Below are 72089 nucleotides of genomic sequence, written 5' to 3'. Positions count from 1 at the left end.
GTTCATTCAGGGGCTAAAAGTGTCAAAAAGTGCACAAGTTTGCACTTTTGCGCATAACTTACGTTCTGAATACATCTGGACATCCAAAAATTTATGTAAGCATCCTTATATTATGCCTTAGTGTATGGCATGAGAAAAATCCATTCGTCGCGCAATTTAGATCGTCTTTCGCGCTTATGCGCATTCCGTCGTAATTAAACAAACATCGCGACCGTACGGCCAAACGAACCGACATCCGGGATATTTTTTAGCACATTTTAAGTTCCCTATACTTTAACATCTTTTTAGAGCTTTGAAATGGGGTTAACGGGGCTTAAACGTGTCAAAAATGCATCAAATACCAAGTTTTGGAGCTGCAGGGACCAAAACTGTAAATCTGCCAAACTAAGGGCTTACGGACCGTAAGCCACAACCCATACGGTTCGTAAGGCACCCCCAGCACAGCAGATTCAGTTTTAAGTGCTGTTGCCTCTTCATGTAGTGAAAGGGCAAGCTGGCCCTTGTCTCTTCCAGCCAATAAGGGGCAAGATCTGATGTACCACAATAATTCGACAAGTGTACGGGCGAGATCGTGGCACGTTATTCAAGAAACGATCCTAACGGCTCTACTTTTCCTATAAATACCCCCCCCCCCTTTGTGTAAAACTCACAAGAATCTGAATTAAAAGCTCTAAGTTGAAGTATTGCTTCATACCTGAGTTTCTTTGATCAAGATTAGCTTTCTGGGATCCTTTGTAAGTGTTCCTTCGTTGTTTTATCGCTTTTCGAGTCCGAAAGTCGAACTATGTTTGACTTTCTGCATTGACCAGTTTATGGTCGATGCGAAGTTCGTTGGAACTTCATAACGTGAGCGTCATCACGATGGTTATAGTCCGTAGTGACTATACCTACTGATTACCACGTTATCTAGGCTCAGTGACGAGTCGTAGTTTCGGCCAAAATGCGCATTCTTGCGTATTTTGTAACCAAACTACTCGTGAGCATCAAAGCCGTTTGTTTTGATGCCAAACCTGTTTTCTAAACTTAGTTAAGCATGTTCTAACATGCTTAGCTCGTCACTTTTAGTATAGTGCTTATATAGGGTCGTAAGGTAAGCGATCTAAACAATCGCTTATACTTTCGAACCCGACCCATTTGGTCGATCATTAGGATCCGACCAAACACATTAGGTGACCATAGCTGTAACCTTCCGAGGTTATACCTTGTGGTCACGATGTTAGGCGTTCCAAACGCGTTCTACGCGAACGACGCGTTAAGGTAGCATAAGCTACCTAAACGGGTCGTAATGGGTCGCAAGCACTTAGGTTAGGTTTCATTTTAGTATGTAGGCTTTGTTAAACCATATTTCACGAGTCTCCATACTTCTTTGGTTTACGAACCCGCATACTATCCGATCCTTCCGATTTTAGTCCGGTATATTAATATAGCTACCTATTTGGTGTCGTTTGATATCCCGTGATCTCTAGCATTGTGTGATTATTACACAAGGAATTCAAAACAATCTCTGGTGAGTACATAGAACCCCATCTTTTAAATGCTTTCGAGGTGTCAATGTGAGTACATTGAACCCCTCTTTTACTGTTTTCCAAACTGTTTTGGGGTAAAACACATGTGCCTACTTGTTATTTTCATGCTTTCCCTGTTTTCACATCATATGCCTGCTATGTTCGTTAGTACATTATAGTACATTGCTTTACATTACATTACATTTCATGCTATGTATGCCCATTGTGTGCGTACTTAGTACATTGCTTTACATTACATTTCATGCTATGTATGCCCATTGTGTGCGTACTTAGTACATTGCTTTACATCACATTTCATGCTATGTATGCCCATTGTGTGCGTACTTAGTACATTGTTTTACATTACATTCCATGCTATATATGCCCATTGTGTGCGTACTAGTACATTGTTTCACATTGCATTTCATGCTATTTATGTCCATTGTGTGCATACTTAGTACAATTGTTTACATCACATGCCTTCATTTTGGTATGACATTTGGTTTGTTTAACATGGAACAATACATTCATTAACATTGATCACGCCATTCGTTAGTAGGTGGTGGTACCATAGGAATTGACAACTCCCGTTCCTGAAATCATGGGTTTGATAGGATTGGAAGGAATGACCGAATTTGATATACATAACTTAGATAAACTTTTGATTTGTTTAAGGGTTTATCGCCACAGTCTCAAGGCTTGGATGTATGCATATTTCACAATACCGCATAAATGTTTATATCAGTAGAGCATGCATTGTTCCACAAAACATAACGTTGATTTAAACCATGTTTTACTTCAACACCTTGTTTTGTGCATTTTACATATGGTTTAGTTGATACATCTCACTTACCATACAAGATATATGTGACAAATGGCAATAAACCGGCAATTCCGTACAAACTAATCACTATTTTATTTACATAATCTCATGCATTTAGCATAGTTTAATTACGTAACAGTGTCGTTAATTGGATAACAAGGTTAGGACAAGGAAACAAAGCTAAAACATATGCTGGTTTTCGGCATATTTCGAAACCAGTCAAACAATGTCCTAAAAAGGGTTGGTAGAAAGTGCCACGTGCACTATTCACGGTTACACTATTCATGCCAGTAAACCGTGGAATCAGACCGAAACACTGAAAAACGACACTCGGATAACATAACTAAGTCCATTTATATAAGAAAACATTATTATGAAAACACATCTTGCAAAGAAACAAGACTTTCCGGTATAACGCCCTAATCTCAAAAATGTCTATTTCGGCTAAAAATATAGCACTTTTAACTTGTCCGAACCTATAACAAAGCATTTTCGGGACTTCAGAATTATGTCACTTGATGAAAAACACACCAAAACATTTTAAGGATATCAATGGGATGACCAAAAATCATAAGCTTCCGATATTATATCGCTATGCGTCAAACTAGTTCGTTAGCGAACCGACGAACTAGTAAGCGATATTTTCGTCATCCTAACAACCAAATGAAAACTCTAGTGAACTAGTTAAGCCAAATTTGGAACTCGGAATTGCTTCATACATCACTTGGATGCGAGAAAACAACTTTCGGCAAAGATGTGTCGGTACGCCACAAAAGTGCCGTAAACCCACCGACGACCAAACGGAAGACATTTAAAGCGTCAAAATACATTTTTACTAGTTTAATGAACTAGTTAGTATTAATTTTGGTTCTGAATCCCTAGTTACCTCTTAATAGTGTAATTACATGACTAATCACCATACTTTACTTAAACCCCAAAATATCTAACTAGTTAAGATTTTTATTAAAAAAAAAATGTTTCACTTACCCCATGCTTGGTTACGGTTTTGGTGGATCCCACTAGACTCACCACTTGCTTGAGTTGTTGTTGAAAGGATAAGAAGGCATGGACTTGATGTAGTGAATGATTATAATAACATGTCTTACATACTAACACCATACTTCATTACACACATTTTCAACACTTTTGAAAATCACAAAAACCTTCCCTCACTCCCCTAAAACTCACGACAGCCAAGAACTCCCCCCACAAACTCACTATATTTCACTTATAAACACCCCATTTTTCTCATAATCTAGCCATTTCAAGACCTTCTAAACATGTGTTAAACATGGAGCTTTATTAGGAGTCTTCTTGGAGCTTAATCTTCTTCTTACTTTCTTATTTTGGCTTGTGCAATATTGTAAGTCTTCTAATCACCATTTTTAAGCTTTAAATTACTAGTAGTTTATGGAAGTACAAGTTGTTGTTCTTGAAATTTAAGATAAACATAATCAAAAACCCTAAACATAAACCTAAAGATCACTAAATATAACTATTATTATGTGTTTACTTGTATATTTATGTTGATTGTTCATGATGATTATGTTATATTTGTTGATATTAGTGAGTTAAAGTTGATATTATCTTGTGATTATGTTAAAGTAGAGTATTAAATATTATGATCTTGTAAGAACATGGTAAAAAAATAGTGATCTAAACATTTAGATGTTTAGATCTAAGCAAGATCATCACCTTCATAGTCCATGAACTTAAACCATAAACTTGAAAGTAATTTTTAATAAATATAACTTTTACAAGTTATTAAGGACATGATTTGTGATATAAATATTTTTAAAAGTCACATAAGCAAGTTTATGTGCATGGACGAACTAGTTAAAAAGCTTGAGAAAATGTGTTGGTTTAATGACCTTGTAAAAAAAATACATAAAGTGTCATTAATTTTTTTTAGAAGCATGGAAAATATATATAAGTTCATGGGGGAAAATGAAGGTGTTATGAGTTAATGTATACATGCAAAGTTGGTTATTAAAAACTTAAATTGCAATAGGTGGTGATTTTGGAAAATTGATTATTGATTTAAACGCGTTTTTGTAACGTGGGAAACGTCATAGTTTAGGGGAAACTATGGCGAATTTTTCTAAAAATCTAATCGCGATTAAAAAGGGGATTAAAGGGTGATTAACAATGTTAAACGCAATTAGTGGTCTTAAACGTCATTATGGAAACTTTGATGAGAATATTTAAGGTTTAAATATTCAAGAAGTTCTTATGAACTTAAACTTATTTTTTTTTACAAAAATAAATGGATAAAAATATAACAATGTGTGAGTATAATTTTTGGTAAGAAAAATTATATATTTTGAGACATATCAAGTATGTGTATATGTGCTATATATGTGTATGTATTAGATACCTATAGGGTGATCAAAATAAAGACACAAACATGTTCCTAAATGGTCCAAGAAATGCTCGTAAAATCGGACAATTATATAAAATGGCCGAAATGGAAATACATAACACTTGATGACGACAATTTGGGCGCATCGACACCGTAAACAAGTGACTACAAAGTCGAGTCTAAAATAACATATTTTAGACGTTTAAACGAGCACATATGTAAGTGACCTATAACACGAATCCGGAAAGTCGAAAACTATTAAATTTACCATGTATTTTTCATAGAAAAAAATGAACTTATTTAAAGTTTGCTACTTGGTAACATTTTGGTAAAAATTGCAAGATTTTGTTAATGGATCATAAAGTTAGATTTGGTCCTATCAAAGTTAGTAATGGGCTAGGCCCAAATTCCTTAATAGATGGGCTAGGGCCCAATGGCAATATAACATGGGCTCGGCCTAATAACAATAAAACATGGGTTAGGCCCAATAACATAGATAACATGGGCTCGGCCCAATAACAATAAAACATGGGTTAGGCCCAATAACATAGATAACATGGGCTCAACCCAATAACAACAAAACATCGGTTAGGCCCAATAACATAGATAACATGGGCTCGGCCCAATAACAATAAAACATGGGTTAGGCCCAATAACATAGATAACATAGGCTCAGCCCAATAACAATAAAACATGGGTTAGGCTCAATAACATAGATAACATGGGCTCGGCCCAATGACATGGGCTCGGCCCAATAACATTAAAACATGGTTAGATACGATAACATAGATGACATGGGCTTGGCCCAATGACATGGGCTCGGCCCAATGACATGAGCAAAGGCTCAATGACATGCGTGCACTGCACGAAGACGTGTGAAGAACGAAGCCGATCACACATAAGTCAATACACATAGAATACATGGATACGCTTATGAATTCAATACGAATAGAATACATGTATACACATAACAATCGAGCGAGTAAACTATCAACGCTCTAAAATACAAAGTTGTTCCAAAAATGACAAACGAGAACATAATAAAGAATTCAAGATGAACAACTTGTACGAGGTCCGAAAGACCTAGTGTCTAATGAGATTAGTACACATGTAGGTTATTGACACGTACGGACGCTCACTTCGATATCATAAGACATGGAATGCAAACTTGTGAGTTCATGTCCCTCCTTTCACTGTTTTCAATGTTTTGTTTTCAAAAACATCGAGGGGAAATACATGCTAAAACTATTGGTATGTTAGTTACGGAGTAGTAGATAACATGATCAATGTGCATAAGCAGGGAGATAACATTAGTAACCATTAATCACTTAGTGACCAAGGTGCAAAAGGTGTAGATCTATTGGGCTTGAGGCACGCCCCACTCCTGGTTGGTATACCCTGGAGTGCTTTTGTGATCCCAATGATGACAAAGTGTTCTCGGTTTGGTTATTTGCTTATGATACATTATGTCAGGGGGCTCACTACCCACTGATAGATCCTTAACAGACTCCATGAGTGAATCAGAACATACCATGATTACAAGATAACATTTATGAGATTTCACATGATAACAAATACTGCATGAACTCACTCAACTTTTTGTTGACTTTTTAAAACTACATGTATTTCAGGAAATAGGTCTTGAGCCGGTGACTCACTATGGGATTCGGGAAAACAAATGACAACGATGGCCACTTTTGGAGGGTTTGTCTTTTATATCCCAACTTCGTATGGGTATATAGGGGACTAAACCTCACTATGTTTTATGTCAAAAGCTATCTTTTGTTATGTGTAAATAACTTAGAACTATGCTATGTCAAACGTTGTTGAAAACTTGTAATCTTTTGTTGAAAACTATATATCTATGGCATCGTTGTTGGTTCATGTTGTTAATACATTTGGATGCAATGATTACCTTTCTTACGTCACACATAATACGCTTCCGCTACTTGCAGGGTGTGACAGATTGGTATCAAAGCTCCGATTGTAGTGAACCGGGGACAAACTTTTATAAAGTTTGGTCTACAATCACCAAGGGCTCTCACATGAAAACAAAGTTGATAACATTACATAGATGATTTCAAAAAGTATGACAAAATGACAAAAGGTTTTCATTGTGTCACTATAACATGAGGATCTATCACGCGGGCTCAATCATAAGTAACTGATATGGTTCAATACATGTTTAGTCTATAAGGAATAGACTTGAAAACATTAAGGCTTACATGTGAAACATGAGAACAAAAATAGCATGAGATTTAGTGATTAATAATATATATAATATATTTATATATGTGTTGTATGGAATATTTGCCGTGAATGAAAATACCTTCGACTATGAATTCTATTGTTACACTTAACTCACTCGATGAGAATGACGACCTCACGTCTATTACGAAGCTTTTGGCGGAAGTGGTCCCTAATCGAGACCCTAAAGCATTGATTCCGTGGAAGATGGTTGCTTCCCTCAGGTAGTATATGTCTAGCTTCGGTTGTGACGACGAGGCGGAGGTGGCAGCCTTGGACAACAACTCTACTAGTGGGAAGAGGTCCCTGAGATTCATATTAGTCATGATCGATTACATTCCTGTCAAGACAAGGAAGATGAAGTGCTCAACTTGAAGGTGCCCCTCCAGTTGTTATTATTACGAATTCTTTTGTTTATATTTCGGCTAACGTTGTGCCCTTTCACAAATAATGACAACGGGCGTTAGCACGTGGGCCATCACGAAGGTCCCTCCTATGTTGAAGGTATATAGACAATAGCGTCCTCTCTTTGACTGATCGGCTGCTTGAACGAGAGCATGCTAGGGTAACCATACAAGAAGATTTATTATTACGGGGGCCCACGTAATAACAACTTGTAGTGTATGGAAATCCTGGTGGGTTCTGCGGGTCAAGCTAATGATCACTAGCCATACGAAATTTCTAAGTTGTTCAAGTTTCTATCTAGTATAACGGTAACCGTAATAGTTACTATAAGACTCTACGATACAGGAAGACCACACGTATTATTCGCACCTAACAGTCGATCTATAACACGAGTGGTTCGAGACTAGCCATCAAAAGCAAACAAAACTGGTTAGCCACTCATGGAGGATTTTCCTTAACATTCTTGGAAGTCGTGTACATGGGTTGGTTCTTTGGTGTCTATGACACCTTACCTTATCTTAGTTATTGTAAATGACTACATTAAGCTTCGTCGTTTGACATTTGTCTTATTCAAAAGGATGATATGGCATGAGCTGTACCATAATCCTTTCATTGCATTTTGTTCGACATCTATGGAAAATCATAACAATTTTGTTGGAGCTCGTGGAGCTCAAGGGATATCAATGTATTCATCACACAATTTAGTGCGGCGAAGGATCTTCCTACTTTGGACAATCAAAGTCCATGAGGTAGGGAATACATGCTGTAAGGAAGGCGACAACCGTTTGGTTTCTCCTAATCAACGAATTACCTCTTTTCCCACTTAGGCATATGACCAATACACCCAAGAGGTACTACACATTTTGGATTGCGGTTATTCATATTATCATTGTTTTAAACATGTATGAACAATGCGATCATAAGGTCTCCATGACCGAATACATTCTTAATTCTTAGGCGTATGGTAGGCTATATATGTCCGAATACAAGTCTAGATCCTTTGATACTATGTATCAGAAATAACATGGCGTCAAAAAGAAAATCTACGCCCAAAAAGGGGCAGTTAATTAGCACCCCACTATTAAAGTCAAACTAGATCTTTATTGCACAATATGAGGTTGTTGAGTCAACCTTAGTGATGGTGCTGATGGTACCGGTAACTCAAGTGGTTCAAATCCCGATGAGACGAGAACGAGTGGCAATGCCACACTTGGGATGCAATCACGCCAGATTTTAATCCTAAGGCTTTTCCGGATTATAAGCCGCGAGACCACATTAATACGGGAGGTGCGGTATGTTCTGTCCGCCAAATAAAGACAAGGAAGTCAGTTAACGCGCTAGTAAATGTACTCTTAAGTAAACAGTTAGGTAAACGAATAGTCATCTATTGAATGAGACGTTAACTTGGTGGAATCACCAAGTGCAAACTTTATGGAGTAATGCAGCAAAGAGGTGGACGTAGGAAGAACTCAAGGATCTTACGCAAGAAGAGTATTGCTCGCTAGCAGAAAAATTCCAAGGTTGGGAACCGAACTCTAGAACTCGATCATGATTAGAACTAATGTTTTTGGTTACCCCCGACGCCTCTACGAACTCTCAAGGGTTGTTACATACTAGACAATACTCGAATTAAAACGCACTGAGCACTACATTTGGGGTTTAGCCCTGAGATCCGAATCATGATCACATCATGTCACCCTACCTAGATTTATTTTCAATTAACTCTCTCAGTTAGTCTCACCAAGGATGTGGTGAGGATGGGGGACTGCCCAAGGAGGGTGTTAAGATAAAGAGAAATCCCGTGACAAGCAAAGCAAAGGCGATTACTACCATAATCGATGCTCGCATTAAGAAGTATGCTAATAACTTGTCAAAATTCGGAATGAGATAGGTGACACTTTCATGATGAGGGCGCTTGCAAAAGTGATAAGAGTAGCAGTGTGGTGAGACTTGGCACAAAACAGAAACTAATGAGTTAGCTATTTTTAAGAATGAACGAGGTGGTTTTTACTGTGGCTAGGAGGTCACTACGAGCTTGGATGGTTAAGGATGAATCAAGCTAGTGAGTAAGCAAGTCTAGGGGTATGCTCTACTCTACAACCAACATGTATCAATTCTTTGGATATCAACGTCGGCTTAACTTAGTATCTTTAGATAATAAGCATATACACGAATTAGAGTCATGTAGGTTAAACATGCCTTGCTCTATCATGTTAGCTAATGAGGAATTAGCGAAGTCATGTGAAGTCATTAAGGGTCACCGATACGTTCCTATCAACCGACCCGTTGCATCCGTGTTGTTTAACACCGGTGTCGGTATCAGCTCCATCCCCATAAAATTCAAAGTATGCTTGGCCGAGTCAAGTAAACAAGACGTCCTCCCATTCAATAGGATTGACCAATGGTAAATTAGTCAAGTCAGGAAAGACATCAAAGGATGCACACTCGAACTTGGAGCACGAAAATTCAGTAACGACTTTTCACTCGTTCAATTAGGTTGTTACGACTTAACTTCTAGCATAGACTGGTTGGCCGACAACCGAGCAGAAGTAGTTGTGCTGTGAAAACTATTATTCTTTTTCCCCCTGTCTGACGAGAGAACATCTTTTGGTGCACGAAGAGAAACACGACACACGGCTGCTGACCAACAACTGTATGAAGGCTCGGAAGAGTCTGAGAACAGGATGCATCGCATTTCTTGTCCATGTGGCTGACAAGAAGGCCGAGTAGCGCAAGGTGGAGGACATCCCTGTGGTAATGGATTACCCTGAAGTCTTTCCAAAAGACTTGCCGGGACTACCTCCGCAGTGACAAGTCGAATTCAGTATCGAAAGCTTCATATAGACTCGCACCCTCGGAGATGCAGGAATTATTTATTCAGTTTCAGGAATTGTTTGGCAAAGGATTCAAAAGACCGAGTTTCTCACCTTGGGGAGCTCCGGTGCTATTTGTCAAGAAGAAAGACAGAACCTTTCGGATGTGTATAGATTACCAAGGATTGACGACTTGTTCGATCAGTTACAAGGCTCTAGCTTCTATTCCAAAATTGATCTAAGATCCGGACACCATCAGCTGAGGATCCAAGAGGAAAGCATTCCTATGACAGCGTTCAGGACTTGCTATGGGTATTACGAGTTCGTTGTTATGCCTTTCGGCCTAACAAACGCTCCCGCCGTATTCATGGATTTGATGAATCGGGTATGTAAGCCATATCTCGACAAGTTCATGTTCGTGTTATTTGATGACATTTTAATATACTCACGAACCAAGGCGGAACATGAATAACACTTGAGAACTATTCTGGAGCTACTTAAGAAAGAACAACTGTATGCCAAATTCTCAAAATGCGAATTTTGGATTCGCGAGGTCCAATTTCTCGCTCACGTTGTGAATGAGAATGGAATACATGTGGACCCAGCTAAGATAGAAGCCATAAAGAACGGAAACGCTCCCAAGACCCCAACGAAAGTAAGACAATTTCTAGGTTTAGCGGGATACTATCAAAGATTCATTGAGAATTTTTCTAAAATCTCTCAACCGCTAACCTCACTCACTCAAAAGGATAAAAAAGTGCGATTGGGGTGAAAAACAAGAAATGGCATTCCAAAAGCTTAAAGATAAACTATGCCAAGTGCCAGTCTTATCACTCCCTGACGGCACCAATGACTTTGTGGTGTATTGTGATGCATCGCACCAAGGTTTGGGTTGTGTATTAATGCAACGTGAAAAAGTCATCGCGTATGCGTCACGAAAGTTGAAATTTCATGAAAAGAATTATACCACTCACGACCTAGAATTGGGCGTCGTGGTATTCGCTTTAAAGATTTGGCGTCACTATCTCTATGGTACTAAGTGTACCATATTCACTGATCATAGAAGTCTTCAACATATATTCAATAAAAAAGAATTAAACATGCGCCAGCGGCGATGGGTAGAATTGTTGAATGACTATGACTGTGAAATCAAGTACCATCCGGGCAAAGAAAATGTTGTGGCGGATGCTTTGAGCCGGAAAGAGAAAGTCAAAACTTTATGAGTACGAGCTTTAGAGTTAACCATTCAGATGAACTTCACTACTCGTGTGCATGGTGCACAACTAGAAGCTCTAAAGCCGGAGAACATTCAATTAGAATCCTTGCGAGGATTAGAGAAACAACTAGAAGAGAGCAAAGATGGCACAAGGTACTTCATGGGAAGAATCCGGAGTCCTTACTTTGGCGGATTGCGAGACTTGGTGTTGGATGAAGCACATAAGTCAAAATATTCAATACATCCCAGATCTAATAAGATGTATCAGGATGTAAAGGAATATTACTGGTGGCCTAATCTCAAAGGATATATTGCTACACTTAACTCACTCGATGAGAATGACGACCTCACGTCTATTACGAAGCTTTTGGCGGAAGTGGTCCCTAATCGAGACCCTAAAGCATTGATTCCGTGGAAGATGGTTGCTTCCCTCAGGTAGTATATGTCTAGCTTCGGTTGTGACGACGAGGCGGAGGTGGCAGCCTTGGACAACAACTCTACTAGTGGGAAGAGGTCCCTGAGATTCATATTAGTCATGATCGATTACATTCCTGTCAAGACAAGGAAGATGAAGTGCTCAACTTGAAGGTGCCCCTCCAGTTGTTATTATTACGAATTCTTTTGTTTATATTTCGGCTAACGTTGTGCCCTTTCACAAATAATGACAACGGGCGTTAGCACGTGGGCCATCACGAAGGTCCCTCCTATGTTGAAGGTATATAGACAATAGCGTCCTCTCTTTGACTGATCGGCTGCTTGAACGAGAGCATGCTAGGGTAACCATACAAGAAGATTTATTATTACGGGGGCCCACGTAATAACAACTTGTAGTGTATGGAAATCCTGGTGGGTTCTGCGGGTCAAGCTAATGATCACTAGCCATACGAAATTTCTAAGTTGTTCAAGTTTCTATCTAGTATAACGGTAACCGTAATAGTTACTATAAGACTCTACGATACAGGAAGACCACACGTATTATTCGCACCTAACAGTCGATCTATAACACGAGTGGTTCGAGACTAGCCATCAAAAGCAAACAAAACTGGTTAGCCACTCATGGAGGATTTTCCTTAACATTCTTGGAAGTCGTGTACATGGGTTGGTTCTTTGGTGTCTATGACACCTTACCTTATCTTAGTTATTGTAAATGACTACATTAAGCTTCGTCGTTTGACATTTGTCTTATTCAAAAGGATGATATGGCATGAGCTGTACCATAATCCTTTCATTGCATTTTGTTCGACATCTATGGAAAATCATAACAATTTTGTTGGAGCTCGTGGAGCTCAAGGGATATCAATGTATTCATCACACAATTTAGTGCAGCGAAGGATCTTCCTACTTTGGACAATCAAAGTCCATGAGGTAGGGAATACATGCTGTAAGGAAGGCGACAACCGTTTGGTTTCTCCTAATCAACGAATTACCTCTTTTCCCACTTAGGCATATGACCAATACACCCAAGAGGTACTACACATTTTGGATTGCGGTTATTCATATTATCATTGTTTTAAACATGTATGAACAATGCGATCATAAGGTCTCCATGACCGAATACATTCTTAATTCTTAGGCGTATGGTAGGCTATATATGTCCGAATACAAGTCTAGATCCTTTGATACTATGTATCAGAAATAACATGGCGTCAAAAAGAAAATCTACGCCCAAAAAGGGGCAGTTAATTAGCACCCCACTATTAAAGTCAAACTAGATCTTTATTGCACAATATGAGGTTGTTGAGTCAACCTTAGTGATGGTGCTGATGGTACCGGTAACTCAAGTGGTTCAAATCCCGATGAGACGAGAACGAGTGGCAATGCCACACTTGGGATGCAATCACGCCAGATTTTAATCCTAAGGCTTTTCCGGATTATAAGCCGCGAGACCACATTAATACGGGAGGTGCGGTATGTTCTGTCCGCCAAATAAAGACAAGGAAGTCAGTTAACGCGCTAGTAAATGTACTCTTAAGTAAACAGTTAGGTAAACGAATAGTCATCTATTGAATGAGACGTTAACTTGGTGGAATCACCAAGTGCAAACTTTATGGAGTAATGCAGCAAAGAGGTGGACGTAGGAAGAACTCAAGGATCTTACGCAAGAAGAGTATTGCTCGCTAGCAGAAAAATTCCAAGGTTGGGAACCGAACTCTAGAACTCGATCATGATTAGAACTAATGTTTTTGGTTACCCCCGACGCCTCTACGAACTCTCAAGGGTTGTTACATACTAGACAATACTCGAATTAAAACGCACTGAGCACTACATTTGGGGTTTAGCCCTGAGATCCGAATCATGATCACATCATGTCACCCTACCTAGATTTATTTTCAATTAACTCTCTCAGTTAGTCTCACCAAGGATGTGGTGAGGATGGGGGACTGCCCAAGGAGGGTGTTAAGATAAAGAGAAATCCCGTGACAAGCAAAGCAAAGGCGATTACTACCATAATCGATGCTCGCATTAAGAAGTATGCTAATAACTTGTCAAAATTCGGAATGAGATAGGTGACACTTTCATGATGAGGGCGCTTGCAAAAGTGATAAGAGTAGCAGTGTGGTGAGACTTGGCACAAAACAGAAACTAATGAGTTAGCTATTTTTAAGAATGAACGAGGTGGTTTTTACTGTGGCTAGGAGGTCACTACGAGCTTGGATGGTTAAGGATGAATCAAGCTAGTGAGTAAGCAAGTCTAGGGGTATGCTCTACTCTACAACCAACATGTATCAATTCTTTGGATATCAACGTCGGCTTAACTTAGTATCTTTAGATAATAAGCATATACACGAATTAGAGTCATGTAGGTTAAACATGCCTTGCTCTATCATGTTAGCTAATGAGGAATTAGCGAAGTCATGTGAAGTCATTAAGGGTCACCGATACGTTCCTATCAACCGACCCGTTGCATCCGTGTTGTTTAACACCGGTGTCGGTATCAGCTCCATCCCCATAAAATTCAAAGTATGCTTGGCCGAGTCAAGTAAACAAGACGTCCTCCCATTCAATAGGATTGACCAATGGTAAATTAGTCAAGTCAGGAAAGACATCAAAGGATGCACACTCGAACTTGGAGCACGAAAATTCAGTAACGACTTTTCACTCGTTCAATTAGGTTGTTACGACTTAACTTCTAGCATAGACTGGTTGGCCGACAACCGAGCAGAAGTAGTTGTGCTGTGAAAACTATTATTCTTTTTCCCCCTGTCTGACGAGAGAACATCTTTTGGTGCACGAAGAGAAACACGACACACGGCTGCTGACCAACAACTGTATGAAGGCTCGGAAGAGTCTGAGAACAGGATGCATCGCATTTCTTGTCCATGTGGCTGACAAGAAGGCCGAGTAGCGCAAGGTGGAGGACATCCCTGTGGTAATGGATTACCCTGAAGTCTTTCCAAAAGACTTGCCGGGACTACCTCCGCAGTGACAAGTCGAATTCAGTATCGAAAGCTTCATATAGACTCGCACCCTCGGAGATGCAGGAATTATTTATTCAGTTTCAGGAATTGTTTGGCAAAGGATTCAAAAGACCGAGTTTCTCACCTTGGGGAGCTCCGGTGCTATTTGTCAAGAAGAAAGACAGAACCTTTCGGATGTGTATAGATTACCAAGGATTGACGACTTGTTCGATCAGTTACAAGGCTCTAGCTTCTATTCCAAAATTGATCTAAGATCCGGACACCATCAGCTGAGGATCCAAGAGGAAAGCATTCCTATGACAGCGTTCAGGACTTGCTATGGGTATTACGAGTTCGTTGTTATGCCTTTCGGCCTAACAAACGCTCCCGCCGTATTCATGGATTTGATGAATCGGGTATGTAAGCCATATCTCGACAAGTTCATGTTCGTGTTATTTGATGACATTTTAATATACTCACGAACCAAGGCGGAACATGAATAACACTTGAGAACTATTCTGGAGCTACTTAAGAAAGAACAACTGTATGCCAAATTCTCAAAATGCGAATTTTGGATTCGCGAGGTCCAATTTCTCGCTCACGTTGTGAATGAGAATGGAATACATGTGGACCCAGCTAAGATAGAAGCCATAAAGAACGGAAACGCTCCCAAGACCCCAACGAAAGTAAGACAATTTCTAGGTTTAGCGGGATACTATCAAAGATTCATTGAGAATTTTTCTAAAATCTCTCAACCGCTAACCTCACTCACTCAAAAGGATAAAAAAGTGCGATTGGGGTGAAAAACAAGAAATGGCATTCCAAAAGCTTAAAGATAAACTATGCCAAGTGCCAGTCTTATCACTCCCTGACGGCACCAATGACTTTGTGGTGTATTGTGATGCATCGCACCAAGGTTTGGGTTGTGTATTAATGCAACGTGAAAAAGTCATCGCGTATGCGTCACGAAAGTTGAAATTTCATGAAAAGAATTATACCACTCACGACCTAGAATTGGGCGTCGTGGTATTCGCTTTAAAGATTTGGCGTCACTATCTCTATGGTACTAAGTGTACCATATTCACTGATCATAGAAGTCTTCAACATATATTCAATAAAAAAGAATTAAACATGCGCCAGCGGCGATGGGTAGAATTGTTGAATGACTATGACTGTGAAATCAAGTACCATCCGGGCAAAGAAAATGTTGTGGCGGATGCTTTGAGCCGGAAAGAGAAAGTCAAAACTTTATGAGTACGAGCTTTAGAGTTAACCATTCAGATGAACTTCACTACTCGTGTGCATGGTGCACAACTAGAAGCTCTAAAGCCGGAGAACATTCAATTAGAATCCTTGCGAGGATTAGAGAAACAACTAGAAGAGAGCAAAGATGGCACAAGGTACTTCATGGGAAGAATCCGGAGTCCTTACTTTGGCGGATTGCGAGACTTGGTGTTGGATGAAGCACATAAGTCAAAATATTCAATACATCCCAGATCTAATAAGATGTATCAGGATGTAAAGGAATATTACTGGTGGCCTAATCTCAAAGGATATATTGCGACCTACGTTGGGAAATTCCTAACTTGTGCAAAGGTCAAGGCCGAGTATCAAAAGCCATCTGGACTATTACAACAACCCGAGATTTCCGTTTGGAAATGGGAACATATATCAATGGATTTCATTACAGGACTCCCACGGACCTCTCGAGGTCATGACATGATTTGGGTTATCGTCGATCGATTAACCAAGTCAGCTCACTTCTTGCCAATTCGCGAGAAAGACAGTACAGAGAAGTTAGCTAAGCTTTATCTCAAAGAAATAATAGCACGTCAAGGAGTACCTATTTCAATATTCTCGGATCGCGATGGTCGCTTTGTGTCAAGAATATGGCAATCATTTCAGGCATCGCTTGGATCTCGTTTGGATCTAAGCACATCATTTCATCCGCAAACCGATGGACAAAGCGAACGAACCATCCAAACGTTGGAGGACATGCTTCGCGCCTGTGTGATGGAATTGAGCAGAAACTGGGATACTCATTTACCGCTGGTGGAGTTTTCCTATAATAACAGTTATCACACAAGCATCAAAGCCGCCCCATACGAAGCACTATACGGACGGAAGTGCCGATCACCGCTGTGTTGGGTGGGAGTCGGAGACAAACAACTAATTGGCCCTGAACTAGTCCAAGAGACTACTGACAAGATAGCAAATATACGAGACCGTATCAAAGTGGCTCATGACAGACAAAAGAGCTACGCGGACAGAAGACGTAAACCATTAGTCTTCGAGGTCGGAGACAAAGTCTTACTGAAAGTCTCGCCTTGGAAAGGCGTAGCTAGATTCGAGAAACGTGAGAAAATAAACCCGATATACATTGGGCCATTTGAAATTTTAGAAAAGATCGGTACCGTCGCGTACAAGTTGAAACTTCCAGAAGAACTCAGTAACGTACACGACACATTTCATGTGTCGAATCTTAAGAAAAGTCCAACAAATGAAAACAGTTATCATCCTAGTGGATGGAATTCACGTAAACGACAAACTCCAGTTTACCAAAGAACCTGTTTAGGTTATGGACTGGAAAGTCCACAAGACAAGGAGAAGTCGTATTAAACTAGTAAAAGTCCGCTGGAACTCACGTCACGAACCCGAGAATACATGGGAACGTGGAGTTCAGATCAATACAATGTACCCCTCCACCTGGTCGAGAAGAGTCCTTTAAAGGATAACTCAACGTGAATTTCGGGACCAAATTCTTTTTAACAGGGGGAGAATGTGACAAATGGCAATAAACCGGCAATTCCGTACAAACTAATCACTATTTTATTTACATAATCTCATGCATTTAGCGTAATTTAATTACGTAACAGTGTCGTTAATTGGATAACAAGGTTAGGATAAGGAAACAAAGCTAAAACATATGCTTGTTTTCGGCATATTTCGAAACCAGTCAAACAATGTCCTAAAAAGGGTTGGTAGAAAGTGCCACGTGCACTATTCACGGTTACACTATTCATGCCAGTAAACCGTGGAATCAGACCGAAACACTGAAAAACGACACTCGGATAATATAACTAAGTCCATTTATTGTGACATCTGTTCCTCCAAGACCATCGAACAAATACCAAACCAATGAGATTTTGTGTTTCATACTTGGGATTTGTGAAAATATGTGTATCGTTTGCACATATCAAATTCTTGTTCGATTTCGAGCTCTAAATCGCTTTCTGGAAAGTTATACGCAAATTGGTGTGTAAACGCAGTCAGTTTAATGCGACAAACACTCCGGAATAGTGAAATAGGCTTAACATACCTTAAATAACCTTCAAATAACTTAGAAATAAGTTTTGGATGGTTTGGTGTGTCGAAAACAAGTTTATTCGATCGCAGGGACTGTTTGTGTCAAACTGCGAAACTATACCGATTCGTATGGTGTCGAACAGTCCGGAACTTGATCATAAGTTAAACATACCATATATAACCTAAAAATGGCTTAGAAATAAGCTTTGATAGGTTCGGTGTGCGAAAACATGCTTATATGATCTTTCAGGGACTAAAAGTGTCAAAAACGGCGTAAGTTTGCATTTTCACGCGTATCTTACGTTCTGGAAACATCTGGACATCCAAAATTTTTGTACACACTAAAATATTTTTATTTTAGTGATCGCCATGCAAAAATTCCATTCATCGCTTAATTTGGATCGATTTTGCGTTCGTTACGACTTCCGTCGTAATTAACCGAACAACGCGATTGTACGATCAAACGAACCGACATCCGAGATATTTTTGAACATGTTTTGAGTCCCCTATGCTTTAACTTCATTTTAGAGCCTTGAAATGAGGTTAACGGGGTTTAAACGCATCGAAAAAGGCTTTAAACACGTGCAGGGACCATTTCTGTCAATTTTGAAACTTTGCTGAACCTGATACATGCTAGCGTAGCGCGAGCCCTATGGCCTATGCCGTCGCGCTACGCGAGTGCCTCATCTGGACAGAATGTTCATTTTCAGCAACAGTTTGCAAATTCAGGGGCTGTTTGTGCAATTTCTTTGTGTGGTGGGCAAGTTTGTGTGTTCACCAAGGCTTCTAATCAGCTTGTAACACATGTATGGCTAGGATTAATGCTTAATGACCAAGCAAAACACTTGTGATGATCCTATTAACTCACCACAAGTATAAATAGCCATCCAAACTTCTCATTTCATTGCTCATTCTCATTTCTCTTCTCTTCAATCTGCTTTGGAGCTCTCTCTCAAGCATTTGGGACTTGTCTTCTTTGTAGAAAAGATAGCAAGGACTATTGTGAGTCTTCTTTTATTCTTTTTCTTGCTTTTTCCTTATGTAGTGTAGAAAGTCAAACAGTTTGGCCAACAGTTTGACTTTCGGTTTTGACCATCAATTGGTCAAGTCAAAGTTCAATTGAACTTTGACACGTGATTGTAATCACGATAGTTATAATCCTTCGCGATTATAACCGCTGATTACCACGTTATCTAGTTGTAGTGTCGAGTCAAAGTTTCGGTCAAAATGCGTTTTAGCACGCATTTTGCAACGGAACTACTTTAGGGTATCAAAACACTTTGTTTTGATACCAAATCAGTAGGTTAGACATGTTTTGATATGTCTAACTCGACACTATTAGTTTGTGCTTGTTTAGGGTCGTAAGATAAGCGGTCTAAACAACCGCTTATACTTCCGAACCCGACCCGTCTGGTCGATCTTTGGATCCGACCAAGCTTAGTTAGTGATCATAAATGCATAGGGAATAACCACTGAGGTTATACCTTATGATCACGTAGGATCGGTTAGTCATTTGCTAGTTAGCTTGTATGCCCATAGGAAATGACCAAAATGCCCTTTTGAAGCTAAAATCCGTAATTTGACTATGTGAACATATTTTTGACTTGTAATCTGATTTAGTAACATGTTTAGGGATAATTGGGCATGTAAGACTTGGCATAGCACATAGATTACCGTCCGAACATAGTTTTACGCTAACGACGCATTATAGTGGCTTATGTTACCATAATGGGTCGAAACGGGTCAAAAGCACTTAGGTAGGCTTTCCAATCAGAATGTTGGGACTATTAAATCATACCATATGAGTTTAATTACTCATTTGATTTATAGAACCTCATTCCATCCTATCTCCCGATTTAGGTGTCGATTTTATTTATCTAGCGATCCGATACTAGGTACCACTTGATTCCTTGATTGCCCGTGCATCGATAGTTCACAAAATCAAGGATACCCTACAATCTCAAGTGAGTACATAGTTCCCCTATTTTATTGTTTTCAATTGTTTTGGGGTGAAACATATGTGCAAAACGATTTTCAAGGTTTAAACGATGATTTCAAAAACGATTAAGATGGTTTATACAAAACTAATAACGATTTCAATAAGGTGAACAAGACTTGTTGGTTGTTATTACATAACAAATGACATTCATTAGCTCTGATCAAGCCGACCAGTAATAGGTTATGGTACCATAGGATCTGACAAATCCCGTTATCAGACGACACCCATGGTTATGTGTGGGGGTTATGTAGGTAACGACCGAACCTGATGATTATTAACTTACCCTTTGGTGGTTTGTTAATACGAAACGAGAAACGAGTTAAACGAGTCACGAAGGTTTGAATGTTGTTAACGAGATGACCAAAAGTATCTTTTTCACTATTAAAACGAATACGATTTTGGGACGAGTTAAACGATTTGAAACGAGATAACGATTTGAAACGAGATACACGATTTGAAACGAGATAACGATTTGAAACGAGATACACGATTTGAAACGAGATACACGATTTGAAACGAGATAAACGAATTAAACGATTGGTTTTGGGTAGTGATTAAATAATGGGACGGGTGTAGTATGATAGAATCATGGTAGATACGCCGCTGGTACTTCTTATATATAAGTGATTCTATCATGTTATATTGCGTGTCATTATTTAGTTCACTTGGGAAAACGATTTGAAACGATATCACACAACGAGGTTTTCAAAACGATATAAACCATACGAGTTTTATTAAACGAGCTTTTACGAGATGTTTCCAAATTATTTTACTAAAACAAATGTTTTTGGGTTAGGAGTCATGGCTACGAGATTTTATAAATTATAACCATCTTGATTTGAGTTGGTTAAACTATGTTGCAATACACTTTTCAAAACGAGGTTTGTATTTTGACTCTTGTAGTCTAACGAGGTATTGCAACATATAAACAAGCCATGAACCCGATACTCCCACAAAACCTATGTACTCGCTCAGCAATTTCTTTGCTGACTTTACTTTTTACATATGTTTCAGGTGATATTGCTTGATGTTGCTTGCTAGGAAGTTTGTGTCACATAGGACCTGGACGGGGCCTTAGTGACTTAAAAACAGTCATAACAATATGTAGTTAGTTTGTTTTGATTTAAAGACAATGTACATTACGAAATAATTCAATAAAACAAAACATTTGGTTACCATGGTTGTGAAACAATAATTCTGTTGCAACACTCCCCGACGTTTCCGCCACGGTTTGTTGTTTTAACGTGGTCGGGGTGTGACAGAAGAGTTGGTATCAGAGCCAATGGTTATAGGGAATTAGGTTATTAGCATTGCTTTGACCTAGACTATAACTTTAGGACCCTAACACAAGTTTACTTGTGTTTAGAAATTTTAAAACAATACCGTCACCTATCCTTAGGTGATAACCACAACAAGAACACAATAACGAATCCGCTTCGAAAATTAATCATCTATCCTTAGATGATTGATTACTAGGTTTTGAACCTTCTATTATAAGGTTTTGAACCCTTCCAGTCTGATTCATCTTTGGCTTTGTGCCTTTCGAGTTTTCAAAATCTCGTCAAAGTTTGGGTTTAAATAATGTGAACACGTGCAAACTGGAAGAGTGAATGCCTGTACCCTGAGTTTTCTGTCTAAGGCTAGAGTGTTCGTACAAATCCGCATTATCGGACCAGTCACTCTTACCTGGGAACTCTTGGGGTGAGTGTTCACTTATAGGCGAGCATGTCTTCGCGATACATTATTTTGACCTATTTACTTTGATTTGTCACTGCGTGTCGTTTGTTTGTTCAAGGTAACGAACAAATGATCGCCTTCCTTGTGTGGTGTCGATATTTTCAATACCTCTTTTGTTCCTCCAATTGTCAACCTCACGCGTTTCCCATGTTTCCTTTTTAGACAATGCCTCCACGACGCAATACTCAAACCGATGCTCGAACTTATACTGCTGAGGAACTCGCAGCCCTTGTCTCTCAACAAATGGCTGCTGTGCTTCCAGGCATTGTGACCCAAATCCACGAGCTATACAATAACAATAATAACAACAACAATGCACCGTGTAATTTCAAGAATTTCAATTCTGCGAAGCCGCTTAAGTTTTCTGGGTCACAAGGAGCAACCGCACTCCTGCAATGGTTTGAGAGTATCGAGAGCACATTCAGACATGTGCAGTGTCCGAATGCGCGCAAAGTTGAGTTTGCTTCAAGCGTATTTGAAAAGCGAGCTCTTACATGGTGGAACGGAGTAATGCGTGATAGGGGTGCTGAAGTGGCACTAGCACAAACTTGGGATGAGCTCCGAGCTCTCATGATGAGAGAGTTCTGTCCCCGACACGAGATTCGAGTGTTGGAACGAGAATTTGACGATTTGAAACAAATCGGGGGAGAACACCGTGCTTATACGGATCGATTTGAGGAGCTTAGTTTGTTGTGTCCCACGATGGTTACCCCGTTGGATAAGGCAATTGAGAGGTATATCGATGGTTTACCCGACTCCATTCAGGACATCCTGACTGGCGTTAATCCTACTACCGTTCGTCAAGCGATCGAGTTGTCTGCTACCCTGACTGAATCTCAAGTCAGGAAGGGTAAACTCACCCGCAAGGGTGATAAGAAGAAGTCAACCAATTCTGAAAAGGGTAAGGGTGAAAAGCAGGATGAGGCATCAAAGAAATCAAGGAAGCGCAAGGCTTCCCAAAACTTCGCTGTCACCAATCAGACTGCACAGAACCCTCAGAACCCACCGACTCAACCTCCTGCAAAGAAAGCATATGCTGGTACCGCACCTCACTGCACTCGATGTAATGGTCACCATGTTGCCCAACAGGCCTGTAAACAGTGTGCTACGTGTGGTAGGCTTGGGCATTTGGCCAATACTTGTCGTTTTGGTCAAAATCAGGCTACCCAGGTTCCAGCACAAGCTCAAGGGAACACTGCGAGATTCCCACCTGGTTCATGTTTCAATTGCGGAGAAATGGGTCATTTTCGCAACAATTGCCCGAGATTGGTAAATGCGAATGCGAATGTTAATCCAAATCCGAACGCGAACGTGAATGTAAATCCCGCTCGTGGACGAGTGTTTAACATCAATGAGGCGATCGATGATGCAGCTTTAAACAATTAGTATTTTGTATTTCTTCTGGTTGTTATCTTTTAAACATTTAACAGACAATGCGGTTGTTATATAAATAAAATTTGTGGTTTTATTTTAAACTACTGCAATTGCATGAATGTTTGAAGCAACCTTGTAATGTCAACACAAAGACAAACTGCTCGTGTGGTTCTGTCAATCCCATGATCACTTGTGATCTCCCCTAGAACCTTAAACGCTCATTTCCTTTAAAAAAACCCATTGTTATTCGAGAAAAGGATTCATCTGTCCGAGCTTTTTCACCTTGGGGAGCTCCTGCCCTCTTTGTGAAAAGGAAAGATGGATCTTTTTGTATGTGTATCTATTATCGTAAGCTTGATAAGCTTATCATCAAGAACCGAATTCCTATTAAGATCTTCCTATCTTCATGGTTAGACTCTTGGAAATATTTAAAGTGCCAAATGAAATCCACGGATTGGATTCCTGGCGTACTTTAAATACCCTGGTCCAAAGATAACAATTAAAGGTCGAATTAATCAATTATGCGATTTTGTGATTATGTGTTTATGTGTTCTCCTTTGTGTTTTGTGCGATCCGATTTGTTTTTGAAATCCTCATAGAATCTCCCATATCTTTATATGAGGGATTCATAGTAGGATATTCAGAGGTACTACCTTAAATCCTTAATGGGCTTCTACGTGGTAGTTAAGACCCTTGGATTATATAAGTGCCATTTCATATTTCGAAAAAGACCTCTTGAGTGGTCTAGTTAAAGATTGATTCAACATCTGGTCAGGAATGAAATGTGATATAGCTGGAAAGACTTCTAGGTAGTCTGTTTTAAAAGATCATTTATTGATCTACAGGACTCAATGATGGTCTGGTCACGCTCATCACAGGTTCATTCATTTGGTTCTTCCTTACACGTTATCAAATACACTGTGTGGACTATGCAAGGAATTACGTAATTATGGACGCGTACATAATTATGAAATTCAGTGCACAGAAACCACAGTAAGATTTATCATGTGTAAGAACTGATAGTGGCAACAATGACGGAATGTGAACGATGTAATGAGGTACGGTGGACGCACCAATGACACTTCATATACTTGTATATAAGTGTCCCTCTTACACAGCAAGCATAATGTTATTAAAGTTACTAGAAGTTCAGAACCCAACCAGTATTGTCTTATCTTTCCGACTTCATGTTTCGAGCTCTCACAAGTTTCCTCTGATTAAATTTCGGGACGAAATTTCCTGAAGTAGGGGAGACTGTGACATCTGTGCCTCCAAGACCATCGAACAAATACCAAACCAATGAAATTTTGTGTTTCATACTTGGGATTTGTGAAAATATGTGTATCGTTTGCACATATCAAATTCTTGTTCGATTTCGAGCTCTAAATCGCTTTCTGGAAAGTTATACGCAAACTGGTGTGTAAACGCAGTCAGTTTAATGCGACAAACACTCCGGAATAGTGAAATAGGCTTAACATACCTTAAATAACCTTCAAATAACTTAGAAATAAGTGTTGGATGGTTTGGTGTGTCGAAAACAAGTTTATTCGATCGCAGGGACTGTTTGTGTCAAACTGCGAAACTATACAGATTCGTATGGTGTCGAACAGTCCGGAACTTGATCATAAGTTAAACATACCATATATAACCTAAAAATGGCTTAGAAATAAGCTTTGATAGGTTCGGTGTGCGAAAACATGCTTATATGATCTTTCAGGGACTAAAAGTGTCAAAAACGGCGTAAGTTTGCATTTTCACGCGTATCTTACGTTCTGGACACATCTGGACATCCAAAATTTTTGTACATACTAAAATATTTTTATTTTAGTGATCGCCATGCAAAAATTCCATTCATCGCTTAATTTGGATCGATTTTGCGTTCGTTACGACTTCCGTCGTAATTAACCGAACAACGCGATTGTACGATCAAACGAACCGACATCCGAGATATTTTTGAACATTTTTTGAGTCCCCTATGCTTTAACTTCATTTTAGAGCCTTGAAATGAGGTTAACGGGGTTTAAACGCATCGAAAAAGGCTTTAAACACGTGCAGGGACCATTTCTGTCAATTTTGAAACTTTGCTGAACCTGATACATGCTAGCGTAGCGCGAGCCCTATGGCCTATGCCGTCGCGCTACGCGAGTGCCTCATCTGGACAGAATGTTCATTTTCAGCAACAGTTTGCAAATTCAGGGGCTGTTTGTGCAATTTCTTTGTGTGGTGGGCAAGTTTGTGTGTTCACCAAGGCTTCTAATCAGCTTGTAACACATGTATGGCTAGGATTAATGCTTAATGACCAAGCAAAACACTTGTGATGATCCTATTAACTCACCACAAGTATAAATAGCCATCCAAACTTCTCATTTCATTGCTCATTCTCATTTCTCTTCTCTTCAATCAGCTTTGGAGCTCTCTCTCAAGCATTTGGGACTTGTCTTCTTTGTAGAAAAGATAGCAAGGACTATTGTGAGTCTTCTTTTATTCTTTTTCTTGCTTTTTCCTTATGTAGTGCAGAAAGTCAAACAGTTTGGCCAACAGTTTGACTTTCGGTTTTGACCATCAATTGGTCAAGTCAAAGTTCAATTGAACTTTGACACGTGATTGTAATCACGATAGTTATAATCCTTCGCGATTATAACCGCTGATTACCACGTTATCTAGTTGTAGTGTCGAGTCAAAGTTTCGGTCAAAATGCGTTTTAGCACGCATTTTGCAACGGAACTACTTTAGGGTATCAAAACACTTTGTTTTGATACCAAATCAGTAGGTTAGACATGTTTTGATATGTCTAACTCGACACTATTAGTTTGTGCTTGTTTAGGGTCGTAAGATAAGCGGTCTAAACAACCGCTTATACTTCCGAACCCGACCCGTCTGGTCGATCTTTGGATCCGACCAAGCTTAGTTAGTGATCATAATTGCATAGGGAATAACCACTGAGGTTATACCTTATGATCACATAGGATCGGTTAGTCATTTGCTAGTTAGCTTGTATGCCCATAGGAAATGACCAAAATGCCCTTTTGAAGCTAAAATCCGTAATTTGACTATGTGAACATATTTTTGACTTGTAATCTGATTTAGTAACATGTTTAGGGATAATTGGGCATGTAAGACTTGGCATAGCACATAGATTACCGTCCGAACATAGTTTTACGCTAACGACGCATTATAGTGGCTTATGTTACCATAATGGGTCGAAACGGGTCAAAAGCACTTAGGTAGGCTTTCCAATCAGAATGTTGGGACTATTAAATCATACCATATGAGTTTAATTACTCATTTGATTTATAGAACCTCATTCCATCCTATCTCCCGATTTAGGTGTCGATTTTATTTATCTAGCGATCCGATACTAGGTACCACTTGATTCCTTGATTGCCCGTGCATCGATAGTTCACAAAATCAAGGATACCCTACAATCTCAAGTGAGTACATAGTTCCCCTATTTTATTGTTTTCAATTGTTTTGGGGTGAAACATATGTGCAAAACGATTTTCAAGGTTTAAACGATGATTTCAAAAATGATTAAGATGGTTTATACAAAACTAATAACGATTTCAATAAGGTGAACAAGACTTGTTGGTTGTTATTACATAACAAATGACATTCATTAGCTCTGATCAAGCCGACCAGTAATAGGTTATGGTACCATAGGATCTGACAAATCCCGTTATCAGACGACACCCATGGTTATGTGTGGGGGTTATGTAGGTAACGACCGAACCTGATGATTGTTAACTTACCCTTTGGTGGTTTGTTAATACGAAACGAGAAACGAGTTAAACGAGTCACGAAGGTTTGAATGTTGTTAACGAGACGACCAAAAGTATCTTTTTCACTATTAAAACGAATACGATTTTGGGACGAGTTAAACGATTTGAAACGAGATAACGATTTGAAACGAGATACACGATTTGAAACAAGATAACGATTTGGAACGAGATAACGATTTGAAACGAGATACACGATTTGAAACGAGATACACGATTTGAAACGAGATAAACGAATTAAACGATTGGTTTTGGGTAGTGATTAAATAATGGGACGGGTGTAGTATGATAGAATCATGGTAGATACGCCGCTGGTACTTCTTATATATAAGTGATTCTATCATATTACATTGCGTGTCATTATTTAGTTCACTTGGGAAAACGATTTGAAACGATATCACACAACGAGGTTTTCAAAACGATATAAACCATACGAGTTTTATTAAACGAGCTTTTACGAGATGTTTCCAAATTATTTTACTAAAACAAATGTTTTTGGGTTAGGAGTCATGGCTACGAGATTTTATAAATTATAACCATCTTGATTTGAGTTGGTTAAACTATGTTGCAATACACTTTTCAAAACGAGGTTTGTATTTTGACTCTTGTAGTCTAACGAGGTATTGCAACATATAAACAAGCCATGAACCCGATACTCCCACAAAACCTATGTACTCGCTCAGCAATTTCTTTGCTGACTTTACTTTTTACATATGTTTCAGGTGATATTGCTTGATGTTGCTTGCTAGGAAGTTTGTGTCACATAGGACCTGGACGGGGCCTTAGTGACTTAAAAACAGTCATAACAATATGTAGTTAGTTTGTTTTGATTTAAAGACAATGTACATTACGAAATAATTCAATAAAACAAAACATTTGGTTACCATGGTTGTGAAACAATAATTCTGTTGCAACACTCCCCGACGTTTCCGCCACGGTTTGTTGTTTTAACGTGGTCGGGGTGTGACATTTATATAGGAAAACATTATTATGAAAACACATCTTGCAAAGAAACAAGACTTTCCGGTATAACGCCCTAATCTCAAAAATGTCTATTTCGGCTAAAAATATAGCACTTTTAACTTGTCCGAACCTATAACAAAGCATTTTCGGGACTTCAGAATTATGTCACTTGATGAAAAACACACCAAAACATTTTAAGGATATCAATGGGATGACCAAAAATCATAAGCTTCCGATATTATATCGCTATGCGTCAAACTAGTTCGTTAGCGAACCGACGAACTAGTAAGCGATATTTTCGTCATCCTAACAACCAAATGAAAACTCTAGTGAACTAGTTAAGCCAAATTTGGAACTCGGAATTGCTTCATACATCACTTGGATGCGAGAAAACAACTTTCGGCAAAGATCTGTCGGTACGCCACAAAAGTGCCGTAAACCCACCGACGACCAAACGGAAGACATTTAAAGCGTCAAAATACATGTTTACTAGTTTAATGAACTAGTTAGTATTAATTTTGGTTCTGAATCCCTAGTTACCTCTTAATAGTATAATTACACGACTAATCACCATACTTTACTTAAACCCCAAAATATCTAACTAGTTAAGATTTTTATTAAAAAAAAATGTTTCACTTACCCCCATGCTTGGTTACGGTTTTGGTGGATCCCACTAGACTCACCACTTGCTTGAGTTGTTGTTGAAAGGATAAGAAGGCATGGACTTGATGTAGTGAATGATTATAGTAACATGTCTTACATACTAACACCATACTTCATTACACACATTTTCAACACTTTTGAAAATCACAAAAACCTTTCATCACTCCCCTAAAACTCACGACAGCCAAGAACTCCCCCCACAAACTCACCATATTTCACTTATAAACACCCCATTTTTCTCATAATCTAGCCATTTCAAGACCTTCTAAACATGTGTTAAACATGGAGCTTTATTAGGAGTCTTCTTGGAGCTTAATCTTCTTCTTACTTTCTTATTTTGGCTTGTGCAATATTGTAAGTCTTCTAATCACCATTTTTAAGCTTTAAATTACTAGTAGTTTATGGAAGTACAAGTTGTTGTTCTTGAAATTTAAGATAAACATAATCAAAAACCCTAAACATAAACCTAAAGATCACTAAATATAACTATTATTATGTGTTTACTTGTATATTTATGTTGATTGTTCATGATGATTATGTTATATTTGTTGATATTAGTGAGTTAAAGTTGATTATCTTGTGATTATGTTAAAGTAGAGTATTAAATATTATGATCTTGTAAGAACATGGTAAAAAAATAGTGATCTAAACATTTAGATGTTTAGATCTAAGCAAGATCATCACCTTCATAGTCCATGAACTTAAACCATAAACTTGAAAGTAATTTTTAATAAATATAACTTTTACAAGTTATTAAGGACATGATTTGTGATATAAATATTTTTAAAAGTCACATAAGCAAGTTTATGTGCATGGACGAACTAGTTAAAAAGCTTGAGAAAATGTGTTGGTTTAATGACCTTGTAAAAAAAATACATAAAGTGTCATTAATTTTTTTTAGAAGCATGGAAAATATATATAAGTTCATGGGGGAAAATGAAGGTGTTATGAGTTAATGTATACATGCAAAGTTGGTTATTAAAAACTTAAATTGCAATAGGTGGTGATTTTGGAAAATTGATTATTGATTTAAACGCGTTTTTGTAACGTCGGAAACGTCATAGTTTAGGGGAAACTATGGCGAATTTTTCTAAAAATCTAATCGCGATTAAAAAGGGGATTAAAGGGTGATTAACAATGTTAAACGCAATTAGTGGTCTTAAACGTCATTATGGAAACTTTGATGAGAATATTTAAGGTTTAAATATTCAAGAAGTTCTTATGAACTTAAACTTATTTTTTTTTACAAAAATAAATGGATAAAAATATAACAATGTGTGAGTATAATTTTTGGTAAGAAAAATTATATATTTTGAGACATATCAAGTATGTGTATATGTGCTATATATGTGTATGTATTAGATACCTATAGGGTGATCAAAATGAAGACACAAACATGTTCCTACATGGTCCAAGAAATGATAGTAAAATCGGACAATTATATAAAATGGCCGAAATGGAAATACATAACACTTGATGACGACAATTTGGGCGCATCGACACCGTAAACAAGTTACTACAAAGTCGAGTCTAAAATAACATATTTTAGACGTTTAAACGAGCACATATGTAAGTGACCTAAACGAGCACATAAGTCGAGTCTAAAATAACATATTTTACCATGTATTTTTCATAGAAAAAAATGAACTTATTTAAAGTTTGCTACTTGGTAACATTTTGGTAAAAATTGCAAGATTATGTTAATGGACTCATAAAGTTAGAATTGGTCCTATCAAAGTTAGTAATGGGCTAGGCCCAAATTCCTTAATACATGGGCTAGGGCCCAATGGCAATATAACATGGGCTCGGCCCAATAACAATAAAACATGGGTTAGGCCCAATAACATAGATAACATGGGCTCGGCCCAATAACAATAAAACATGGGTTAGGCCCAATAACATAGATAATATGGGCTCAGCCCAATAACAATAAAACATGGGTTAGGCCCAATAACATAGATAACATGGGCTCGGCCCAATAACAATAAAACATGGGTTAGGCCCAATAACATAGATAACATGGGCTCAGCCCAATAACAATAAAACATGGGTTAGGCCCAATAACATAGATAACATGGGCTCGGCCCAATGACATGGGCTCGGCCCAATAAGATTAAAACATGGTTAGATATGATAACATAGATGACATGGGCTCGGCCCAATGACATGGGCTCGGCCCAATGACATGAGCAAAGGCTCAATGACATGCGTGCACTGCACGAGGACGTGTGAAGAACGAAGCCGATCACACATAAGTCAATACACATAGAATACATGAATACGCTTATGAATTCAATACGAATAGAATACATGTATACACATAACAATCGAGCGAGTAAACTATCAACGCTCTAAAATACAAAGTTGTTCCAAAAATGACAAACGAGAACATAATAAAGAATTCAAGATGAACAACTTGTACGAGGTCCGAAAGACCTAGTGTCTAACGAGATTAGTACACATGTAGGTTATTGACACGTACGGACGCTCACTTCGATATCATAAGATATGGAATGCAAACTTGTGAGTTCATGTCCCTCCTTTCACTGTTTTCAATGTTTTGTTTTCAAAAATAATCGAGGGGAAATACATGCTAAAACTATTGGTATGTTAGTTACGGAGTAGTAGATAACATGATCAATGTGCATAAGCAGGGAGATAACATTAGTAACCATTAATCAGTTAGTGACCAAGGTGCAAAAGGTGTAGATCTATTGGGCTTGAGGCACGCCCCACTCCTGGTTGGTAAACCCTGGAGTGCTTTTGTGATCCCAATGATGACAAAGTGTTCTCGGTTTGGTTATTTGCTTATGGTACATTTTGTCAGGGGGCTCGCTACCCACTGATAGATCCTTAACAGACTCCATGAATGAATCAGAACATACCATGATTACAAGATAACATTTATGAGATTTCACATGATAACAAATACTGCATGAACTCACTCAACTTTTTGTTGACTTTTTAAAACTACATGTATTTCAGGAAACAGGTCTTGAGCCGGTGACTCACTATGGGATTCGGGAAAACAAACGACAACGATGGCCACTTTTGGAGGGTTTGTCTTTTATATCCCAACTTCGTATGGGTATATAGGGGACCAAACCTCACTATATTTTATGTCAAAAGCTATCTTTTGTTATGTGTAAATAACTTAGAACTATGCTATGTCAAACGTTGTTGAAAACTTGTAATCTTTTGTTGAAAACTATATATCTATGGCATCGTTGTTGGTTCATGTTGTTAATACATTTGGATGCAATGATTACCTTTCTTACGTCACACACAATACGCTTCCGCTACTAGCAGGGTGTGACAATATACTTGGGGTACACATTACATGATCCACATTACACATGAACATTTTGACATTGATATATTTACATGGTGGTTGGTTTAGGTAAATGGTTGGAGTAACGTGGCGTATGTAATATGATACAAACATGGTGGATACGCCGCTGGTACTTCCTATATATAAATGTTTGTATAATATTACATATCGTAGCGTTATCCAAGTCGTTTCAGTTTAGACACATTACATTTTACACAAATAACATACTCTTCACAAGACATTATTTTTACAAACAACTTATCTTAATCAACTCATTTTACTTGGTTACTCGTTTAACCTTGCACTTATCTATACATATCATCTGATGTTATCGTTTTTCAAATGGTTTACAAAGCAAGACAAATTACAAGGTTCATGACTGACTGTTATTAAACATTTCTTTAAACTCAAGTCATGAATCCCATTTTCACAAAACCTATGTATCTCACAGGCATTTTTATGCTGACGTACCTACTTTCACATGTGTTTTCAGGAGCTATTCCATAGGATGATGATCATGAGACTAGGACGGACCTGTGCCTTAGAGAATAAAAATGAAGATAGACTAGTTTAATTATGTTCTGAACTCTTTGTTTTCCTGTTTAAGACAATGTATCACGTTTGTTAATAACTAAAATGTAACTTTAATTTCCATGGTTATGAGACAATTTAATTCTGTCCACAACACTCCCCGGCGTTTCCGCCGCGGTTGCACGTTACACGCGGCCGGGGGTGTGACATAAATAAAGTTTACATATATAACAGGCTCATTTATGCTCGCGAGTTGGCTCAAGCTTGATAAGTAAAGCTCGTGTTCGGGCTTGGGCTCACTTAGAAGATGTTTACAATCGTAGAACTTGAGCCTGGATACTAAAAACCAGTCCTTAATCCTTTTCATACATATAAAGGCGTTCAAGACTGAATATCAATCCCAAATTTGATTCATTTTTGAAATATTAAGTACTGATTTTCATTCTCTAATATGTTCCATTCACATTAAAGACAAAAGATCAGTCACTGATACGCTTGCACCATTTTTCATTGCAGAAAGAACTTATTTGGGACTGGAATTCTGTCATAAAAAAGTTCCACCGAAAACCTTATATTTCACAGGAATATTTGTGACTCAAATTTTGTCCCAAATAACGTGGAAAAATATTAGCAACTGGTTATCAGTCACTAACATAAGTCGTATAAAAATCAGTCCCCAATGTTATCCATAACTGATAAATGAGTCCCAGATATTATGTATTCGAGACTGATATATCAGTCCCTAATAGTTTAGTCTCTAATAGTCACTTTTGTTGTAGTGATATGTCGCTATGTTCGCTTTCAGGCTCTGCCACCACTACAAGATTTTCAGATCCTGATACATCTTATCAGAACCCGGATGAACAGAGTACCGAGACTTGTGCGCTTCATCCATCACAAGTTCTCTGAGATTTCCGTGCAACGGAATCCAATTCGCTCCATGAAGTAGCGAATACCGTCAGATTTGGTTACATGCAATCAGATAGTCGCATGTTTTGTTTAGTTTTTTTGTGTTTTATTTTGCAATCAGATAGTTGCATGTGTTCAAAGGTTGTTGGATTTTGTTTCTTTGATGTAGCTTTGTTGATCATGATTAGTTTTTGCTTTTAAGAGTCTATTTAGACTGTCCGGTTGGGTCTCTGATGCTCTGTTCAGACATTGTTTCTTGGGTCATGGTGTGTTAATGTGTATTCGGTCTATGAGGATAACTATTTTGTTGTCCGAGATTACTTTATTTTTGTGTATATGTATATGATTGTATGCTTTTGAGAAGGTTGTTAATGCATTTTGTGTGTTCTTTATTGTGCAAAAAAACAAGATAGATCTTGTGTTAAATGTTGTATAGTTGTGTATATGATTAAGTATAAGAGGAGAGCAAGACAGTCACACCCCCAAAATACCACCTGTGGAATCCACCGCAGGGCGTGTGACGTACCAGGATCTAGCCACTAATCACATTGAACTAATAGTAATATAATAAACTCGAAATCTCATTAACGTGAAAAGTGTAATTCAAACATCTGTTTAAAACAAAATACATTCAGCGGAAGCATTTGAAATAGTAATACGTATTCAAAAACAACTTGGTCGTAAAACCTAACATAACACTAGATAGGTTAACAAGGTCACAACCCATGACATCCACAGCTCCTCCGATTGCAAGCTCCATTTCCTGAAATCATCTAACGACCTGCAAGCGTGCAGAAAAAAAAACATATCAGCATAAAACTGGCGAGTTCACAGTTTTGTTTAACAAAAATCATGTTAAGTGATTCAGGTTAAAGACATATCAATAATAAACTCGATACCGAAGTGACGTATGTTTGTTTGCCCTCATCAATGCCTATCAACATTGGCCATGTGTTTAAGGTCATTAGTTCACGTCCATCCTCCCCGGTACAGTGTGAGGTTGTCAAGCCTAATAGCGTTATCAACTAATACCACGTTGCCTCCCCGGCAACTAGTTCGGTAGTAAGTAGGGACTTTGGTGATAGAGTTGAGTTTATTAATTAACATCGAAATTAAACCAATAGTAATAAAAATATTCCTCCCTGGAATATTAGTTTGTTTGTCCCTCCCCGGGATGCATGCTTGTGAAAGAGTAATGAACTCACCATTGTCTGCTCGGTATGATAATGTACTTCTAACTTCAATTAATGGTTAGACCCGTTACACGCAACCTAAAATATAATGTCATGTAAATGAGCATTCGAGTAGAGTTCTGCTTTACCCTAGTGTCCAAATAACATTGTGTTTAATGATTACACGTTATCAAGTCTAGCGTACAGTACACTCGGTAACACATGATTTCTCATGTACAAACACATTCCCAATGCCATTAGATTCATTTAATGTTCACAACAAAAATTATGACCATAATGATTTTTAAATGTCAGTCTATCATCAAATCGGCCCACTAAATACATCTGCACATGTACCTCATTTGAACTAGGTATTCTACTTATTTACAACATGGTGGGCTGGTCCACTTATTTAATATAATTCATATACATGAAATTTTCAACAAATGTGAACATGTGGGGTATCATGTGCACATTTAAATTCAAAGACTTGATATGCTCATGTATATTACATGTCGGCCAACTTCACTACTTCAGAATTCATATATTTTCACATTAACCAAGTCAGACCTATTAATTAATAGTTAAGTGCAGCTCCTTTTAATCAATATGTATATGCGGCCACTTTAGTCTACCTATTCTGACCATACAATTGAAATATATATACACATATTCTGACACTACATCAATTCCCAAGTTCGGACCTCCTTAATTGTTTCACGTATCCGCACACACTTCAACCCATTTGTTAATTAGGATTCAAGGTCGGACACTTATTTATTAACTCATGTGCGGACAACTAATGTGTAACCATCTTTACAAGTTCGGACCTAGATATGAATTCATTAAGTTCTGATCTTGTAAATCTTGATATGTTCGGACGCTATATCTACCATAAGTTCTGATCACATGTTCGGATGACATATATTTAATCACAAGTTGTGATCACATGTTCGGATCATTACTTATCAATACTCTAAGTGCGGACTATGTATAATCCACAAGTACGAACAATGGCTTTGTGACTTCACAAAGTCTAACAAAAATTAGAGATTTCATTCCTCAAAGTTTCTACGAATAGAAAACCCTAAATGCATAGAATTCAACAATGTCAGGCATGAAACCAATCAATCAAACAGTTCCTATCAAGACACAATCATTTATCAATCATTACCCAATCATCTGTTTATGAATCATCATCATAATCACGGCAAAAACACACCTTGTTTGGATGTTTAGGGTTTGTAGAATTCATGGACAAACTAGCATTTCAACACAAATACATACCTTTATTGGATGAGAAGATGGAAGAATCAAAGATCAATCTACACACTTGTGAGCAAAGGATTGGAGATGAGTTTTTGAAATGTTGAGAGGATTGGAGTTGGTTGCGTACGTGTTTTTTAGACGAGTTAGGGTTTTTTTTTCTGTGGTTAAATAAGGATTTCCTAATTATTACAAGACACCTCCTAACTATATAGTTTCCACATGAAAGCACACAATTCCATACAATTTGCAATTAACACAAGTAATTCATGTATTTATTATGCAGCACATAAGTTCCATATAAACCATCTGTTTATATTTATTGTTCACGTTAATTTCCAGTATCAGGTACGTTCCCCGGTAATTCTTCGAATTACCAACGTAAGCTTATTTAACTAACACTAGTTAAATACATGTGTTCCGGCAATTCCCCGAATTGCCAATGTAGACTCATTTAACTAGCCTTAGTTAAATGCAGTGTTATGAATATATGATTAAATTAACTGTGGTTAGGTTAAAGTAGTAACCTGAAGTTGCGGGTTGTCACATCATCCCCAACTTGAAAGAAATTTCGTCCCGTAATTTGCTAAGCAGTCTTTGAGAGAAGGAACGACAAGTCAAGATGACTGTGGGTTTTCCGCGGGTACCACATCATCCCCAATTTGAAAGGGAATTTCGTCCTGAAATTCACTAGCTGTACCAGGGTTAGGTTCGACAATTTTGAATAAGTGAGGATACTTGAGCTTCATCTGATCCTCGCGTTCCCATGTGAACTCCGGACCACGTCTTGAGTTCCAATGAACACTCACGATTGTGATTCGACTCTGTTTACGGACCTTAACTTCCTGTTCCATGATTTCGACTGGTTCCTCCATAAACTGCAGCGTGTCATCGATCTTTAGTTATTGCTAAGGAACCACAAGTGTTTCATCGGACAAACACTTCTTCAGATTAGAGACATGAAAAACGTCGTGAACGTTACCCAGTTCATCGGGCAACTCAAGCCTGTAAACCAACTTACCGATTCTTTCCAAAATCCTGAACCGATTTTTTGAAGGTTTGGCTTTCTAAATAAGATGCTTCTTTTTAAATAACATTTGTTTTACCTTATCATTGGCTACGTTTTGCCGCAACGCGCGACGTCAACAAATCTAGTTTTGTTTATTTAATTTTTTTTTTGTGACAAAAGACTGTTAGTGCATGCATCTGTAGACTTCGTCTTGTATCGAGTCTTAGATTTCATTGTACAGATCAGGGCACGTTTTACGAGAAAATAGGAAGTGTTTTAGTGTGTTTAATGCTGATTTCGCTCCTAGAGTCATATGTGGTGATTTCGCCCGAAATCACAAGTTGTAATCTCGGGCGAAATCAGAGCCCTATATATAGGGTCATTATGAGCGAAATCAGTATCGAAGCCTTGTGTTCCATACCGAAGTGCTACCGGTGTGAAGACTGAGTGTAATTGCTGTCAAATCAATTCAACCAGTAGTTAAATTGAAGAATCAGTTGTTTCTAACTTTGTTTCTTGTTTTCCGCACCTGAAACGAAGTAAAACTCCTCTGAACGACTCATTCGGGTCAGCATAGGAGGAGGAGTTCTGCAGAGATTAGCTGGAATTTATCAAGTTTTCTTACTTCTACACCTTCTTCTATCAGTACAGAGAGATTTACCGGTCAAAACCTGCTAAATTTTTCACAGACTATAAGAAATTGGACATAGAGAAACCCTGGAAAGTTTCACACCTTAAATCGGACTAAAAATGGACTAAAATGGACCCCGACTTGATTTCGCTCGAACTGTTTGCTTTCTGATTTCGCTCGAGTTTGCATCTGATTTCGCACCAGGGATACCAACTTTGGGATTTCGCTCCAAAACTTTGGTTGATTTCGCTCCAGACATTGATTCCGCTCAAAACTTAGTGTTTGATTTCGCTCCTGTGAACATTGGGATTTGGCTCCAAGTGCACAACCTAGTGATTTCGCTCCTAAGTTTGTTTTTTTTGGGGATTTCGCTCGAAACTGTAATTTGTTAATTTCGCCCAAAAGTGATTGTTTTTTGAACAACGTGCTGTCGAATCATGGATAACGATTTCTACAACGCATTTGTAACTTCGTCTACTCCGGCTATCATTGATCAAGCCATGAATTTGGAAAATGAGACAGGAACTACACAAAAGCCCCCGAAACTGATGAGTATCGAAGAATATTACGGGTGGAAACACAGATTCGAAAACTGGGTTCAGGCAAACCATCTTAGGTCTTGGGAATGTATTCTGAAGAAATATGTTTTGCCAAGAAAAGATTTGCAGGTTCTCAAAGAGCTATCAGAGTTACTGATCAGGAACGGAATATGTACAAAGCCGAGAAGATGATGATCAGTCTACTTCAACAAGCGATCAAAGAAGACATCTTCATATTACTTCAACATGACAAAACTTCAAAATCGATTTGGGATGCTCTTCATGTGAAATTTGATGTAACATTTGTGCTCAAAATCATTATGAACAGTTCAATTATCAATAAAACAATGTTATTTGATCCCAATGTTTGTTTGGTTGTGTTTTACATTTTTCATGTTTTGACTTTTGTTCGATTTCAAACTCTACATCGCTTTCTGGAGAATTATACGCAAACTGGTGCGTAAACGTACTCAGTTTAATGCGACAAATACTCCGGAACATCAACATATACTCAACATACCTTAATTAACCATTACATAACTTAGAAATAAGTTTTGAAGGCTTTGGTATGGCAAAAACAAGTTAATTCGCTTACAGGGACTAAACTTGACAAACTGCGAAAGTATGCCAATTTGAACTGTAACAAACATTCCGGAACATGTCCATAAGTTAAACATACCATAAATATCCTTTACATAGCTTAGAAATAGGCTTTGAGGGGTTTGGTATCCTAAAATAAACTTTTGGATCATTCAGGGGCTAAAAGTGTCAAAAAGTGCACAAGTTTGCACTTTCGCGCATAACTTACGTTCTGAATACATCCGGACATCTAAAAATTTATGTAAGCATCCTTATATTATGCCTTAGTGTTTGGCATGAGAAAAATCCATTCGTCGCATCATTTGGATCGTCTTTCACGCTTATGCGCATTCCGTCGTAATTAAGCGAACATCGCGATCATACGGCCAAACGAACCAACATCCGACATATTTTTGGGCATGTGTCATGTCCACAATGTTTAGGCATCATTTTAGGGCCTTAAAGTTGGCTTTACAGGCCTTAGAAGTGTCGGAAATGGCTTAAATACGCAACAGGGACTAAAACTGTAAATTCTGAAAGTTTGTGCTGATCAGACAAGGTCAGGCGGCCCGCCTGAGTCTTGTGTGAATCCTGACGCGGGCCGCGTCAGACAAACAGACCAGATTCAATGATTTCTGATCCACTTGCATTGGCCTTTCGATCACCCAAAGGGCAACGACACGTGTCGGATTCCTATGGTGGGGGCAAAATAAGGCACCACAACTTTGCGACAAGTGTACGGCTTGGATCATGGCACGATATTCAAGAAACGATCCTAACGGCTTTACTTTTCCTATAAATACCCCCCCTTTGGTTAAAACCCACAAAAATCTGATCTAAAGCTCTAAGTTGAGGCCTTTGCTCTCATACCTGAGCTCCTGGATCGAGATTAGCTTTCGGGGACCCTTCGTAAGTGTTCTTTCGTTCTTTTAATCACTTTCTAGTGCTAAAGTCAAAGTTTTTTGACTTTCTGCATTGACCAGCTTATGGTCAACACGAAGTTCGTTGGAACTTCATAACGTGAGCGTGATCACGATGGTTATAGTCCATAGTGACTATACCTACTAATTACCACGTTATCTAGGCTCAGTGACGAGTCGTAGTTTCGGCCAAAATGCGCATTCTTACGTATTTTGTAACCAAACTACTCGTAGGTATCAAAACCGTTTGTTTTGATACCAAACCTGTTTTCTAAACTTAGTTAAGCATGTTTTAACATGCTTACCTCGTCACTTTTAGTTTAGTGCTTATATAGGGTCGTAAGGTAAGCGATCTAAACCATCGCTTATACTTTTGAACCCGACCCATTTGGTCGATCATTAGGATCCGACCAAACACATTAGGTGACCATAGCTATAACCTTCCGAGGTTATACCTTATGGCCAAGATGTTAGGCGTTCCAAACGCGTTCTACGCGAACGACGCGTTAAGGTAGCATAAGCTACCTAAACGGGTCGTAATGGGTCGTAAGCACTTAGGTTAGGTTTCATTTTTGTATGTAGGCTTTGTTAAACCATATTACACGAGTCTCCATACTCGTTTGGTTTACGAACCCGCATACTATCCGATCCTTCCGATTTTGGTCCGGTATATTAATATAGCTACCTATTAGGTGTCGTTTGATATCCGTGATCCCTAGCTTTATTTGGGTGTTATACAAGAACTTCAAAGCAATCTCAGGTGAGTACATTGAACCCCTCTTTTACTATTTTCCAAACTGTTTTGGGGTGAAACACATGTGCCTACTTGTTACTTTCATGCTTCCCTGTTTTCACATCATATACTTGCTATGTTCTTTAGTACACTGATTAGTGCATGATTTACATTACATTGTTTCGCTATGTATGTTTACTTAGCATACTTAGTACATTGATTTACGTTACATTATTCTGCTACATATGTTTACTTAACATATTAAGCACATTGTTTTACATTACCTTTTCTGCTATGTATGTTGACTGAGCATGCTAGCACATTGATTTACATGACTTTTATGCTATGTATGCCCATTGTGTGCGTACTTAGTACATCATTTTACACTACATGCTATGTATGCCCATTGTGTGCGTACTTAGTACAATTATTCATCACATGCCTACATTTTGGTATGACATTTGGTTTGTTTAAATTATACAATGTACATTCATTAACACCGATCATGCCGCTCGTTAGTAGGTAGTGGTACCATAGGAATTGACAACTCCCATTCCTGAAATCCTGGGTTTGTTTGGATTGGAAGGAATGACCGAATTCGATATACATAACTTAGATAAACCTTTAATTTGTTTAAGGGTTTATCGCCACAGTCTCAAGGCTTGGATGTATGCATTTTCACAATACCGCATAAATGTTTGTGTCAGTATAGCATGCATTGTTCCACAAAACATAACGTTGATTTAAACCATGTTTTACTTCAATACCTTGTTTTGAGCATTTTACATATGGTTTAGTTGATACATCTCACTTACCCTACAAGATATATTTTGGGTACACATTACATGATCTACATTAAACATAAACATTTTGACATTGATATACATACTTGGTGGTTTACATTGAACATAGACATTTCGATATGGTTTACACAATAACACTTGACAATTGGTTTATACATGAACAATTTACATGATGGTTGGTTTGGGTAAATGGTTTGAGTAACGTGGCGTATGTAATATGGTACAAACATAGTGGATACGCCGCTGGTACTTCCTATATATAAATGCTTGTATAATATTACATATCTTAGCGTTATCTAAATCATTTCAGTTTAGACATATTACGTTTTACACAAATAACATATTCTTCACAAGACATTATTTTTACAAACAACTTATCTTATACAAACTCATTTTACTAGGTTATTCATTTAACCTTACACTTCATTTATACATGTCATCTGATCTTATCGTTTTTCATACGATTTACAAAACAAAACAAATTACAAGGTTCATGACTGACTGTTATTAAACATTTTCTTTAAACTCAGGTCATGAATCCCATTTTCACAAAACCTATGTATCTCACAGGCATTTTTATGCTGACGTACCTACTTTCACATGTGTTTTCAGGAGCTATCGCTTAGGATGATGATTGTGACACTAGGGCGGACCTGTGCCATAGAGACATAAAACGAAGATAGAGTTAGCTTGAAATGATGTAACACTCGGGTTTAATAAATAAAATATAATTTTGTATGCCATAGTTGTGAAACAATTAATTCTGTCCCAACACTCCCCGGCGTTTCCGCCGCTGTTGCATGTTATACGCGGCCTGGGTGTGACAGAAGAGTTGGTATCAGAGCCAATGGTTATAGGGAATTAGGTTATTAGTAATGCTTTGACCTAGACTATAACTTTCTAAGACCCTAACACAAGTTATCTTGTGTTTAGATTTTAAAACATGCACATCACCTATCCTTAGGTGATAACCACAACGAGAATTTTGATTCCGAATCCGCTTTGAAAATTAATCATCTGTTCTAGGATGATTGATTACTAGGTTTTGAACCATCTGTTATATGGTTTTGAACCCTTTTGAATTTTCAAAAGTCTTGTCAAAGTTTTGGGCTTTAATAGTTTGAACACGTGCGAACTGGAAGAGTGAATGCCTGTACTATGAGTTTTCTGTCTAAGGCTAGAGTGTTCGTACAAATCCACATAATCGGACCAGTCACTCTTACCTGGGAACTCTTGGGGTGAGTGTTCACTTATAGGTGAACATGTCTTCGCGATACATTATTTTTGACCCGTTTACTTTGATTAGACATTGTGTGTCGCTTGTTTGCTTAGCGATGCATAACCACCATCTTTGCTTTTGTTGATTCTGTTTCATCTCAATCTCTTCATCCAATCATCTCACTCGTTTCCTTTCATGTTTTCCTCTTTTAGAATGCCTCCTCGACGCGAACACCAGATAGCAACTGCCGAGCGGGCAGAAATTATTGCACAGCAGATGGCTGCCCAATTCCCAAATCTCTTTGCTCAATGGAACCAAGCCAACAACAACAACAATGGTACATGCAATTTCAAGAATTTTAACTCGGCTAAACCACTCAAGTTTAGTAGTTCTAAGGGAGCAACTGGGCTTTTTCAATGGTTCGAGAGCATCGAGAATACTTTTCTCCACGTGCAGTGTCCGGATAATCGCAAGGTCGAGTTTTCTTCGAGCGTGTTTCAAAAGTGGGCTCTCACATGGTAGAATGGGGTAATGAGAGACCGTGGTGTAGAAGTTGCTCTAGCACAGACATGGGCTGAACTCCGAGCTCTTATGATGAGGGAGTTTCGTCCTCGTCATGAGCAACGAGCATTGGAGAAAGTGTTTGATGATTTGAAGCAAGATAGTGGCGAGCACAGGGCATATACTGATAGGTTTGAGGAGTTGAGTCTACTTTGCCCGACTATGGTTGCCCCACTCGACAAGGCCATCGAAAGGTACATCGACGGCCTTCCTGACTCGGTACAGGACATCAATACTGGTAGTAACCCTACCACACTCCGTCAGGCGATCGAGTTATCAGCGACATTGACTGAGTCGTAGATTCGGAAGAATAAATTACACAGGAAGGGTGACAAGGGCAAGAAACAGTCGTCTGACAAGGAAGATAGCAAGAAAGGTCAAAACAAGAAGGGAAAGGATTATGTTTCCTCAAGGGGTCAAGGAAGCGTAAGGCTTCCCAAAATTTTGCGGTCACTGCTCAGGTTAACCAGGCAGCTCCTAACCAACTCGCACAGCCTCCAGCAAAGAAGCCCTATTCAGGAAGTGCACCTTTGTGCAATCGATGCAACAGCCACCATCAGCCGCAACATCAGTGCCGTTTCTGTACTAAATGTGGGAAGTCAGGTCATCTTGCCGATGTTTGTCGGTTTGCTCAAAAGTCGCACAGTTCAGAACCCGGCTCAACAAGTTGCTCAGCCTCCTGCTCAGCAACAGGGTCAGGCTGCACGACCAAACTACCTACCAGGTGCTTGTTATAATTGTGGGGATCTGACCCATTACAGAAACCGGCGCCCAAGACTAGCCAACCAAAATCAGAATGCAAACCGGAATCAGGCTCAGGCTCGAGGGCGAGTCTTCAACATGAATGCTCAAGAGGCACAAGCAGACAATGAAGTGGTGAACGGTACGTTCTTTATTAATAATCAGCCTGCATCTGTTCTTTTTGATTCGGGTGCCGACAAGAGTTTTGTGTCATTGTCTTTTGAGCCAATGCTTCGCGTGTCTAGAACGATACTAGGTAAACCATTGACAGTAGAGGTTGCCAGTGGTGAACCCATTGTTCTCAATTCTGTTCTACGCAACTGCCAGTTGAACCTTAATGACCATAATTTTCCTATTGACCTCACGCCAATGCAACTTGGAAGCTTCGACGTTATAGTGGGTATGGATTGGTTATCTAAGCATCGCGCAGAGATAGTTTGTTCTGAGAAGATTGTTCATGTGCCGCTGTCGACAGGCGAGATCCTACAGGTTCGTGGTGAGAAGCCTGCCGGTGGTCTCAAACTCATGTCTTGTTTTAAAGCACGGAAGTATCTACGGAAGAACTATGTGGCTTTCTTAGCACATGTTACAGCAAATACATGCAAGGGTAAGTCTATTTCAGATATTCCTGTCGTTCGGGATTATTCAGAGGTTTTCCCTGAAGAGTTACCTGTCCTACCTCCAGCACGCCAAGTCGAGATCCGTATTGATCTCGTACCTGGTGCAAATCCCATTGCCAGAGCTCCATACCGTCTTGCACCGTCTGATATGCAAGAGTTATCTAAGCAGCTTCAGGAGCTCTCTGACAAAGGTTTAATCTGTCCTAGCTTTTCACCTTGGGGTGCTCCCGTTCTCTTTGTAAAGAAGAAGGATGGATCCTTTAGGATGTGTATCGATTATCGTGAGCTTAACAAGCTCACCATCAAGAATCGATATCCCCTACCTCGCATTGATGATCTCTTTGATCAATTGCAAGGCGCTTCTTATTTTTCAAAGATTGATCTACGATCTGGATATCATCAGCTTCGTGGCATGAAGACGACATTCCCAAGGCAGCGTTCCGTACTCGTTATGGGCATTATGAGTTCACAGTCATGCCATTCGGTTTGACTAATGCTCCTGCTGTTTTCATGGACTTGATGAATAGGGTCTGCAAGCCTTATTTGGATAAGTTCATCATCGTTTTCATTGATGACATTTTAATATATTCTAAGACGCGAGCTGATCATGAGCAACATCTTCGTCTTACTTTGGAACTCCTAAAGAAAGAGCAACTTTTCGCCAAATTCTCCAAGTGTGAATTCTGGCTTAAAGAAGTTCAATTCTTAGGACACATTGTCAACGAACAAGGTATTCATGTAGATCCCTCCAAGATCAGTGCGATTAAGGATTGGGATACACCTACTACCCCTACTGAGGTTCGTTCTTTTCTTGGTCTAGCGGGTTATTATCGCCGCTTCATTGAGAACTTCTCAAAGATTGCAGTTCCTCTAACTGCTCTAACTCAGAAGAACAAGCCATTTGATTGGGGAGTCAAACAAGAGGAAGAGTTTCTGACTTTGAAACAAAAGCTTTGCGACGTGCCTGTCCTAACATTGCCTGAGGGCAATGATGATTTCGTCGTTTATTGCGACGCATCTAAATTAGGTCTTGGCTGCGTCCTAATGCAAAGAAACAAAGTCATAGCATACGCATCAAGGCAGTTGAAGATACATGAGAAGAACTACACCACTCATGATCTTGAGTTGGGTGCAGTTTTCTTCGCTCTTAAGATCTGGAGACACTATTTGTACGGTACAAAATGTGTGGTTTTCACGGACCACAAAAGTCTTCAGCATATCTTCAAACAGAAAGAGCTCAACATGAGGCAACGACGCTGGGTGGAGCTTCTAAACGACTATGACTGCGAAATTCGCTACCATCCTGGTACGGCGAATGTCGTAGCCGATGCATAGAGTCGTAAGGAACATACTAAGCTTCATTGTGTTCGTGTCCAATGTGTTATTCAAGCTCAATCCGATATCCAAGCACGTATTTCTCAGGCTCAACAAGCTTGCGTTTCACAAGGTTTGATGGATACGGAATTTCCTTATCACATAACACCTGCTCTTGAATTGAAGGACAATGGATCGTATTACTTCATGGACCGTTTGTGGGTCCCAAGCCAAGATAATCTTCGTACCTTGCTTATGGATGAAGCCCATAAGTCTCGTTATTCTATTCATCCTGGCTCAGATAAGATGTATAAGGATCTTCGTATTCAGTATTGGTGGCCTGGTATGAAGAAAGACATTGCCTTATATGTATCAAAATGCCTTACTTGTCTTAAGGTTAAGGCTGAACATCAGCGTCCTTCCGGTTTATTGGAGCAACCAGAGATCCCAGTTTGGAAATGGGAAAACATTACTATGGATCTCATTACTAAACTCCCACGTACAAAGAAAAAAGGTCACGATGCCATCTGGGTAGTTGTTGATCGTCTTACCAAATCAGCGCATTTCTTGCCAACCCGTGAGGATTTTTCGGCTGATAAACTTGCTCAAATCTACGTGGATGAAATTGTAGCTCGACATGGTGTTCCCTTGAACATCATTTTTGACAGGGATGCTCGTTTCACTTCTCATTTTTGGAGAACCATGCAATCTGCTATGGGGTCCCAACTTAATCTAAGCACAACTTATCATCCACAAACGGATGGCCAATCTGAAAGAACAATCCAGACACTGGAGGATATGCTTAGAGCTTGTGTGATCGATTTTGGTGGTAGTTGGGATTCACATCTTCCATTGATTGAATTCTCCTACAACAACAGTTATCCCTGCAGCATCAACACGGCTCCTTTCGAGGCTCTCTATGGTCGAAAATGTCGTTCACCAGTCTGCTGGAATGAGATCGGCGAGGCTCAACTTACTGGACCTGCCCTCATTTTAGAGACAACAGATAAGGTAAAGTAAGTTCGTGATAACCTTCAGACAGCTAGAAGCCGTCAAAAGAGTTACGCGGACCTAAAACGCAAGCCCTTGGATTTGCAAGTCGGTGATCGTGTATTACTTAAGGTCTCACCTTGGAAAGGTGTGATCAGATTTGGAAAGAAAGGAAAACGTGCACCTAGATACGTTGGACCATTCAAGATCGTCGAAAGAATCGGTAAGGTAGCCTACAGACTTGAGTTACCTCCTGAACTTGGAAATGTTCATTCAACCTTTCACGTGTCCAATCTCAAGAGGTGTTTAGCTGATGAAAACCTCCATATACCGCTTGACGAAATTCGTGTTGATAAAACACTGAAATTTGTTGAGAAACCGGTAGAAATCATGGAACGTGAAGTCAAGTGGCTTAAACGCAAGCGCATTCCTTTGGTCAAGGTTCGCTGGGAATCTAAACGTGGACCCGAGTTTACATGGGAACGTGAAGATCAAATGAAGGCGAAATATCCACATCTTTTTCCACGAGTTTCCTCTAAATAAATTTCGGGACGAAATTTCCACAAGTAGGGGAGACTGTAACATTTGTGCTCGAAATCATTATGAACAGTTCAATTATCAATAAAACAATGTTATTTGATCCCAATTTTTGTTTGGTTGTGTTTTACATTTTTCATGTTTTGATTTTTGTTCGATTTCAAACTCTACATCGCTTTCTAAAAAATTATACGCAAACTGGTGCGTAAACGTACTCAGTTTAATGCGACAAATACTCCGGAACATCAACATATACTCAACATACCTTAAATAACCTTTACATAACTTAGAAATAAGTTTTGAAGGCTTTGGTATGGCAAAAACAAGTTAATTCGCTTACAGGGACTAAACTTGACAAACCGCGAAAGTATGCCAATTTGAACTGTAACAAACATTCCGGAACATGTCCATAAGTTAAACATACCATAAATATCCTTTACATAGCTTAGAAATAGGATTTGAGGGGTTTGGTATGCTAAAATAAACTTTTGGATCATTCAGGGGCTAAAAGTGTCAAAAAGTGCACAAGTTTGCACTTTCGCGCATAACTTACGTTCTGAATACATCCGGACATCCAAAAATTTTTGTAAGCATCCTTATATTATGCCTTAGTGTTTGGCATGAGAAAAATCCATTCGTCGCGTCATTTGGATCGTCTTTCACGCTTATGCGCATTCCGTCGTAATTAAGCGAAAATCGTGATCGTACGGCCAAACGAACCAACATCCGACATATTTTTGGGCATGTGTCATGTCCACAATGTTTAGGCATCATTTTAGGGCCTTAAAGTTGGCTTTACAGGCCTTAGAAGTGTCGGAAATGGCTTAAATACGCAACAGGGACTAAAACTGTAAATTCTGAAAGTTTGTGCTGATCAGACAAGGCTAGGCGGCCCGCCTGAGTCTTGTGTGAATCCTGACGCGGGCCGCATCAGACAAACAGACCAGATTCAATGATTTCTGATCCACTTGCATTGGCCTTTCGATCACCCAAAGGGCAACGACACGTGTCGGATTCCTATGGTGGGGGCAAAATAAGGCACCACAACTTTGCAACAAGTGTACGGCTTGGATCATGGCACGATATTAAAGAAACGATCCTAACGGCTTTACTTTTCCTATAAATACCCCCCCCCTTTGGTTAAAACCCACACAAATCTGATCTAAAGCTCTAAGTTGAGGCCTTAGCTCTCATCCTGAGCTCCTGGATCGAGATTAGCTTTCGGGGACCCTTCGTAAGTGTTCTTTCGTTCTTTTAATCGCTTTCTAGTGCTAAAGTCAAACTTTGTTTAACTTTCTGCGTTGACCAGCTTATGGTCAACACGAAGTTCGTTGGACCTTCATAACGTGAGCGTGATCACGATGGTTATAGTCCATAGTGACTATACCTACTGATTACCACGTTATCTAGGCTCAGTGACGAGTCGTAGTTTCGGCCAAAATGCGCATTCTTGCGTATTTTGTAACCAAACTACTCGTAGGTATCAAAACCGTTTGTTTTGATACCAAACCTGTTTTCTAAACTTAGTTAAGCATGTTTTAACATGCTTAGCTCGTCACTTTTAGTTTAGTGCTTATATAGGGTCGTAAGGTAAGCGATCTAAACCATCGCTTATACTTTCGAACCCGACCCATTTGGTCGATCATTAGGATCCGACCAAACACACTAGGTGACCATAGCTATAACCTTCCGAGGTTATACCTTATGGCCACGATGTTAGGCGTTCCAAACGCGTTCTACGCGAACGACGCGTTAAGGTAGCATAAGCTACCGAAACGGGTCGTAATGGGTCGTAAGCACTTAGGTTAGGTTTCATTTTAGTATGTAGGCTTTGTTAAACCATATTACACGAGTCTCCATACTCGTTTGGTTTACGAACCCGCATACTATCCGATCCTTCCAATTTTGGTCCCATATATTAATATAGCTACCTATTAGGTGTCGTTTGATATCCGTGATCTCTAGCTTTATTTGGGTGTTATACAAGAACTTCAAAGCAATCTCAGGTGAGCACATTGAACCCCTCTTTTACTGTTTTCCAAACTGTTTTGGGGTGAAACACATGTGCCTACTTGTTACTTTCATGCTTCCCTGTTTTCACATCATATACTTGCTATGTTCTTTAGTACACTGATTAGTACATGATTTACATTACATTGTTTCGCTATGTATGTTTACTTAGCATACTTAGTACATTGATTTACGTTACATTATTCTGCTACATATGTTTACTTAACATATTAAGCACATTGTTTTACATTACCTTTTCTGCTATGTATGTTGACTGAGCATGCTAGCACATTGATTTACAAGACTTTTATGCTATGTATGCCCATTGTGTGTGTACTTAGTACATCATTTTACACTACATGCTATGTATGCCCATTGTGTGCGTACTTATTACAATTATTCATCACATGCCTACATTTTGGTATGACATTTGGTTTGTTTAAATTATACAATGTACATTCATTAACACCGATTGGAATTGACAACTCCCGTTCCTGAAATCCTGGGTTTGTTTGGATTGGAAGGAATGATCGAATTCGATATACATAACTTAGATAAACCTTTAATTTGTTTAAGGGTTTATCGCCACAGTCTCAAGGCTTGGATGTATGCATTTTCACAATACCGCATAAATGTTTGTATCAGTATAGCATGCATTGTTCCACAAAACATAACGTTGATTTAAACCATGTTTTACTTCAATACCTTGTTTTGTGCATTTTACATATGGTTTAGTTGATACATCTCACTTACCATACAAGATATATTTTGGGTACACATTACATGATCTACATTAAACATAAACATTTTGACATTGATATACATACTTGGTGGTTTACATTGAACATAGACATTTCGATATGGTTTACACAATAACACTTGACAATTGGTTTATACATGAACAATTTACATGATGGTTGGTTTGGGTAAATGGTTTGAGTAACGTGGCGTATGTAATATGGTACAAACATGGTGGATACGCCGCTGGTACTTCCTATATATAAATGCTTGTATAATATTACATATCTTAGCGTTATCTAAATCATTTCAGTTTAGACATATTACGTTTTACACAAATAACATATTCTTCACAAGACATTATTTTTACAAACAACTTATCTTATACAAACTCATTTTACTAGGTTATTCATTTAACCTTACACTTCATTTATACATGTCATCTGATCTTATCGTTTTTCATACGATTTGCCTCATGGATGAAGTCTATTGGTGAGACAGTGAAGAATGTGGAGGAAGAATCTGTTGCATCTGATGAAAGCTCACAGAGTTCAGATGAATGTTTACAAAATGATGCTAGTTCAGAAAAAGAATTTTTTTTTGATAAAACTCCATCTGATACTGGTTCATCGGATGAAAGTTCTGAAAAATCTGTAGAGTTTGATCAATCACCTCCAGATGACAGCAGTGATGATGAGGAAGAGAAACATATTAACATTGCTAAATCTCATATGTCTCCTGAAAGTTTTCATTTCTATTTTGCAGATCGCCTGGAAAAGCTAAAGGAGAAAAGAGCTGCAAAAGAACAACAGGAAATAAAGACTGAAAATGTTGGTGAAGAGAGTGTTGAGAGTGAGCAAGTGAAAGAAGAAGAAAAGGTGACTGAAGCTGATAAAGTTATCGAAGTTGAAAAGATTATTGAAGTCATCAAGCCATGTTCAAAGTATCTTGAACCATGCAAAGAATGTGCAGCCAAAGACGAAATGATGGCTGAGTATGAAAAGAAGAAGGTGCAGTTATTGTTCAATCTCAATTATGTAAAAGAATCTTATGATGTCTTAAACAAAACTATAATTGGTCTTCAAAAGACAAACTCTTAAAGAGAACAAGCATTAACGATGATGAATGCGGTTATGATGACAAAGCAGAAAGCTATCAACTTTTACATCGAAGAGAGTGCAAAATGGAAGCAAGAGTTGGAAGCTGAAAAGATTGAAAATGAGAGAATCAGAAGATTATTGTAGAGTTATTCTAGTTCTGATTATCTAACTGATAGAATTTAGCCAACTTTTGCATGTATGGAAGCTTTTCAAGACGAGAAGTCAAAGAAGAAGGATAGTGGTAAGAAACCGACTGTTAGTTATAACAAGTGTCCGCCTCCGATCTGGGAAGGGTATTCTCCTAGAAAACCAAACGAGGAGCAACTTGAAAAAGCAGTCAATATTAAGCTAAAAACCGACACAACTGATGAATTACCAGAAAACATTGATGTCACGTTTACCTCGTCTGACACTGATCATGAGTCTGAAATTTAAAGAGGTTAAACAGAAAGTTGGTAAAATTGAAATCTCAGATCAATTCTACACCGAGAAAACTGAGTTTGATGTCGAGAAAACATTCAATGGGAGTGTTAAGAAAATTTTTGGAAAAATGCTTAATGGGAAAGCAAAGGGGGTTAAAGATTTTTATGCAACTAAAAAGGCAACTTATAACCCTACTGCGCAAGAATTGAAAACCATCAAGTCTGAAAAGACTTGGATGGAAGTTTGTTTTCCTTAAAAATCTTAGGACTACGCCGGAGATCCCAAGTTTGTAATCGTGGATCAGGAATCGGCATTATTCTAGTTTTTGAATAGATTGTTTGAAAGTTTTTGAAAGTTGTTAAAATTTTACAGGCTGAAGGACTACGCCGGAGCTTCCAGGTTGGTAAGTGCGAAGCAGGAATCGGCATCTTCAAGTTGGTAAAATGGTTAATGTAGATGTTTATACCTACATGTGACTAATTGTTTTGGATATACTTACAAGTGGTACAAAGGTTGCTTTATTGCAAATGGTAAATCAGGGACATTAAGTTGTACTTGATTTACTACACATGATAAAACGATGAAAAAGATGATGAACCATATCCCCGATTTTAACATGTGATTAACCTACAAGTGCCTACAAGTGGTAAAAACAAACTCATTTTCCGGAAAAATCATTTTGATTAAAACAAACTTAAGTGTTTTGAAATCTAAATGAGAAAATGGTTTGTTGAAAGGGGGAGTTCTGATTGTTTATGCCGAGTGGATGCCGAATTAATGCGATTCGATGTCAGTTGTCAAGGTTCTGTATAGTTTTGTTTTACATTTTATGTTTAAAGTGGTTTGTTTTCAATTTTTTTAATTGTTTTTGCATTTTAGGGGGAGTAGAAAATTTCATAAAATCCAAAAACATTAGAAAATTTGAAAAATACAAAAACATGATAAATTCAAAAATGAGTTTTGTTGTGAAAAAGAGGAAATGATAGTACATCAGTGGACTGTCACAACATGCTAAAGAAATGTAAAGTTAAAATGTAATAAACAATCTCTCTGTGGATATGTCAGTAGGTTTTTGCACATTTAGTAAACTGTGACGAGATATAAACTTAAAAATTCAAACTTGTTTATTCTGTGGGTAACAACTTCTTGGATATGTAGGTAACCCCTGAAATCTTGTTTGAAAGGTCCCTTATTCTGAGATACTAGGTCTTTATGCTCAGTGATATCTGGGGTATTATCCTGGGACTTCTGCTGTATGGAAATACTGACCTAGTCCCCGGATAATGCTTTCTGCAAAAGCTTGAAACATAGCTACGCCCTCAGCATGTTGATGAAACAATAAAATTGATAGTCACTACTGTTGAAAACAAAAGATCCTCTAAAGGGGACACACCAAAAGTCGAAGACGTCATCTCTTTGCGTATACGGAAGTATCGACCTGAGCTCTCACGGCCCTCGCATTATTACCTCATTACAGATATCATATGTGGTATACTCACCTGTAAGAGTGAATATTGGGATCTGGATACGGGAGTATATTCAAGTAGTGGGACACACGGATAAGTTCAAGCGTTTAAAACATTAACATCGTATCTCGGATCAGTTGAACTTTGTGTGAAAACTTAAATGGACAAATATACTGACAATCTACGTGAATTGTTTAGAACTTAAAATGAAAAACAGCTCAATGGTGTTGGTGACATGTCTCAAAAACTGATATGATCCTCTTACACGAACTCACAAAAATATTTTCTGTAAATATTTCTTTACTGCATTTACTTTCTTTCAGAAAATCCAAAAGATTTTGTGTTTTAGCATAAATTTTGAAAAATCAAAAAGATTTTCGACAACTGATATTGGAAAGCTGATTTTCAAAATTCCAAATGCTAAATATGATGACTATGTGGTGAGGGGGAGCTTGTGTTTGAAACCAAATCGATTTAAATTCTATTTTTACAAGTGGTTCATCATGTGTGTGTTATCTGAGGGAGAGTCTATATTGGTGCATGCCTCGATATTTGAAATATTTGAAACTTATCATGAGGTAGAGGTTATGCAGGTTAAAGTTGAGCCGGGTTTAAAGATCCTGAGCTAAAAGAGAGCCAGATGACGATCTTGGTACAATCTCCTGAAGAGCCAGGACATTCGATCCTGAGAAGCATGTTTTAGGAGAGCCAGGTTTCGATTCTGAGGACAAAGCGTGAAAGCCAGACAACGATCCTGAAGTTGATAATGCTGATGAACTTAAGGAATACCAGCATATCGCTAGGGGAAGTCTGTTTATAATGTTAGAAAGAGTAAAGCCCAGAGACTGATCAAGATTGAAGACTAGAAGACTTGACACTTGCGACTCGTCAACATCTGAGGGGGAGTCTGTTAGTGCATGCATCTATCGACTTCGTCTTGTATCGAGTCTTAGATTTCATTGTATAGACCAGGGCACGTTTTACGAGAAAATAGGAAGTGTTTTAGTGTGTTTAATGCTGATTTCGCTCCTAGAGTCATATGTGGTGATTTCGCCCGAAATCACAAATTGTGATTTCGCTCCTGTTGTTATGTGTAATCTCGGGCGAAATCAGAGACCTATATATAGGGTCATTATGAGCAAAATCAGTATCGAAGCCTTGTATTCCATACCGAAGTGCTGCGAGTGTGAAGACTGAGTGTAATTGCTGTCAAATCAATTCAATCAGTAGCTAAATTGAAGAATCAGCTGTTTCTAACTTTGTTTCTTGTTTTCCGCACGTGAAACCAAGTAAAACTCCTCTGAACGACTCATTCGGGTCAGCATAACGATCCTACAAAGACCTTCAATGAGAGTTTGTATGATTACTAGTAAATGTCACACACACGAAACAACCGAAATTTCTCGATAATTTTACAATATCTTTGTCACAAACAATTGGTAAATAGAACCTCGTTTTAATAAGAGTAAATTGCAAGTTTTGTCTTTTATGTTTATGTTTGTACCAAATTGCATGTGGTGTTCTTTGCCTTTAAAATTGATGGGTTTTGTTCTTTATGTTACAAAATCTTTCACGTTACATCCTTTAGCCCTAACCTAGTTAAATTTTCTGTTAAATTTGGTTACCAAGGACAATTTGGTCGTTTTACCCATTTATTCAGTTATATATGTTACATCCTTATCAACCACCACCGTCCACCATTAGAATCCATCCAACCACCATTGTCGTCCACCCAACCACGACGGTCCACCATCACCCTCCACCACATCTACATTCAAAACCCACAGCCGTCCACCCTCAATTGTGACCACCCACCCTCACCCATAACCACCACCATCCATCCAACCACCACTTTCCATCTTCACTATCCACCCAACCACCACCAACCACCATCCACCATCACCTTTCACTACATCCACCATTCAAAACCCACCCACCAAATCCACATTCAAAACCGACACCGACCATCCTCACTTGTACCCACGCACCCCCAATCTAACTACCACCATCCACCACATCCACCCGCCTTTTTTCTCTGTCAACCACACCGCAGCACCCCCAACCCCACCGCACCAACCCCGAATCTTCATCAGACCCTAGAAACTGTTTAAACCCTAGAGAGGAATAGAGAGAACAAGAGATACATGACAGAGATATATACAACAAATCCTAGTGTCGTCATATTGAGAGAGACATCGGAGGTTGGTTGTGACCGGAAATGATCAAAGTGGGGGTGATGGTAGCTGTGAGGGCAATGGTGGAAGGGGTGGTGACTGGTGGGGGTGGTGGTGAGCCTGGTGGCTGTGAGGGCGGTGGGGATGGTGGTGGCTATGAGGGCAGTAGTGGCTAAAATCTAAATAGAGAGAAAGAGAGGAGTGCAAGAGGGGTTGAGAGAGAGAGAGAGAGAGAAAGATGTGAGATAGATAGAGTGTGTGTTTATATAATATAATATTGGTTTTCTAAATTGCCCTTGGGTAACTAGATCTAACAATTTTTTTAACTAGGTTAGGGCTAAAGGACGTAACGTGCAAGATTTTGTAACATAAAGTACAAACCCGTTAAATTTAAAGGCAAAGGATACCGTCTGCAATTTGATACAAACATAAAAGACAAAACTTATAATTTACCCTTTTAATAAACTAGGGGAATGACAGAAACTAACTTGTCAAATTAATGAGAATGATAATGATACGATCTAACCGGACCCGTTAAAGTGAAGAGGGGTCCATGCACATTTGTTTTGTAACCGGACCCGTTAATTTACCCAATTTTTTTTTATTTTTATAAAAAAATCGCAGGTTTTTATGAATGGAATAAAATTTTCAAAAAAACAAATTAATTTTTTTTGTTGTATTGCACATATGCACTATTACGGATATAGTGCACATGTGTAGTACACATATAATGCATATGTGCAGTACAACAATTTTTTTTTTAAATTTTTTTATATATAAAACTAGCGATTTTTTTATATATTAAAATTTTTTTATAAAAAATTTTATATATAAAATTATTTTTTTTTGAAATTTTTTTCCATGCATAAAAACCTGCGATTGTTTTATAAATATTAAAAAAAAAATTTATTATGTTTCTTAGGCTTTTTTAGTTAGTTTTTTGGTTTTCTCATAATCCATCCCCTATACATATATATATATATAGAGGAAGGTTCAAATGAAAACCACTAGTTATTGTGAAAACTCGAAAACTAATTGAAAAAAGCCAAAAAAACATACAGGTTTTTTTTTTTTTTGCAAACCAAATTTCGCAGGTTTTTTTATATAAAAAAATTTCAAAAAAAAAAAAATTTTGTGTAGTGCACATGTGTATGTGTACTACACATGTGTACTACACATGTGTAGTTCTACACATGTGCACTACACAAATTTTTTTTTTTTTTTGAAAAAATGTTTTTTTATATATAAAAACCAGCGATTTTTATAAAAAAATTGAAAAAAATTTTTTTTTTGTGTTTTTTAGGCTCTTTTTAGTTAGTTTTCGAGTTTTCACAATAAAAGTGGTTTTCATTTGAACCATTCCCTATATATATATATATATATATATATATATATGGAGAGGATCATGAGAAAACTACATCTAAATGAGAAAACTAGAAAACTAACTAAAAAAGCATAAAAAAGCTAAAAAACATACCAATTTTTTTTTACAAATTTGAATAAAAAAATAGCTAGTTTTTATGTCTGGTAAAAAATTTTCAAAAAAATAAAAAATAAAAAATTTTTGTTGTAGTGCACAAGCGCATTATATATGTACTACACATGTGTACGGTATCCGTAAGAGTGCACATGTGTAATACAACGAAAAATGTTTTTTACTAATTTTTTAAAATTTTTTTCCATGTGTAAAAACTAGCGATTTTTTATAAAAAAATGTAAAAAACAAAAAATTTTGGTATTTTTTTAGGCTTTTGGAGTTAGTTTTTTGGTTTTCTCATTTAAACTAGTTTTCTCATTATCCATCCCCTTATATGTGTGTGTATATATATATATATATATATATATATATATATATATATATATATATATATATATATATAGGGGACCGCTAAAATGAAAACCACCTCTAGTTATAAGAACCATGAGAACTTTTTGATCCGGGGCGAGTTGGACCAATTTTTTTTTTCATAAATATAGGATCGTTTTCACAACCGAAACGAGTCGTTCAGAGGTGTTCTTATCAATACGAGAGGCGAAAACTAACGTATCGACTTCGAGACAGCTTGATTTACACTCTAATTGTCTTTTTTATTGATATAACAGCTTTTACAACGAGTAGACACTTCAGCAGCACTTCGGCTCTGGAAATCGAAAGTTACAAATGACAAGACAAGACATATTTATAGGCAGGGTATTCCGCACGAAATCATTCAAGCTAAATGGCCAAGCTCATTTCGTACGAAATGACAAAGTCATTTCGTGCGAAATAGCTTATCCAATTCGTGCGAAATGAACCTTTTAACATGTTTTCTCGTTTTTCGTGCCCTGATCTATCTAATCTATTACAAGACTCGATACAAGACGAAGTCGACAGACATATGCACCAACAGACTCCCCCTTGGATGTTGATGAAGTCTTCAGTGTCGAGTCTTCAACGTCTTCAGTCTTTATTAGTCTTTTGCTCTTTCTGAAGTATCTAATAGTTGTAAAGCATCCTCGAGTTTCTTTCTTCTTTCATCTCCAGGATTTCAACCTGGCTTTCTGTTGGTGCACTTGTGTCTGTACTTTGTCTGTATTCGGTCTGTATGTAAACGATGTCCTAAGTTGACCAAGTCAACTATCCTCCTAGTTTGACTTGGCCAATAAGTTGTAATTTGTTTGTCTGTATCGAAGGATAGCCTCGAAGGATACTGTTGATCCTTCGAGGTGATCGAAAGATAGGCTTCGAACCATAGACCTCGAAAGGTGATCTTTCGAGGTCCCTGCTGATCCTTCGAAAGCACTATATTCGAAAGATGATCCTTCGGACCATCTATCGGATCCTTCGACCAGACATCATGGGCTGGGTGTATATATACCCATGCAGTGTAGTGTGAAAGATAGACACTCCCACAGAGACAGAAAGATAGAGCTGAGAGCATTCTGTCCGAAACACACACACATAGTGAGAGTTTGCAAGTTAGATTTGTAAACATTGTGCTTGTAACCGGAACCTTCATACGTATTAATACAGTGGTGTTAATCGGTGAACTCTTGTGTGTTTGTTTCTTTACTTGCTTCATCTCGGTTTGCCTACTAGCTTGGATTCCGCACTTGCTAGTGGGTTAGTATAACAAGGTTTAGGTTCGTAATCCTCCGCGAAAAGGGACCTACAAGTGGTATCAGAGCTTGGCTCTTTACCTTGTTTAAAACCGGGTTGTTCGAGTTCTTGGTGTGTTTGGACACTAGGTTTAGCACCCGTTTTGGTGGTTTTTGTTGCTTTTCTTAACTGAAAAACGGCTTCTAAACCTTCGGGAGTGTTCAAGGTTGGGTTGGGTAACTTGAAAACTTATTTTTTAAGTGAGTTTGATTTTTCCGGTCATATTCCGATTATCATTCCGGTGAACTGGTTGAGGATAAGGTTGCCTATTTTTAGTAAACTTTTTGAAAGTAAAAAAGTTTGGTGAAAAGTTGTTGGCAGACCATATCCTTTCTGCCGAAAGTTGGTACACCAACCTGTCACTTTTCTCACCAACCCATCAGTACTTTTGTCAGTGTGTCAGCCGTCGAAAGATAACTTTCGAGCTCGAAGGATCATCCTTCGATCAAGGAGATTCGAAAGATAACCATCCTTCGAACATCTTTCGAAGTCAGTGTGTTATCCTTCGAGTCAAGGAATCCTTCCGATAGATACATCCTTCGAGTTACTGTTCATTACGAAAGATAAGGATCCTTCGAGTTGGGTGAATCTTTCAAGGTTATCTTTCGAGGTTATTGTTCGAGCCATCAACAGTGATCCTTCGAACACTGTTGATTCTTCGAAAAATTGTCATCTTTCGAGGCCTGTGTTCGAAACATAAGGAGAATCTTTCGAAATCATCTTTCGAAAGATAAGGATCCTTCGTATAGTCAATCTTTCGAAGTCAATCCTTCGAAGTCTTTGTTCGAAACTCAACAAGGATCTTTCGAACCTTGTTGATCATTCGAACAAGTATTGATCTTTCGAACAGGTTGCATCTTTCAATCCTTATCTGTTTTACACTTAACAGTTTGTGGTGTGTAGGTTTGGTATTTATATTTGATCAAAATGAGCTGTACAAGTCCATGGGATTGGAGTCTGGACTCACGAACCAATCAAGAGTTAGTCACTGCTGCAGATTGGGCAAAGAGTATGATTCCACAACCATCAATCAGTCCAAGTCAATGGGCTTTGGTATCCAATCAAAGTCAAAGTCTTCAGAACCTTCTGATTAGTGAAAGTGAAACTGGCAGCAACAATCGTCCACCTAAGTTGAACCATATGAACGATTTTCCATCATGGAAAAACCGTTTTCACACATACGTTCAAGGGCAAAGCACTGATCTTTGGACGTGTTTCATCAATGCGTTCAATACTAATCTTGAAACTGCTGCGTCAACTTCAGAGGGTTATGCCAATATGCTTGAAAATGACAAGAAGGCTTATGAGTTGGAGAAAAAGGCCTTTGCCACACTTACTCAAGCACTGAACAAAGACATCTACCATCAGTTCTCATATTGCAAGTCCACGAAAGCATTGTGGGATGCCTTAGTTGCTAGAGGAGAAGGCAACGCAGCTGCTCGAAAATCTCGGCATGATTTGTTGAAGAAAGAGTTTGAATCCTTTCAGTTTTTGGAAAACGAGACTCTGAATGATATGATCACACGTTTCTATCATTTGATTAGTGAGATGTGTGCTTATGGAGTTGTCTCTACTCAACAAGACATGGTGAGTAGATTTGCTGACGCCTTACCTCCAAAGTGGAGTTCTTTCATTGAACTGTTGAAGCATACTGGAACTCTAGATCAAGTCAACATCTATGAGTTCATTCAAAAGCTGGAACATAAAAACGATGAAGAAATTAGGAAAGCAAGGCGTGCTCCAGCTCCTCAGAATACAGAAATGTATCTTCCAGGATTCGATGCTTTGGCAAGATCCGCTGCAGCTCAGCAACAGCAACCTAAGCTGCAGACTGCATTTGTGTCGAATACAAGTTCAAGTTCCTTTCCGTTTCCTCAGTCAACAGCTGCTCCACCACAACCTCAATTCGATCCGAGGTCTTACATTCCTGTTCCAACACAGCCACAACCACAACCTCAACAACAACAACAGCAAGCTCACTATACAAGCAATCCTCAACCTCAACCCCAAAGTCATCACACAATCCGAGTCGACAACTCAAATCTTTCACACCTTAGTATTGAAGTTGCTAAGGAACATATGGAGATTATCAACACCATGGTCAGTGCATACTGTGGTTTGGTAGCAGGTCAGCTTGGAAACATTAACATGACCAATGAAGATTATGATCAGATCGACAAGGAAGAAATGGAGTTGATGGATATTAAATGGGCTTTTGCTAGTGCGGTTAGAAGGGCAAAAGATTTCATGGCACGAACTGGAAGAACTTCGTTGGAAGGAAAGAAAAACACGAAGTATGGGTTTGATATTAATGCCGTCACGTGCTTTAACTGTGGCGAGAAAGGGCACTTTAAACGTGAGTGCACTCGACCAACAAAACACGGCAATCACAACCCTTTCAGAAACCAGACGAATGTGAATGCCCAACAAGAAAACCGTGAACGGAGGATGGTGGCAGTGAACAACAATCAGGGACAGCCTGGAACTGCAAATCACAATCGGGCTTTGGCTGTTCAAGCTGATGAAGGATGTGACTGGTCAGTTCAGTTTGGTGAAGGTGATCAAGGAAGTGGAACTGCCCTGTATGCTAAGGTCATCGAGCATGTTCATAAAGAAGAATCTTCTGGAAGCGATGACAGTTCTGGTTATTCTGGAAGTTCGGATGAAGAAGGCTCTGTTTCTGGGGATAATCACTCAGAGCCTGATGAGAAGGAGGAAGAAGGTGAAGATATTCAGGATCTTCTGAATGAAGCTGATGAGCTTAAATGTCAGAAGTCAATTCTGATTAGGAAGGCTGCTGCTACATCAACGGAAATGGAAAAGCTATTTTCTGAAGATGGAGCTTTTTCTTTTCAAACTGCCTTTATGGCAAATGGTTCAGCCTCTACTAGTCAGGTAACTTCTGAACCTCCTGCTCCTAGTATTTGTAAATCATGTGCAGAGATGAAGCTTGAATCAGAAAAGCTTCATAGTCATAACCAGAATTTGGTTATTGAACTGTCGAAATGCAAAGAGGCAAACATGGCTTTAACTCGGAATGAAAAAGAATTTAAATCTGTAATAGAAACTTTAAAGAAAAATGTGTCCGAGGTTAACAAAGTAGTTTACCACAAGCAAGTGAGTATAAATGAATATATTAACATTGTGGAAGAAACTAAAAAGCAATTAGCCATTGCCCAATGCGAACATGATGCGATCAAACAGAAATTGGATAGTTATTCTAACTCCCAATTTGTGCTTGATCACATCATCGATGTTCAACAACTAAAGGGAAATCAGAAAGGCATAGGGTATAACAAATGTCCGCCCCCCTTGATGAACAACTATACCAAGATGCCTGATGAGGAAGAAATGCCTCGGTATGAACCCAGTGTGCCTCTTGATGTTGAGGAGTTTACTACTGGCCTTGGGTTCAAACCGGACAATTCTTCAAACACAGCCTCTAAGGAACAAGAAACTTCACCATCCATGAAGCAAAGTCCTCCAATTATCGAGGACTATGAGACATCGGATGATGAATCAGAAGTGGCTGTAAGTGATCAGGATAAATCACTTAGCAAGATGAAAGGAGTAGATATTCCACGAGAGAATCACATCCTTTGTGATCCTGATACTCCTGAGATTCCATCTGTTACGAAGCAAGTGATTGATCCTGTCAAGGTTGATAAGACAGGTGTGTCTACTGTTAAAAGCAGTAATGTGTTGTACACTTTGGTTGGAGATAATAAAATCTACTCAGATCATGTTTTTCCAATTAAAAATGTAAATAAATCTTTGATTGACAAAGTCTTTGAAGACAATACAAACAAATTTTTGGGAAAAACACTTACGGGAATTGTGGTAACACAATGTGATCCAATTCCTAAGGCTGAGATTAGGAAACAGTTTGGTAATCAAAAATCTCCAACCACTCAACAACCGACTGCTTCTAAGGGTAAACAACAACAACGAGCTCCAAAGCCAAAAGCTAAGGTTGAATCAAAAGGAGCTCGTTACATGAAGAAAGGAAAAGATGTTAAATTTGTAGCATCAAGAGGTACAGATAAAATTGAGACTTTTGAAAACAAATCAAACACTGATTTTGTACAACAAGTCAAAATTTTAAAACGTAACAGTGATAACAATTACACCCAACACACAAACGGGTGTGATGAAAGAGCAAGTACCTCAGGTTCTACAAGTTCAACATCTGGTAGTCGATCAAGTTCTCCTAAGTCTGTTGAAAGGAGAACTTGTTTCAAATGTGGAGAAATTGGGCACATTATCAGAAACTGCCCAAATGCTCCAAAGAAGAAATTGGTTGAAAAAGCTCCACCTGAAACAGTTCACCCTCAACGTCGTTCAGTTTCACCTAAACAAGATAAAAGAACTGTAAAAGAACAAGAAACTAAACAACGACGTAAGAACATGAAAACTGTTGAAAAAGCTTTAAAATCTGAAGTTAAAGCAGTGCAAAAGGAACCAAGTGTGTCACAACCTGTAAAACCAGAATCTTCAAAAACTGGTAGGCACAGACAAACTTGGTTACCTAAGTCGGGTGACAATTCAGGGGGAGCAGTTGTTCTTAAAAATCATCAAGAGATCGAGCTCACGTTTCGTGATGCCAAGGGACGACCCAAGACCACTAAGGCTTGGGTCCCCATTCTCAACTGATGTGTTTAATTGACATGTGCAGGATGTTCTAGGAGGAACTATTAATAGTCATTGGATTGTTGATAGTGGAGCATCCAGGCACATGACTGGCGACTTACGACTCCTATACGACGTGAGAAATATTAGAGGAGGGTATGTTGCTTTTGCGGGTGATAAAGGTGGGTACATCACTGGGGAAGGAAGTATCTCCAATGGTATTGTGTGCTTTGATAAGATCAATTATGTGAAGCAAATTGATCACAATCTTCTGAGTGTGTCACAAATCTGCGATAAAAAGTTCTCAGTGATTTTTGATGACGCTGGCTGCTATGTGCTGAAACCTGGATTCAAAATTCCACAAGAATGGATTCTCTTATCGGCTCCGAGAGTTAATGATCTTTATATTCTCGATATGAGCCAGGCAATTACTACATCTGCACAAGTTACTTGCTTTGTCTCAAAAGCCACAGAAAAGGAGTCTATATCTTGGCACAGAAGAATGGGACACATTCACTTGAGAAAGATGAACCATTTGGTGAAAAATAATCTTGTGAATGGTGTGCCTGTTAGAAGTTTTCATCTACAAGATATCTATGTCTCGTGCCAAAAGGGGAAGCAAACAAAGAAGTCTCACCCTTTGAAGAAAATCAACACTGTCAGCATGCCTCTCGAACGTCTTCATATGGACCTTTTTGGACCTATGAAGCACAAGACAACGTTTGGTGATGCTTATTGTTTAGTAGTTACTGATGACTACTCTAGATTTTCTTGGGTATCTTTTATGGCACACAAGAGTGAAACTCCTGGCATCCTCAAGGATCTTCTTACAATGTTGGAGAATCTCTATACGTTGAAAGTGAAAAGGATTCGAAGCGACAATGGAACTGAATTCAAGAATCAAGTTATGGATGAGTTTTGTACTTCTAAAGGCATTCTTCATGAGTACAGTTCTCGTTATACTCCACAACAAAATGGTGTCGCTGAGAGGAAGAATCGAACTATTATTGAAACTGCAAGAACAATGTTAGTAGAGTCGGAACTTCCTATTCAATTCTGGGGAGAGGCTGTATCGGCTGCTTGCTACACGTTGAACAGAGTTCTTACAGTAAAGAGACATGGCAAGACTTGCTTCGAACTCCTTCAGAAAAGGAAACCGGATCTTTCTTACCTTGAACCGTTTGGTGCTCCATGTACTATGATTGAGCCGGATGGAAAGTTTGGTGCAAGAGCTATCGAGGGTTTCTTCCTTGGATATGCTACTCCGAATTTTCGTGTTTGGAATCTAGCTACCAAAAAGATTGAGCTATGGAGCGAAGTTAGGGTTCAAAGGTACACGAGTCCTGTTAGGGCTCCGGGTGATCCGTGGATGTTCGATTACGATGGGCTATTTGACTCCTTCAATCTGCCAACCTTTGACGAAGAATCAGCAGCGGCTCGAATGTTGTTGGAAAGTGACAACGCTGCTGTCTCGCCATTGGTTAGACCTATTGTTGTTGACCCTCAAGCTTCTTCGTCAGTCAACAATATGGTTCAAAATGAGGTCTTTGAAGATGCTGCTGATTATAATGACTCTTCTGAAGATGATGAATATCATGATGCAGCTGAAGGATCTTCAGCCCCAGCTGCTCCTGTTCAAGGTGCCTCTGGTGATACACCTCATACGCAGAATATAGATACTGCTGAAGGGAATGCATCCACCTCTACCCACATTCCTGGTGTGGAGTTGGTTGTTGATCTTAATCTTACCAATTTGGGTATCAATGCTCGTGTGCCAGATAATCCTGAAATGCGGATTCACGATACCCATCCCCAGCAGAATATTATAGGAGATGTCTGTGACACCCCAGGAAAACCAGTGAATGATGTAACTTACCTAGCTTCCTCAGTGAGTGCGTACCAAATTTCGGGACGAAATTTCTTTCAAGTTGGGGATAATGTGACAACTCGAATTTCCAAGATTCGATTTCATATGTATTACACGATCATGTATTGACTAGTTGTTTATTTGCACGTTTGGTTGCCATGAAATTTTATACGTTTTGATTGTTTGACTGTACATAGTTGTTTGTTTGTTACATTGTGAAACTTATAAATGTGTAAACTAGTTAGTGTGAAACACATTACATCACACAAACAACCTTCGAAGGATGTCCAACCTTCGAAGGATGTCCACGAAACATGGCTCAAGGATCGAAGGATCACGAAACATATCCTTCGATCCGAAAGATCAACTTTCGGCTTGAAGGGTCTCGAAACATATCCTTCGGGCCAAGAAGAGATCCTTCGACATCTTTCGGCCCAGTCTTCTAATGGGCTCGGCCCACTCCTGTAATATGTTTATATACGGTGAATGGCATGCAAAGTCGGAGTTTTTCTAAAAACCCTAGAACACCCTTACTTGTGACGGTAACCACAAATTTACGGAGACTACTTGCTGATCAATTCTTTTGCTTTCTATCCCGGTTAGTGTCTAAAGTATATGATTTCATGATTTATCAATCACATGTCAATATGTTGTTTGTATGTTAACCGGTTATGTATAATGATTGTATATGGATGTTAATCGGATTTGTATGCTAATCGGATCTGTTGTGAACTATGTTTAATGATACTGTTTGGTGAATCGGATGTGATTGTGGATCGGATGTGACTTTATGCAATCCGAAATTGTTATCGTTCATGAAATCGGAACACACATGATTGAGTATTATTATTGTTCATACGGTTAAATTAGGGTTCATAAGGTTTTAATATGAAACTGACTGTTTGATCGATTTTAGGTAACCGATTACTTGAAAGTTGTGTTAATTGATAATCGGATAAACTTGGAAAACTTGAATAAAATGTAACTGTTATTTATCGAAGGATAACCCATATGCCGAAAGATACTTGTTATCCGAAACATGGTTGCTGTGAACCGAAAGATGCCTATCCTTCGAACCATAGTAACTTTGACCGAAAGATAGTTTGGACCGAACCATAACTTTGACCGAAAGATAGTTTGGACCGAAAGATAGCTTTGACCGAAAGATGACATTGGTCCGAAACATAACATTCGGTCCGAAGTATAATTGTGATAACTGTTGCCGAAAGATAATAGTTGGATTCGAAAGATACTAGGGATTTATGAACCTACTTTGAAAGATGGAATTATATGCTTGATTTATTTGGCATGCCATGCTTGATGAACGTTAACATTTGTATACGTGCAATAATACGTGTTGTGCCGATATGCAAACTGACTGCTATGTGAACATTAAATTGCATGCGTATCATTGCGAACATGAACTGATTTGTTATACGTGCATACAATAGGACGTGATTAAATTCTTGTGAGTGCATACCCTAGCATACCGAGCAAACCAAGGTGAGTTCACACTCTTACCAAGGCATGGGATTCCCGGGGTGTTGGGAATGGGATTGAAAGGTTGATTAGATACACTATTGACACTATGACTAGACTACCACATTACTATCCTCGGATGTGAAGGATACATATGCTGATCACTATCCTCGGATGTGAAGGATACTTATACTGATCCCTATCCTCGGTTGTGAAGGATACCTATAGTTACGAGTAGTCTAGTGGTTATACAACGTGGAACACCACCACCAATAACGTGGAACACCACCACCAATAACGTGGAACACCACCACCAATAACGTGGAACACCACCACCAATAACGTGGAACACCACCACCAATAGAACATACAAACGGCCCAGTAGAGCCACCTGTTACAAACGAACTTACTATTACGCATTTACTTTCTGTGAACTCGCTCAACTAGTTTGTTGATCATTCTGTTACATGCCTTGCAGATCGTTAGGTACTTGGAGCTTGCACTGGAGAAGTGGGTCGTTGTGGACAAGGATCGTGGCTTTTCGGTTGAGCTATTATGACACTTAAAACTGTTAAATACTACTGGTTTATTTACTATGCTTCCGCTACATTTTGAAACGATGATTTGTTTGATCACCTTTTGTATTGAGTGGATGGTTTTCAGTTATTTTACTTAATATTAAATGCTTGTTCAATATGATTGGTGGCTTGATCCTGGTCAGTCACGCTCCCAAGCGGTGATACTCCGCAGGTGGATTTTGGGGGTGTGACAGATTGGTATCAGAGCCATTGGTTATAGAGAACTTGGTTTTAATATGGGAAAACGTTTTTATTAAAACCAGACTATAACCAGAACAGTGCTCTCAACGATCCACAACGACGCTTCGCTCCACGTGCAAGACTCAACTTCTTAGGTAATAAGGTTTATGTTTATTGCCTACATGCTAGAATTTGCATAGAACTTTGCTCGTAGTATGCTTACATTACCTTGCTCACAACTTGTTATTGCATGAGAATACTTATGTGCTTACACTCTTCTGTCATCGCACTATTCGCGAACCTTTCTCACTTATGTTGCCTTTGATGTGAAGATCAATGGCCGCACGAAATACCATGACTCAAGCCCAGCTAGAGGCTCTCGTTGCTGCGGCAGTTGCAGCCGCCCAAGCAGGTAGTATACCCTGCAGTATAGACACTAGGATCTTTAGATCCTACATTAATTCTCGTACTTAACTTTGCCCTATTCGTACAATAGGTCAACCCGCTCAGCAACAACCTGGGTGCACCTTCAAGAATTTCATGGAATGTCGTCCTAGCTCGTTCAGTGGCACGGAGGGAGCAGTTGGACTCCTCCACTGGTTTGAAAAGCTCGAGTCGGTTTTCGAAATGTGTGAATGCCCTGAGGCTCGCAGGGTGAAGTTCGCCACTGGCACACTTGAAGGGATTGCGCTCACTTGGTGGAACGCACAAGTGCAGATCTTAGGGTTGGCAGCTGCTAACGCCACACCCTGGAATGATTTTAAAGAACTGATCAAGAGGGAATACTGCACTAGAGAAGACATTCACAAGTTGGAGGACGAGTTGTATAACTTGAAAATGGTTGGTTCGGAAATCGAAGCCTACACCAAGAGATCAAATGAGTTGGCTGTGTTATGTCCAACTATGGTGGACCCTCCATACAAGCGTATTGAGTTGTATCTCAAAGGTTTGGCACCAGAAATACAGAGCCACGTTACCTCGGCTAACCTCAACAACATCCAGGAGATCCAGCGTCTCGCTCATCGCATCACCGATCAGGCAGTGGATCAGAACAAACTGCCAAAGCGTATCAGTGCTACTGCTACCACCACTGCTTCTACTACACTTGCTACTCCCAGTGAAAGTAAGAGAAAATGGGATGGGGATTCTAGCAAGGGATCAGCTTCAGTGCAGTCGCAAGCTCAACAGCGAAAGACAGACAGTTACCAGAGTCCAAGTCAGCACTCCTCAGGCAGCCATAGACAGGGAGGGTATCGAGGAAACCTTCCAAAGTGTAACACCTGCAACAAGCATCACAGTGGCCAGTGTAATAAGGTCCGTTGTCAAAGATGTCTCAAGATGGGTCACGAGGCTAAAGATTGTAGAAGCGCTCGTCCTGCAAACCAGAATCAGCAGCAACCCCAGGCACAGCAGAATCAGCAGCAGGGTAACAAAGGGTGCTATCACTGCGGTGCAGAGGGTCACTTCAAAAGGCATTGCCCTCAGTTGAACAGGAACCAGAACAACAACAATCATAACAACAATCAGGGTAATGGTAACAACAACAACGGGGGAAACAACAACAACAACAACGGCAATGAAGCTCGTGGTCGTGCTTTTGTGTTGGGTCGAGGAGATGCAGTGAATGATCCCAATGTGGTTATGGGTAAGTTTCTTCTCGACGATATTTATGTTACTGTCTTATTTGATTCGGGTGCTGATACAAGCTATATGTCGTTGAAAATGAGTAAATTATTAAAACGTACACCAACACCTCTAGACACCAAACACGTTGTAGAACTAGCCAATGGTAAAAGTGTAGAGGCCGCTCAGGTAGTCAAGGGTTGTAGTATTGTTCTAGCGGGTCAGACTTTCTCGATTGATCTCATACCCATAGTTTTGGGTAGTTTCGACGTCGTCATTGGTATGGATTGGTTATCCCAACATTATGCGGAGATCTTATGCAAAGAAAAAGTTATTCGTATTCCTCGCCCCAGTCGGGAACCTCTCGAAGTACAAGGTGACAAGAGTGGTGCTGTGGTTGGCATCATCTCTTACTTAAAGGCGCAGAAATGTTTACGAAAGGGACATACTGCCATTCTGGCACTTGTCACTGACGCATCAGCAAAGGAAAGGAAGCTGGAGGATATACCAGTTGTGCGTGATTTTCCTCAAGTGTTTCCTGAAGATTTACCTGGTTTACCTCCTCATCGTCAAGTCGAGTTTCAGATTGAGTTAGCTCCTGGAGCAGCACCAATAGCCCGCGCACCGTATCGTTTAGCTCCAACCGAACTGGAGGAACTGTCGAAGCAGCTACAAGAGCTCTTGGAAAAGGGCTTTATTCGTCCAAGCTCTTCGCCTTGGGGAGCTCCAGTGTTATTTGTGAAGAAGAAAGACGGTACGTTCAGGATGTGCATCGACTACCGCGAACTCAACAAGGTGACGGTGAAGAACCGTTATCCTCTTCCGCGCATAGACGACCTATTCGACCAGTTGCAAGGGTCGTGTTACTATTCTAAGATTGATTTGAGGTCAGGGTATCATCAGCTGAGAGTCCGGGATGAGGACGTCTCCAAAACCGCTTTCAGAACTCGTTACGGACATTACGAGTTCCTAGTCATGCCTTTCGGGCTTACGAACGCGCCTGCAGTCTTCATGGATCTTATGAACAGGGTGTGCAAACCTTATCTTGATAAGTTTGTTATTGTTTTCATCGACGACATTTTGATTTACTCCAAGAGTCAGGAGGAGCACGAGCAGCACTTACGTCTTATCTTGGAACTTCTTCGAAAGGAGCAACTGTATGCAAAGTTTTCAAAATGCGACTTCTGGCTTCGTGAAGTCCACTTCTTAGGCCATGTGGTAAACAAGGATGGGATTCATGTCGATCCATCCAAGGTTGATTCGATCAGAAACTGGCCAGCACCACGTACACCGACAGAAATACGCCAATTCTTGGGTTTGGCGGGTTACTACAGGCGATTTATTAAAGACTTCTCAAAGATCGCGCAACCACTTACTATGCTAACACAGAAAGGTGTCGTTTACAGATGGGGTAATACGCAAGAGACCGCTTTTCAGTACTTAAAGGATAGGCTTTGCAGCGCACCTATTCTCTCACTGCCCGAGGGCACGGATGACTTCGTGGTTTATTGTGACGCATCGATACAGGGGCTTGGTTGCGTATTGATGCAGCGGGATAAAGTTATTGCATACGCCTCTCGGCAACTCAAGGTTCATGAACGGAATTATACGACGCACGATTTAGAGCTGGGAGCTGTTGTTTTCGCGCTTAAGATATGGCGACACTACCTGTACGGTACCAGGTGCACGATTTACACCGATCACAGGAGTCTCGAGCATATTCTTAAGCAAAAGGATTTGAATATGCGTCAACGGAGATGGGTTGAACTTCTAAACGACTATGAATGCGCCATCAAGTATCATCCAGGCAAGGCCAATGTTGTGGCTGATGCCCTCAGTCGGAAAGACACTCTACCTAAGCGCGTGCGAGCGCTACAGCTTACTATTCAGTCCAGTCTTCCTGCACAGATACGAACTGCTCAGTTAGAAGCACTGAAACCCGAAAACGTCAAAGCTGAAGCCTTACGCGGCTCAAGACAACGCATGGAACAAAAGGAAGACGGCGCTTACTATGTAACGGGGCGTATTTGGGTCCCACTTTATGGTGGTTTACGCGAACTTGTAATGGATGAAGCTCACAAGTCTCGCTATTCGGTACATCCTGGGTCGGATAAAATGTACCACGACATCAGTACTACTTATTGGTGGCCTAGTATGAAGGCTCACATCGCTACGTACGTTGGAAAATGCTTAACCTGTGCGAGAGTCAAGGTTGAATATCAGAAACCAGCAGGTCTACTTCAGCAGCCCAAGATACCGCAGTGGAAATGGGAAGAAATTTCCATGGATTTCGTTACGGGCTTACCTAGATCCCAGCGTGGGAATGACACTATTTGGGTGATCGTTGATCGACTCACAAAGTCTGCTCACTTCTTGGCTATCAAAGAAACGGATAAGTTTTCTACCTTAGCAGACATTTACTTGAAAGAAGTTGTTTCGAGGCACGGAGTGCCAACCTCTATCATTTCGGATCGCGATGCACGATTCACGTCAGAGCTTTGGCAAGCGATGCACAAATCCTTCGGCTCACGGTTAGACATGAGCACAGCATATCATCCTCAGACGGATGGGCAGTCTGAGCGAACTATCCAAACTCTAGAAGACATGCTTCGAGCGTGTGTCATCGATTTCGGCAACGGCTGGGAAAAACACCTCCCTTTAGTGGAGTTTTCATACAATAACAGTTACCACACCAGCATTCAAGCCGCTCCATTTGAGGCATTGTACGGACGTAAATGCCGGTCACCTCTCTGTTGGGCAGAGGTGGGGGATAGTCAAATTACGGGTCCAGAGATTGTTGTGGATGCCACAGAAAAGATAGCACAGATACGTCAACGCATGGCGGCAGCACGTGACCGTCAGAAAGCCTACGCGGACAAGCGTAGAAAGCCATTGGAATTTGAGGTCGGGGACCGGGTTTTATTGAAAGTTTCACCCTGGAAGGGTGTGGTTCGATTTGGTAAACGAGGCAAACTGAATCCGCGGTACGTCGGACCATTCGAAATCTTAGAAAAGATTGGCAAAGTAGCCTACAGATTAAACCTACCAGCTGAACTCGGTGCAGTTCACAATGTATTTCACGTGTCGAATCTGAAGAAATGCCTATCAGATGAGACCCTTATAGTTCCTTTTAAGGAACTCACTATCGACGAGCGGTTGCAGTTCGTCGAGGAACCAGTTGAAATCACGGACCGGGATGTTAAGGTCCTCAAACACAAGAGAATCCCTCTTGTTCGAGTTCGTTGGAACTCCCAGCGTGGCCCAGAGTATACCTGGGAACGCGAAGACCAGATGAAAGAAAAGCACCCCCAGCTATTCGAAACCAATGCATCCACTTCTGAGACTGAAGCTACTACTACTGAATTTCGGGACGAAATTCCAAATCAACGGGGGGATGATGTGACACCCCAGGAAAACCAGTGAATGATGTAACTTACCTAGCTTCCTCAGTGAGTGCGTACCAAATTTCGGGACGAAATTTCTTTCAAGTTGGGGATAATGTGACAACTCGAATTTCCAAGATTCGATTTCATATGTATTACACGATCATGTATTGACTAGTTGTTTATTTGCACGTTTGGTTGCCATGAAATTTTATACGTTTTGATTGTTTGACTGTACATAGTTGTTTGTTTGTTACATTGTGAAACTTATAAATGTGTAAACTAGTTAGTGTGAAACACATTACATC

Source organism: Helianthus annuus, chromosome 14 (assembly GCF_002127325.2).
Source record: "Helianthus annuus cultivar XRQ/B chromosome 14, HanXRQr2.0-SUNRISE, whole genome shotgun sequence".
Taxonomy (NCBI): domain Eukaryota; kingdom Viridiplantae; phylum Streptophyta; class Magnoliopsida; order Asterales; family Asteraceae; genus Helianthus; species Helianthus annuus.
The sequence above is the reverse complement of the archived record's forward strand: the minus strand, read 5'-3'. Positions refer to the sequence as shown.